At 41.6% G+C, this 72,089-nt stretch overlaps 1 protein-coding gene across 2 annotated transcripts; it reads left to right on the top strand.

The window, feature by feature from the left end:
• The first annotated feature begins 21,920 nt into the window (after positions 1 to 21,920).
• Positions 21,921 to 46,298, top strand: Minpp1 (multiple inositol-polyphosphate phosphatase 1). Of its 2 annotated transcripts, XM_052187146.1 has the most exons (5): positions 21,921 to 22,606; positions 25,495 to 25,692; positions 29,393 to 29,490; positions 33,506 to 33,639; positions 44,916 to 46,298. In XM_052187146.1, the coding sequence occupies exons 1-5, from the start codon at positions 21,988 to 21,990 to the stop codon at positions 45,310 to 45,312; spliced, it is 1,446 nt and encodes a 481-aa protein (XP_052043106.1). In that variant the 5' UTR covers positions 21,921 to 21,987; the 3' UTR covers positions 45,313 to 46,298. The 2 variants fall into 2 exon arrangements, with proteins under 2 accessions (XP_052043106.1, XP_052043117.1); XM_052187157.1 differs by lacking the exons at positions 29,393 to 29,490; positions 33,506 to 33,639 and having other exon boundaries at positions 44,916 to 45,019.
• The last annotated feature ends 25,791 nt before the right edge of the window (positions 46,299 to 72,089 follow it).

Genomic DNA, 72,089 nt, shown 5'->3' with positions numbered 1-72,089 from the left:
CTCTTCTTACTAGAGCCACCCCTTCCTCACCGGAACTCTCCTCTTTATTATATATTCCAAACCATCAGTAAAATCTAGTCAGTGAGGCTGGGTCTGTGTCTCAGAGGCAGAGTACTTGTTCAACATGTAAAAGGCACTCAACTCAAAGGAACCAAAAAAAGCAAAACATCAATGAAAGTTTAGAAGAAAACATGCATTCATATTTTTTAACTAGTCTGTGATCATCAAAAGGAGAAAATAATATCCTGTGCACAGATAAGACAGGATTGGGTATTTTAAATACGTGATGTTAAAATGGGAAAAATCTTTGCACCTAGAAGGCAAGGAGTCATGTTAACCATTATTGACTGATAACGTTTTTCTTCAAAGAGGGATTTTCTTCTAAGGGAGAAACCGGTGCCTGGACTCAATCAGGAGTGTTATGAGTGCTGGGAAAATTGTGCCACTAAGATGCATGTTCATCATGGAAGATTTGAAACCAAAATATGCAGTTGTTCTTACTGGAACCTTAGTTAAATGGGTTTCTACTGCATTTCATGTACTGGCCATTGAAAACTACGCAATGCCTGAGGTGGATTCTGCTAGGCACAGCAGATACAGAAATGAGTGGATGGAGGAAGCCTCCTTCTGTGGAGTTTATAGTCCAAGGGATGAGAGACAACAGACATCCACCTACCAACTTGTTCATTTGTTTGTTGACAGATACTCATTGAGGTTTTATCATGTGCCAGACACTGCTGTAGGCATTTTGAATATAGCGACACCTGAAACTAGAATTTCCTACCCTTGGGTTGAGTGATGTCTACTTGTGATATGGGCTACAAAGGAAAAATGGAGGTTGCCAAGGAAATCTATATAACATATACCTTATAGCTGGTCTAACAACTTCTGAAATACTTTTGAAATGGGGTGGGAAACTGACCCTTGTGTAGTGCTATGTTTAGTGAAGCCTTTATGTCTAGCTTTAGGTGAAATGTTTCAGCAAAGCCTTTGCTGTGGTTGGGAAATTGTTTGAGACAGTTTGAACCTTGAAGAAATGTCGTCTCTCTAGAGAGTCTGTACTTGGTGCTACGTGAGAGCTCACAGCTGCACCAATCTTGGTCCTCCTGGCAAGCCTGGAGTTCTTTTGATTCTGGTAGCCATGGTCAGAAGGGACTGGGATTTGTGAGGGTTGTCTGCTCTCAGGTGCAGCAAGGGCAAGAGAAAAGTTGGTAGCTGGATCCTTTCCCAATCAACCTTACGTAATGTTTGAATACAGTACCTGGAGTGAGCTAGCTGGGTATCAGTCTTCCCCATGAGGTCACACCCCTACGCTTCTTCAGAAAATGAAGGGGTGGCATCTTGGTGAGCTTCTCTCTTTACTGTGGCACCCACGACCAACATGAATCAATACTCTTGTGCTTTCAGAGTGCTTTCTGAGTACCCTTCAGACCGAGTTCAGGCTTCACTTGGTTAGAAAGCCTGAGATTGATGAGGAAGGATTTTCCTTTTGGTGTGATGACTCTGAACTTTGTACTTACCTCTAATGTGTATGTAACCTACCATCAGACAAAGTATACTTGGCCACTTAAATGTGTCTATACCTGAACTGAGCCCCATGTGAAAACATCAATACTGCGTGTTTATGTGTTTGACTTGGCTTGGAGAGACTTCTAGCAATTCCAGAATGGCTGGTAAGAGTTCACTGCATAGACCTTATCAACTGCAACAAGCATCCATAGGTTGCATTTTGGAGTAGAGTTTGGCTACACTTCTTGGGATGCTTTCAGAAAGATTGCCTGTGTAGCTTGACTTTCTTCTGTGTTTGTCAGATACGGAAGCACTTTTGTATTTGTGTAAGTGGAATATATACCTCATATTCTATACTCTTAAATATACTGTCAAGATTCAGTGTTTGTATAGCTTAAGGTTGTATAACTTTTTGTACTGAACTCACTGACTGTTGCATGTTAGGCAAGGCTTTACCATTGAGATATACATGTATCCTTACCAATTAATAGACTTAACAAATGGTACGTCGTGTAGTATGTGCATACTAACTTAAGGTGACAAGCAAAATTTAAATAACTTTTCATTTTTCCCAATTTGGGCCTGTATTCTCTGGCCATATTCTATTGGGCCTGCAGAACAGAGGAAGCTCCAACCCTGCTGGCCCATCAGAACATAGGAATGAGACCGGATAGAAGAAAGAGGTTAAGGCATGAGAAGTGAAGGAAGCCTCTTGCCCTAGCATCTCATTTGTGTTTCCTGCTGAACACAAGAAGACTCAACACAACTGATAAAACCAGGATCGCCTGCAGGTGCGATGTTCATTTTCCTGTAGATGTCTCACACATGGACATCAACAATAGAATAAACAATGTACTTAGAATAAACACACTATGCTGACTTCGAGCCAGTGCTTCTTGACCTGGACTTTAACTACATTAGCACCTAGCACCTTTTCTCTCTTTTCTTTCTTTCTTTCTTTCTCTCTCTCTCTCTTTCTTTCTTTCTTTCTTTCTTTCTTTCTTTCTTTCTTTCTTTCTCTCTCTCTCTCTCTCTTCCTTCCTTCCTTCCTTTCTTCCTTCCTTCCTTCCTTCCTTTCTTCCTTCCTTCCTTCCTTCCTTCCTTCCTTCCTTTCTTTCTTTCTTCCTTTTTCTTTCTTTCTTTTCTTTTTTTTTGGGTTTTCAATTTTGGTCTTTTTTGTTTTGGGGGTTTTTTTGTTTTGTTTTTTTTGTTTTGTTTTGTTTTGTTTTGTTTTTTGGTGTGTAGCCCTGGCTGTCCTGGAACTCACTCTGTAGACCAGGCTGGCCTTGAACTCAGAAATCTGCCTGCCTCTGCCTCCCAAGTGCTGGGATTACAGGCGTGCACCACTGCTGCCCGGCTCCATTAGCACCTATTCTGCCTCCAAATCTAAGCAATATACCTCATAAAACCACCTTATAATTTAATTTAAACTCTTAAAGGTAAGTAAACTAGATCGCACATTTTTGCTTCATTGTTGAACTTTGAATTTTCAACTTTGCTTAATGTTTACTCTCTCACACACACACACAGACACACACACACACACACACACAAAAACACACACACATATACTGAAGATACGTTAAGCATGATTCCCTTCTGAGTTGTCTATACAGATATCATTTTTTTCTTCAGCCCCACCCCACTCCCTTTCTTGGCAACCATTACTTTTGCCTTGGGAGACAAATGCCTGTTCTTAAATCTGGACCATGTACTGTTACGTATCTCTACTTCATAAAACTCCCTAACCTTGCTTTACTCTGACTCGTGCTAAATTTCTTCTCTGTCATGCAATCTTCTGACCTTATCTGAGTGGAAGATAGGAAGTGGTAAGTCCCTCAGGATGCCTGTGGCAGTGCTGGCTTTGTTTCCCCTTTACCACTGACAAGAGCAGGCTTACATCTGCAAGGAACACACAGGTGATGATCTGAGGGAAACTGGAGGCTAATTGTAACCAACACCTTACCTGTCTTGTCTATCTGGGCCACTGCAATACAAATAATATCCAGTAGGTGGCCTACAAACATTAGACACTTACTTCCCAAAGTTCCCAAGGGCTGAGAAGTCTAAGATTAGTTGGCTGGGTTCATCACTCAGGCTATAAAGTCAACACATGGTGGATACATTAGTTTGAGTTTGTCTAAAGTGAACATTCAGGAAGGAGTTGTAAGCAGACATTTTATTTTAAGGTAATCAAAAAAAAAATCACAATTGGGAGACTGGAAGGAGGAAATGGGAAAAGGGGTGTGTGGAGGACAGCTGAGTTGGTTGCCTTTGTGAATGACCAGGACTCTCAGCAGTGCCTCTTCTTTGACTGTGTAGAACTGCCCAGAATAACCCATGGGCAGGAGGCCTGGGGTGCTCACTCTGTGAGTCTATTTCCTTGTTGGTTGTCTGTTGTTTTCAAAGGTGTCAAGACCCATATAACCTAACACTAGCTTCCAGATTTCAGAAAAAGCCTTAAACAGAAAAGAGTGACACCAAGGCATGTGCTTGAAGTTGGGCAGTGCCCTGTCTGTGCACAGATCTGTCCACCATGCTGGGGACTGTGTTACAGACATGTGCTTGAGGTAGGACAGGGCTGTGTGCATGGGTTTGTTTGCCACACTGTACTAACAGTTGACAGCCTGTGGACTGTGTCACGCACTGGGATAGAATCTGTGTTTCTCTTTTCTGAAGCCTGCAATGCCCTGATTCCTTTTCATGGGACACAGAACACAATGTGCCCTTTTTAAAAAGTCCTGTTTTATGGGTGGGGCATTTGAGGATGTGCTACAGATGAAGAGACAGACTGACTTTTTTAAACAGTGATGAATATAAAATACTCTGAAAGGACCAGTTTGACTATAATATTTTGATTGTTCTGTGGATGTTCTCTCCGGCTCTTAGAGGAAGATAACTAAGTTATCTAGATATCTAGTTATCTAGTTAAGAAAACTAGAATAGTGCATTAAGCTTGATGGTGGTAATGGCTTTACTGCCCAGTTATATGCCAGGTACTGCTCTGAACTCCTGAAATGTCCTACTACAGGCATGGGACATCGGTTCTGAGAATATCTAAGTCTCAGCATAGCGTGGAGTGGCGTCATGTGATTGCCTGGAACAGGTGTGTTGGCTGAACTGAACTGACCCTGGAGATTCATACAGAGAGAATACCCACCCTGCTTGCTGCTTGCAGTCTGGGGATGGCAGATTAACCTCTCTAACACTGTCTCACCTGACTGGACTGAAAGCGCAGAGCAGAGCACACTGTCTTGACATGCTTTGTTTGGGAGTTCTCAGTATCAGAAAGGAGGATACCTCAACGCTATTTCTCATGGATAGCTCTAACAATGAAGGAACTTGTGTCCATTTAGAAGGACATAACGACTTGAAACAGAGCTCTCAGACAATGACTCTGATGGTAAAGAAGAAGATGCGGGACACAGAAGAACACATTAATTGAAAAGCAATGAGAGTGTTCAAGGATAGAGTCAGACAGCGTAAAACAGTTCCAGAAACTTAAAACTTGTATTTTTTTTTTAAGGTTCTATATTTTATTACTGGACAAACCACACCCCCAACTTAGACATGACCAAGTTTCCAGGTTAAGAATGTTGACTCCCATCTGGTAGGATTGACTGATGACCATGATTCAGTTTAAACCCTCAGTCTTGCTATCCTGTGAATCCTTTCAGACCCAGCTTCTTCCTCCCAGGGCCTTTTCTTGGAGCTGTACCTAATTTTGTTACCAGTTTTCTTTGGAATCTGCTGAGGAATAGATGATTTTGCTTTTGTTTCTTGGTCAAGGAGTCACTTGATTCTGAAAGTCTTATGAAAAGACATGGTGAGAAGCCGGATCAGGTATAGGACATAGATGGTGGAGCAGGCAAGAGGACCAGAAACTTCAAATTTAATTTCAAATTTCAAAATGGAGTAGAAAAGTTGAAGTAAAAACACCAAAGTGGAAAATCTGTAAGATCAATGAAAAAAATATTCTTAAGACACAGCCATGATATAAAGAAATAAAATTAGTGAATGAAAAGTCACCAAACAAGAATAGATTTAGCAGAATTTTTGTGTTTATTTACATACATACAAACTAAAAATTAGGATCCACGTATGATAAAACCAGGTGATTCTTGTCTGAGACAGAAAAGTCAAAGAATGAAAACCTATATATCAAGTAAACCTATAAATCAACTTGCAGGAAGCAGGCAAGAGTAGCCACTATTATACTTGACAAAGTAAACTTCAAACAGAATTAAGCAGAAGGATAAAGGCCAGTACATTCAATAAAGAGAAGAATCCATCAAAAGCATATAACAATGATAAATGTATATGAATCAAATATTGGTATACTTAACTACTGGACACAGAAAGACAGATATGTCTAGATAAAATACTGAGTGGCTTAAATAGCTGGTTCATCAAAAGATCAATTTTCCAGACAAACACTGATCAAAAATCTTGAGACTTAAAGTGCACACTAAGCAAACGGGTTTAACAGATGTCAATAGGACACTACACCCAAAGGCAGTGGGACAAACAGTCAACCAGCAGACCACAGAAATCTCCTCAGAAGAGACTGCGTTCTGGGCCATAGGGAAAGTCTATTTTTGCTGTTTGAGATAGGATCTCACATACCTCAGGCTGGCTTTGAACTCCTAATCCTTTTACTGCACCTCCTAAGTGCTGAGGTGTGCACCTCCTTGCCTAGCTAGTTTGGGAGTTTTGAACTAAAATTTTTACCATTCCCTCATAGGGACCTTTTCTCTTTTTTTAGTTTCTCATTAACAGGCTTTCCTCCCCACAGTATTGCTTATAGAGAACTGGGTGGCTACCACAGTAGCATGGAAGGCATGAGAGACAGTAAACAAATTCATTCTCTACAGAAGAATAGGAAAAAATCGTTTGTTTACTGCACTGTAAAGGGGCATCAGGATGGGTGCTAACTAGAGTACTGTCTGTTCAAGTCTGAAAACATAAATTGGAACTGAAATGATTTCCTGTATACCATTAGAAATGAAAGAAAACTAGAACAGCAAGAGAAACTCTACGAACACGTGGATATAGTGCAATATATTCTGAAATGATGGCAGAGTCATTGAAAAAATATAGGAAGAAATTACAAATTTTCTAGAATGAAATAAAAATGAAAACAACTCACCACAACTTTTGGGATGAAATCTAACAGGGAAGTGCAGAGACTTGAGGCCCAGCATCAACATATCAGACATTTCTAACTGACAGACAAACTTCCTGGTCTTAGAAACACAACAAAATGCCAAATCCCAAATTACTAAAGAAAAATCCAAACTATGCAAAGAAATAAGAAAAAAAAAAATCAAGGCAGAAATCCACGACACAGAGACTGAAAGAGCAATGCAAAGAATTCAATGAAACCCAAAATGGTTCTTTGAAAAGATAAACATGATTAACAAACCCTAGACAACCTAGCAAACAGAGAGAATCCCAACTAACAAAATTTGTGATGAAAAGGACAGGCAGAACAATGAATACTATTGATATTTAGGGATAATCAAGGAATACTTTGAGAACCATAATCCCATAAATTGGAAAGTGTAGATGAAATGGCAACATTTATGCCCATGTATCACCCACCAATATAAACAACTTAAATAAATCTACAATAGGCAACAAGACTGAATCTCCCAAGTAGAAAGTGTCCAGAACAGCACAGAGTCGCTGCTGAGTTCTACCAGGACTGTAAAGATGAGCTATTCCCAATGCTCTCCAAAATGTCTCATAAAGCCGAGGAGACGTGATACCACCAACTCATCTGGGGCCCAGTACTGTAACTCAGATACTGCTCTGGTTTGCTTTCCATTGCTGGGATAATGTACTCATCTCAGCTTACAGCTTTAAGTCCATCATTCAGTGAGGGCAGGGCAGGAACTCAAGACAGGAACCTACAGGCAGGAACTGAAGCAGAAGCCACAGAAGAACACTGCTTACTGGTTGGCTCCCTCTCGCTTGCTCAGGCAGCTTTCTCACAACACCCAGGACTACCTGCCCAGGACTATGGTTAAAAAAAAATGCCTAAAATTTATACGGAAGCACAAAAGACTCTGAATAGGTATAGTAATCCTAAGAACAAAAAACAATTCTGGAGATACTACAATATCTGATTTTAACTACACTAAAGAGCCACACTAAGAAAAGCAGCATGGCACTGGAACAGAAGCAGATGAACTGCACAGTATGATGTTCTAAAGGACCCAGAAATGAGTTCATGTAGCTAAAGCAACCTAATCTGGGACAAAGAACAAAACACGCTGGGAAAACTGGATAGATTGCCACATATAACGGAATGGAGCTAAGTCTGTATCTCTCAGTCTGAAAACAAAACAAAATAGATTAAAGACATTAAGACCTAAAACTTTAAAAGTATCAGAGGAAAACACTTCAAGACAAGGGCAAAGCAAAGAATTCCAAGAAGAATACCAATAGTACAAGAAATAATAGCAAGAAATAATGACAGATGGTATTGTATAAAATTAAAACACTTCTACACAGCAAAGCAGAAAAGAATCCAGTGTAAAGAGACAACCTATAAACATAGAGAATATCTTTGCCATACATTTGACAGAGAATTAATATCTAGAACTTAAGTAAAGAACTCAAAAAATTAAATGTAAAACATCTGGGCTGTAAAAGATGGTTCAGTAGTTATAAGCACTGACTATTCTTCCAGAGCACAAGGCTTGAGTCTCAGCTCACACATGATAGCTCAGACCCTCCTGTAACTTCAGTTCCAGGGTATCTGTACTGGCTAGTTTTGTGTGTCAACTTGACACAGGTTGGAGTTATCACAGAGAAAGGAGCTTCAGTTGGGGAAGTGCCTCCATGAGATCCAGCTGTGGGGCATTTTCTCAATTAGTGATCAAGTGGTGAGGGCCCCTTGTGGGTGGTTCCACCTTTGGGCTGGTGCTCTTGGGTTCTATAAGAGAGTAGACTGAGCAAGCCAGGGGAAGCAAGCCAGTAAGAAACATCCCTCCATGGCCTCTGCATCAGCTCCTGCTTCCTGACCTGCTTGAGTTCCAGTCCTGACTTTCTTTAGTGATGAACTGCAATGTGGAAGTATAAGCTCAATAAACCCTTTCCTCCCCAACTTGTTTCTCGGTCATGATGTTTGTGCAGGAATAGAAACCCTGACTAAGACAGTATCCAATAGCTTCTTCTGGCTCTATTGGTACCAGGCATATAGACAGTGCACACACATATATGCATGCAAAGCACCCATACACAAAAAATATAAAATTAAAAAATTAATTTAAATGTGAGAAATCAAACCATCTGTTCAGTAAGTGGACAAATGAATTGCGTAGGCAGTTCTCAAAAGGAATTAGATGACAAACACGAAGCGTGTCGATATCTTTAGCCACCAGAGAAATGCTAGTTTCTTCTTCACTGAGATTTTATCTTACCCTCTGTTGCCATCAAGCAAACAAACAACAGGTGGTGCTGAACAAAGGGTAACAGTTATACACTGCTGGTGGAAACAGAAACGATTGCAGCCACTGTGGAAATCCGCTGGAGGCTCCTCAAAACTCCTAACACAAGGACTACCACGGGATCCAGATTGCCCACTCTTGGACCCTGGAGGGAGCAAACCTCAGAGATGCCTGGGCATCCATGTTTCCTTCAGTGGATCGAAGCAGCCAAGTTCTGGAATCAGCCTCGGCTGCGTCCCACCAGGTTGCATAACTTACTATAGGTAATATGGACCAGGCTTGTAGCAACTCACAAACTAAAGTTGATTCAAGAAGAAAGCAATCTGAACAGACCAGTTTCAATTGTGGAGACTGAACCATCAATCAGAAACTCCCCCAAGCACACCTAGCACAAGGTGACTTCAATGGTGACTTCCGTCAATCATTTACAGAGAATCAGCACTTTCCCTTCTGCCAGCACTTGCTGCTCATCGTGTTCTCTTGTAGTCATTTTATCCTTGGGAAGTGCTAGATCACACCTTTCTTTTATCGTTTGTTATCTGAGTGTTTGTCAGCTCATTGATGAAACCAGAGTCACCCCAGGGACAAAGAGGGACAAGTACATCAAAACTACAGACCAACAGCCCTTGTGCATTAAGTGCAAAAATTCTCATCAAAAGACCAGAAAGTAAGGCCTAGCACCACAGGAAAAGGACTGTGTACTATTAAGTATTATTCGCTGAGTTTAAATGAAGAATTTTAAGAGTTGTTCATACATAAAAATGTTATTATAATATACTACATTGCTAAAATGATTTTTTTAAGCCATAACAAGATAAGTATTTATTTTTTGGTTGTTTTGGATCTTGCTATTAGCCTTGGTTGCCCTGAAATTAGTAATGTAGACAAGGCTAGCCTTGGGCTCATAGAAATCTTCCTGCCTCTGCCTCCTGAGTATTGGAATTAAAGGCCTTGTGTGCTACAAGGCCTGGCATGACAGCTCAATTTTAAATGAGGAAAGTGTAAATAGATATTCTCTGAGAATGATGTAACTAAACACATGAAAAGATGCTAATCAAAACCCCCACGGGGTACCACTCTGTTAGGATGAGTGTCAGATGAGAAAACCAGAAGTCACTATTGCTGATGAAGCTGTGCACAAAGTGAAGCTCTGGTGCATTGCAGTTCAGAACAGCGCCTTCAGGGAGAAGTATGCTTTGCCATTTCTTAAGAAGTAAAATATAGAATTGCCTTATCACCAATGACTCTTTTCATAGGCATACACTTCCAAAGAACTGAAAGCAGGACCTGAAACAGAGACTTGTATCCCAATGTCCATGGCCACACTATTCACAGTGTCCCAAAGGAGAAGCATCCACAAGTATCGATCAACAGGGAAATGAGTGGACACGATGTGATGTACATACACAAGGAACCTTACTCGGCTGTGAAGAGAATGAAGAATGCTATGGCACATAGATTAACTGTGCAAACAATGTGCCTGGTGCAGGAGCAGTCACAGAAGGATAAGTACTTCATGACAGGGCACAAAAGGCATAGGGTAGGCCACTTCATGGAGGTACTATTACATTAGGCCTAGGGGATGGGTGGAGGCACAGATGAGAGGGGACCAGCATTCTGTACTTGAGGCCTTCCTGATTCTTAATGCTTAGAATATCAGCTGCAGTGGAGTTTCTGCCCTTTGACCAAATCCCAGGGATAAAGTATCTCTTCATGACCTGTGCAGAAACTTGCGTTCTCAGGATTAAACAAAACGTTAGATAAAGCACTGGACAGCTTCGTGGCTGTTGTAGATAATGTCGGGGAGTAGAATGGAAGCATCTTGTCGGAACGACGGGGTTGCAGGCAGGAGATAAATACATGTTCAGGTTAGCTGTTGCTGAGAGCTGTAAACAAGATCTTAGTTCCTTATTCTGGACAAGGGAATACCATCTTTATGAAGAAACCAAACGCTAAATACACATGCATTGAAATGACACCCTCATTAGTTCCTTTATTCATAGTCTTGCCATGTGGCTATTTGGAAATTCTAGAACTCAAAATAGCCCCAGGCAAAGTTGAGAGGGCAAAATTTCAGGCATTCCGTTTCTGCCAGGCTCTTTCTGGAACCTTCAGCTGTTCTCTTCCTGCCTCTGGCTTGGGAATTTATGAATTAATGACCAAAGCCTTCAGGGACAGAGCGGCTTATTCTGTCCTGTTCAGGGGAAGAAAGGGAGTGTGGCGAGTGGAGGGCCAGTACCAATGGTTAGAATCCACAACCTGGAGCTAGCTGGGATCATAGTGATCTCCGTGCTCCTTTCAGTTCTCTATTATGGTGATCTACTTTTCTTTCATATAAAAAGCAATAGATTATACCTAAGAATGGGAACAAGAAAGAGGACGTGTTTAAACAAGGAAATTGTTTTTCTTTCTAATTTTTTTCCCAGTCTGTCAAGCCTGTCTGTTGTTTAGCAGAGTTCTTTAAACTGTTTTGAAACATTTGCAAACTGGCTAAAGGTTAACATCTCCAGTGACTACAGACTTTGAAAGCTTTCCTGGACATCACGTGCAGTATGAGGCAGTGGATATCTATGTAACATCTGCTTTAAGACTTGGGTGTCTGGAGGCCTCTCTCATTCCTTGCATCTTCCTATTTCCCTTTAAAGTCAGCAAAGTCTTTCTGAAAATGGTTTCTTTCACTGGGCCTGGTGATCTCTGTCTTAACACTGCATTTTCTTGCAAGTGCCACAGCGCTATTCTTTGTTCTGCTTAATATTTACAAACAGTGTTTGCATCAATTATAACATTCTTTTTTGTTCTTGTTTTTGTTTTGTTTTGTTTTTTGAGACAGGGTTTCTCTGTGGAACCCTGGCTGTCCTGGAACTCACTGTGTAAACCAGGCTGGTCTTCAACTCAGACATCCACCTGCCTCTGTCTCCTGAGTGCTGGGATTAAAGGCATGTGTCACAATTACAATGTTCTTATGAAGACATGTAGAAAACCACAAGCAGTTATTAAGAAAATCATTTTGATTAAATGTTAGGGACATTTTCCAAATTGAATTTCTACAAGGCTCAAAGGTGGCTCACCAGTTTAGGGCAGTCCTTGCTCTTAAAAAGGCCCTGGGACTGATTCCCAGCACCGGCATGGTTACAACCCTCTGTAACTCTAGTCCAGAGGATCTAAGAGCCTCTCCTGACCTCTGCAGGCAGCAGGCATGCATGCGGCATACATACATGCTGGAAAAAATTCATACCCATAAAATAAATACATAAATCTTTAAAAAGCTAAAATATCAGGGCAGTGGTGGTACATGCCTTTAACCCCAGCACTTGAGAGGCAGAGGCAGGCAGAATTCTGTGTTTGATGCCAGCTTGGTCTACAGAGTAAGTTCCAGAACAACCAGGGTTTCACAGAGAAAGCCTGTCTTGAAAAACCAAAAAAAAAAAAAAAAAAAAAAAAAAAAAAAAAAGCTAAAATCATTTTAAAAAGAGAACAACACTATCAGAGAGTCCTTAGATATTTTTAGAAGAAATGAAATCATCTTTCTCACCTCAGGCCATCTTGTTATGAGAAGACATATCAGACTGAAGAAAAGAGATGTTGTGGGACTCTTCCATTTTGCCATAACCACTGATCTCTCCCTTGAGAATAGCACGGGTATTACTGTAATGTAGTGTCCACAATCCTCAGGTGACACATGGCCACAAGTAGAACACTGTCCTGAGGATCTGTGCTAAAAGGCCGCCTTCTGCTTGATGTTCCCTTGTATCTCCTGCTTAGCTTTCACATTTCACCTTGTCAGAGGTGTCCTGACCCAGCTCATCTGCATCAGACATCTCACTTTATCCTCCTACCTTTTAATCTTCCCTCTACCTCCCACACACAAAGGCCATGGTTTTAAGAGACCCAAGATTATACTTAACCCCAAGGAGATGGGGGTTAGAATATAACCATCTGCAATTTCTGTTGCCCTTAATCAATGACTGCAGAAAAATCAAGCAACACTTGAGAGGGCATCCAGCAGGTAAGATGGAAGAAGAGATGTGAGGAAAAGAGATGCAGGGATGCTCCAATTCCTTTGATGACATTCTAGAACTGATGTAACTTGATATTTCTTGTGTAACTTTAGGAGAGGTATGTGAAGTCTGTCTCTTCTTCTACATTCATAGCACCTTATTAATATTGTTCTGCAACATCATGAGACAACTGAGAAGATAAAATGAGATAAACTGCATACAAAAAAAAAATCCCAATTATTTCCGTCTTTTAGCTTTCCACACTGCCTGTATTAGGGTTTCTATTGCCGTGATGAAACATCATGACCAAAAACTAAGTTGGGGAGGAAAGGGTTTATTCGGCTTACACTTAGGACAGGAACTCAAGCAGGGCTGGAACCTGGAGGCAGGAGCTGATGCAGAGGCCATGGAGGGGTGTTGCTTACTGGCTTGCTCAGCCTTCTCATAGAACCCAGAACTACCAACCCAGGGATGGCCCTGCCCCGCCATGGGCTGGGCACACCCTCATTGATCACTAATTGAAAAAATGCCTTACAGCTGGATCTCACTGAGGCGTTTCCCCAACCGAGGCTCCTTCCTGTGATGACTCTAGCCTGTGCCATGATGACACATAAACCCAGCCAGTATTCTGCCCACGTCTCTTTTCATGCACTCATTTATACCCATACCCAACACACAAGTAATCTGCCCACCTTTTCACCAAAGAATTGCTGAGAATCTACTTACTATAAGTCAGAGTGAATTTTTTTCTTTTTTTTTTTCCAGCCTCCTGTACCTAGGGTATGAGTGGATTTTTAGCAGCCCGGCTTTATCTCTTACAGTACAGAGTCAGACAAGAAAGTCTGGAAAGACAGAAAAGGTAACATGTGGGAATAAAGGACATCGTTTGTGGAACCATTATATTTGCTTTCACAGACAGGGAAAGGTTTAATAAGGTGACTGTGATCCTGGGTGTAGGTACACAGGGATCTATATTGTCTTCTGGCTTGAGTACTGTTTAACATTCAATATTTACTAATACACCAAACACGGAAAACCAACTAGAGCCAAGCAAGAATTCTTTCCTACTACAACAAACAAATAAAACAAAGCTAAAAGTGAAAAAAAAATGTTTCAAATTGACCATTGAGTTGAATTGACCATAGAAATTGACATTCTCAGACTAAGTAAAAAATTTCAAAAATCTGTCTTGCCGCTAGAGAACTAACAAAATAGGAGAACCACTATCTGGATGATAAAGGGACATTAACAGTTTGAATGTCAGCTAACCATTTGTACTAATGTCCCAATGGTTTGAAGGGACTTTGTATCTTGGAAAGCTAACTCCGAAGACAAAAGATTGTTGAATACTTGTGACCATCTATTTTGTTCTAGATTTTTTTTTTTTATAGCAGGGTCTGGAAACTACTTATTTATCTCTGTGATGAGATACCAATTTATTTTGGGTAGAGAAGACTTCGGGAGGAAATTACATTGCTAGGCAGCAATGCTACCTTACATAGAACATCAACAGAAAAGGACTAGCAAATGTGTACCAATCACCTCATCATTCACTGGTGAGTAGAAAATAATGTAAGAAATATCAGTAACTTAAATGGGTCAGAATTTCTGTCTGTGTATAATTTAGAACCAAGTGTTAGCAAAAAAGAAAACTGTTAACAACAATATCCTGGGACAAGTCAGGGCACCAGGAGTACAGTTTTGTCAATGCCTTCTTGCAGGATACAATGGAGAATAGAATGGAGAATGCTTATACCGAGTTTGGTGAAATTCTCTATATCAACTAAAGCAACCTAATTCAATGTACCTCTGGTATGCTGGAGAACAAACTGTGGCTAGCTAATTTTTTTTAGCAAAGGTATCTTAGGGTCTGTAGCACTGGTCACCAGAACAGCCTCTATGATCAAGGCTGTAGGAAATGCTATTGATACTGGGATCACTCCAGGCCCATCCTTATACCCTCCAGCTGTTGTCCTGTGGTGAAACCGTGTAGACATTAAATCAACAGCTGGAAAATGTAGAAAGAAGAATGATACAACTGGAGGGCAGCATGATAGCCGAGCAGTAGCATACCTGGCAAAGGCATAGAGTCAGTTGCTTAATGCGGCTGTGAGATAGTAGATATCTATGAAAAAAAAATGCCCATCTGTTGGTTTTCTTGACTAGGGGAAGAGTAGAAATAAGAAACCCTTAAGTTCTGCCTAATAGAAATAACTGATAGTAGTGTAGAATAAGAACACACACACACTTTTTAACTGTCTCGTCATAGGTACTATCAGGTGTGTTCATATTCACCAATTCGATGGACAAAAGGGAGAAGCACAAGAGTTTAACTTGCTTAGGATCTCATGGAGAGTAGTAAGGTTTGAGTTTGAAAATTAACCTACCATCAGAGTCTGTGTTGCTACGTATCACAGCCCCTTAATAAGCATAATACCCAACTTGAGATCCACCTCATGGGAAAGACCCCTTCTCTGACACCATTAATGCTTCTGTTATGCTTGCAGACATAAGCCTAGCATAACTGTCCTCTGAGAAGCTTCATCCAACAGCTGATGGAAACAGACACCCACAGCCAAATATTAGGGAGTCTTGTGGAAGAGTTGGGGGAAGGATTGAGGAGCCAGAGAGGTTGGAGACACCGCAAGAAGACCTACAGAGCCACCTGACCTGGAGCCATTGGCAGAGTCACCTAACCTGGGGCCATTGGCTGGTGGAAACACCACAGAGAGTGAAGCAACCAAAGAACATGAAGTGACTGAGCTAGCCCTCCACACATCTGCAGCAGATGTGCCGCTGGGTCTTCATGTGGGTCCCCTAGCTGGAGCTGGAACTCTGTTGCCTGCTTGTGGAGCCCTTTCCCTTATCTGGGCTGCCTTGTCTGGCCTCGGAGGAAGAGGCTGTTCCTTAGTCCTGATGTGAATTGACTTGCCAGGGCAGGTAAAGGTTTAGGGTAGAGGAGGAAGGAATAGGGGAAGGGGGTGGGAGGATAGGACTCGGAGGAGAAGAGGGAGGGGACTGTGATTGAATTAAAACAGAATAAATAAATTAATGAAAGAAAAACAGAGCTGATGGCCATCACTAAGATACTACACGTGTTAGTGTGTAACGTTTTAATTGTAATGGCTATTTTAGAAGTGCTATGGATATACAAAAATAATACAGCCTGCTCCTTAGCGTAGTGGGTTGAAAGAGTTCACCTTCAGGAATACTGTACAGCACATTAAGTTCAGCTTCCCCCACACTACAATGGGGCGATAATTTTCACTTATGGCTAACATTATACAACTGCTAGAAGTCCAAGTCTTCTAGTCTGAGACTCTCAAAGCTGACTTATCAACTTTTATCTGTTTCCTCCATTTCTTTTAGTTACAAATCCTTTCTCACTGTTTTGTTTCTATCAATTACACATTCAAGTCAGTTGAATTCAATATGCCAGTCACACATCCCAAGACTCCACTCCGGTCTCGCCCCTCCTCGGAGAATCTACCTCCAATGTTACTGAAGAAACTGGCTGTGAGGTGTAGGCCCCATGAACTCCCTACTACCGCCATGCCTACACCTTTGGACAGACATTCACCCATCTCTCCCAGCTTCACAGAGGAGATGAGTTCTCCTGAGACAAATGAGCTCTATTCTGGGTTCCGTTTTCCTCCACCTCTTCCGATACCTTGGCCCACTCCCCCTCTGTTCTGGCAGATATGCCAGCATATTGATGTGGCTTCCACAGCCTCTTACGAAGGAGAGTGACTCACTTATGATCTCTACAAAGGGCAGCCATGCTTTGTACCAAGTGTACTCTACCTGATTATAGATCAGATGAGGGACAGCCAACTTACACACTGGTCAGAGAATTAAGTCCTGGCTTGACGTGAAAGTGAGCAGAGTTTCTCATCCTACCAAATCTCTCTGCTCTAAGAATTAACAGCCTACCATATGAGACGTGGGTGGATTTTTATTATTTAGAATGCTTTACAATTATCCCCGTGATCTAGCTTGTAGAAAAGTCATTTAATGTTCAGTGGAAACAAATACATGCTATGTAACTGCTGGAGAGCTCAGTGCAGGAATAACAACATCAAACATTAGTACTAATAAATTACAACTTATAGTACCTACTTACATGGACTCAAGTATCTCTGTCAAAAACCCCACAGTGCAGGTTCTAAGATTCCAAAGATTCCAGATAAGAAAACAAATGCTTAGAGAGTTTAGATAACTTATCAATGTTCTACCTTAGTGAGTCACAGAGTTTGGACTCTGGATCTGAGCTTGTGGAGTCTTTGTCCTCTTTAGAAGTTATCTAGTCTCTCCCTCTTCAAAAAGGCCATGGCTCACTTTAACCCTTGACAGACTAACAAAACATCCAAAAGATAGGAATTGACTTCACCTAAGTATATAAGCAGAATAAACTTAACAGATATTCAGGAGGAAAATAATATTCAGTTAGGAACAAATTTAGTGTATATTTGTGTATATGCTAGGTTTTGTATGGAGTCATAGCAGGGTCGCTAAAGATTGCTTAATTAGGAAAGGTGAATGATAGCTTTGGAAGGCTTGATGGCTACTGAGGATGCAAAAGTTGCCCATACAAAGTAAGTGCCCAATTCTTTCTAAGGCGATCGCTATTATTAAACAGTTGTGTTAGACAAACTAGTTTTACCTGGTGCAAACACTTGAAGAGTGGGTATCAAGCGATACCTGACAGAGGATGAATATCCTGAATATACAAAGAACTCAAAAACCTTAATGAGAAAACAACTGCATCCAAAAACTTGGCTAAGATACTCTATGGCTCTTGTGAGGAGGAGCATCGTCAGCCCAAGTAGCGTAACTTCATTTAAGATATTTATGTGTGTTTAATGCCAGCACGTGGGAGGCAGAGGCAGAGGCAGGCGGATTTCTGAGTTCAAGGCCAGCCTGGTCTACAGAGTGAGTTCCAGGATAGCCAGGGCTATACAGAGAAATCCTGTCTCGAAAACCAAAAAAAAAAAAAAAAAAAGATATTTTTGTGTGTATACACATGTATTATATACAAATTATATGCAATTTTAGGTAAATGGAAAATAATATGACTCCTGGAGACTTTATGAAACATCCTTAATGGTGTTTGTTCTTTCTCCACCCTCTCCTTTTGACTTCCCTCCCCTCCCCCACATAGAAACCCCATTTCCAGATTTTTCTGTTTCTACTTTCCCGTTTCTGTTTCAATGTCCTGTATCCTGTACCCCAGAATCAGGCATGGGAAATCTCCATTTGAGTTATTGGTCAGTGTAGTCCAAGTGACCTCCAAAACAATATAGGCAAGTGCTGTAACCCATAGTTGGTTCTCAGAGATTAAGTAATGGCCCTCTTGGTGAAGACACTACACACTTTAGACAGCAGACTCAGAAGACCACTTTGCCAGGTTTCCACAGTCCAGTGAGGACTATTTAAGATGCCGACAGAAGGATGCAATAAGTAATTCTATCCAGCTGGTGCTTATGAAACAACACGTACCAGCTTGGCAAGCAACTCCTATTTGTACAATAGTGTACTGATATCCTGGTGATAACCCTAGCTGTCTAATTGGGCTTAAGGACCATTCAAAAAGGAGAAAAATATGCCTGGTAACAGAAACCTAGCCAAGTACCCTACCTGGGTCTAGTGGAGAGGTCATGGAACTTAAAGGGAAACCCACTACCATTTCTTGACTAGACCTAGGTAATTCCTAATAATTCCTAGCTGCAACTCTACAGCTTACACCCATATATAAAGTGTAGCTTTCACCCCTACATCATAGAAGCTTCAATTTGCAGCAAACAGAGACCATTACAGAAAACTACAATTGGTCATAATGCTGAGATCAATTGAACCAGGAGAGTCCCAAAGGATATATCTACGATACAACTTCTATACCTAAAGCCCAGAGAATGTTGCAGAAGAGGTGAGCAGACCTTTTTTTGTTGTTGTTGTTGTTTTGGTTTTTTGAGACAGGGTTTCTCTATGTAGCCCTGGCTGTCCTTGAACTCACTCTGTAGACCAGGCTATCCTTGAACTCAGAAATCTGCCTGCCTCTGCCTTCTAAGTGCTGGGATCACAGGCATGTGACACCATGCCCGGCTGAGCAGACTGTTAAGAGTCAGACTTCTAAGAGAGTCTGCAGTGAGACTCTCTTAGAAATGACAGACAGTTACACCTATGATATCTCAACAATATGGCTGCCTGAAGATCTGAACAGTGACACCACCAATAAACACGCTAGCACAGAAGGAGGTCTCCCACAGTCACAGCCCTAGACAAAGAACGCCAGGCAACTAATGATACTATGAGAGGAGAGTCAGTCTCTCCTTGCTTTGAGCCCATTTGCTTACCTAATATAAAATGGTCAGCCCTGAAATCATATGCGCACAAACAACACTAAGTGAACTCAGCAGGTTGTATTTATATATTTATGCACATGCGTGTGTATGTGTGTATCAAAGAAAAAGAAGCCATACATTTTAGAGGGTCTTATAGAAGACATGGGAGGAGTTGGGAGGAGAAAAGGGGAAGTGCTATAATTATATTTTAATTAAAAATGGGGGGGGGGAAGACCAGGGGTCCTCAAAAGAAGAAATACAAATGGCCAATGAATGTTTTCAAAAGTCTTCAACATCCTTCATGATAGAAAATGCAAATGAAAACTACTTTGAGATTTCATCAAAGTATGACAATCATCAAGAAAACAAATGACAGCAAATGCTGGCTAGGGTGAAGACAGAAGGGATCCACGTCAGGGTTGGCTGGAGTGTAAAATGGTGTAGCCATCATGTAAGTCAGTGGTTCTCAAAAACCCACAAAGCAGAACTACTGTATATCCGAGCTTACCACTCAGACATACACCCAAAGGCGTCTGCATCCTACCTTAGAGATGCTTGCTTAGCCATACTTGTTGCAGCTCTAGTCACAATCACAAGTTGAAATCAGCCTAGATGTCCATCAACAGATGAATAACAACAGTACACATATATACTGTAGGATTTTACTCGCCCATATAGAAAAATGCACTTTTCAGAAGAACTGATAGAACTGGAAAACATTTAGGTAACCCAGGCTTAAAAAAGCAAGCACCCCACGATCTCTCTCATGTTTGGATTTTAGTTTCTGGATTTTGGTATATATATATGTGTGTGTGTGTGTGTGTGTGTGTGTGTGTGTGTGTGTATGTGTGTGTGAGTGCAGGTTGACACTAGGAAACTAAAAAGGGGCCCAGGAGGAACAAGGGAAACTTTATAAGGATGAGGCGTGGGCAAGCTTCGAGAACACATTTAATAAGGAAGGAGGGACGCTGGAAAAGGGTTTAAGTGGGAGGTCCTAGCTGGGACATGGAGGAGAGGTCATGGCTGGAAAAGGACAGCCAAAACTAAGTATGCATGAAAATGCCACCAGGAAACCTGCTATTTTGTAAACTATCAAATTACAATTGAAAAGATAATGTGTTTTACTGAAAACAAACAAAGCAAGCATCTTAGTCTATAAAGTGTAAGGCTTAAAATTCAATGAATACTAATTTAAGTAACCTTCTGTGAAAAGTAAGACTGACCATGAATCTTTAGTCATTTAAGACTCTACAAAATGGCATATCAAAAAACAAAAAACAAAAAACAAAAAAAAACCAAAACCAACTTGTCTTAGAATCCTCCCACCACCACTCCCATGCCTTAAAATTTCAGCATTCAAGATGGAATCTACCCTTGATTTTATAACATTTTCTTCTTGATCAGTACTTAGCCGTACACTTTTCTGTCCTAGAGAGACACTTAAAAAGTTAAAAGATGGCTACAGTGTCCTTATGGGAACGATCCACTGGCAACATGTGATCCATATCTCTTTGGGTTTGGGTCATCAATGATTTAATATGACTTCCTTCAATGGCATACATACTGGGGTTTTGGTAGAAAAAAACAAGGTATTTAGACTGACAATTTTTCAGTCCAAGATTCCAAGAGCTATGTGGCTTGACAGACACTCAACTGTTGGGGCTGAAGAACTGTCTCAGTGACTGTTTAATGGTGTTGAAAAGACCTCCATTTCAGTTCCCAGTACCCACATGACAGGTCACAGACTGTAACTCCCGTTCTAGGGACTTCAACTTTTATTCTAGCTTTCGTAGGCTTCTGCTCACAAATGTTGTATACAGTCAAGCTAGTTCACATGTACACATTTAAAAAATATCTTAAAAACTCAGCTGATTTGCATACCTAATTACATAGAATATGGGTGTTTCCTCCAGTGATGAGCTCATACTTAATAATGCAGTGCATCTGTTAGGCCATGATTCAGCGTACCTAAATTACAAGGACGGCTGTTTCTACTCTCTAAATGGCCTTCGGCATAAACAAGCATAAAATTCTGAGGTGTTGTGTCAGCTCTAGTCTACATTAAAACCCTACTAAAGCCCAGGATTTGAATTTCTGAAGGAATAAAGCCCTTTCCAAATTCATGCCACTGAGGTGTGCTGCTTATTTTCGAACTCTTAACACCGGAGTCCGGGGAGGACGTGTGTTAGGAGATATCTTATAAGCAGGTGTCTTTTCTGGAGTGGTCTTGAGACTGATCGTTCGGGGGTCACATTACGAAAACACACCGTAAAGGATAAGACAAAAGCCATCTCCTAATGGTTCTCTTTCGGTAGAACACGGACTACCTACTAAAAACAAAACAAAAGGACTGATGTGGGCTCCTTTACCACACCATAAAAACTAAATGGCTCAGGAATCTTTGACGTCGGCTCCTGGGGCGCCAAGCTGCCCGACAGTCGCCCACGCGCCGGGGTCAGCTGACGCCGGCTCCACCCGCGCCCGGTGTCGCACGCTCCGCCTGTCAACACTGCGGCTCCGAGACCGGCGGCCGCACTCGCTCAGCGGCGGCGGCACCGGCAAGCAAGCTCGCTTTCAGAGGTCCCCAGCCGGAAGCGCGCTCTGCTCCCGCCCCCCGCCGGCGGATCCGGAAGTGGGGGTCGGCAGCCGCGCGCGCCGCCCTCCGCGGGGCCCCCGGGCACGATGCTTCGCGGCGCGCGCAGCCACCTCCCGGCCTCGGTAGCGCCCGCCGCGGTCCTGGCTGCGGCGCTGCTCTCGTCGTTCGCGCGCTGCTCTCTCCCGGGGCGCGGCGACCCGGTGGCTTCGTTGCTCAGCCCTTACTTCGGCACTAAGACACGCTACGAAGATGTCAACCCCTGGCTGCTGGTCGACCCGGTGGCGCCGCGGCGGGACCCGGAGCTGCTGGCGGGGACCTGCACCCCGGTGCAGCTGGTCGCCCTCATCCGTCACGGCACCCGCTACCCTACGACCAAGCAGATCCGCAAGCTGAGGCAGCTTCAGGGACTGCTGCAGACCCGCGGGTCCGGAGATGGCGGGAGCCGAGTGGCTGCCACGCTAGCCGAGTGGCCGCTGTGGTACGATGACTGGATGGACGGGCAACTGGTGGAGAAGGGGCGGCAGGACATGCGACAGCTGGCCCTGCGTCTGGCTGCCCTCTTCCCAGACCTCTTCAGCCGGGAGAACTACGGCCGCCTGCGGCTGGTCACCAGCTCCAAGCACCGCTGTGTGGACAGCAGCGCCGCCTTCCTCCAAGGGTTGTGGCAGCATTACCACCCGGGACTGCCACCTCCTGACGTCTCAGGTGACAGCGCGCCCCGCCTTCCCTAGACTCCGGACCCCCTAACTCTGCCTCCCATTTTTTGTCACCTCCCTTTTCCACTTGTGCTCTCGGGGCCCAGGATGTGGACTTGGCTGTCTCTTGTTTTAGTAACACGCTTGTTCTTTCGTTCATCAGATGTGAATTCCTAGCCTTTTCTGCGCGAGGATGCTGTAGGGGACACTGGAGATGCATTTGGAAGTGGATGGGGGGAAGTAATCGCTCCCAGTTTTACATTCCCCATTCCCAATTGTGTTATTCCTCCGCCCACCTAGCTTCGTTTCCCTTCCCGGCAAGCAGTTTAACACCTGGCACACTCTTTCAAATAATATAGAACTTTCTTCTTCACAAACTGCTAATGAGAATTGGAGTTTTGTTTTGTTGTTTTGTCTTTCAAGACAGGGTGGTTTTTCAGCCCTGGTTGTCCTGGGCTCGCTCACTTTGTAGACAATGGCTTCAAACTCACAGATCCACCTGTCTCTGCCTCCTGAGTGCTGGGATCACAGGTGGATGCCACCATCCCCAGTTTGGCTTCTTTCTTTCTTTCTTTCTTTCTTTCTTTCTTTCTTTCTTTCAACATCATCGTCTTTTCCTGTGTTTCGACATTTAAGAGGTGTTTTAGAAAGCTGCTTCTCAAAGTTTCTGTGCCTTACTTAGGGTGATGGTACCCTGGTTTGCTCTTGTGTTTGCTGTAGTTTCCTTCGTAGGTCCGTGGTCAAAAATGCATCACCTTACCTGTTTAATCCATCATTATACTGCTTCCGGATTTCGGGGCACAAGTAGTGGAATCCTCATTTCACAGGTGGAGAAAGCCAAGAGTGTGCCCCCTTTGCCACCCTTACATAGTTGTGAACTAGTCAGGCCCAGTATCCAGGTTTGTGGCTTTTCTCAAATGGTGAGTTTTCCTTCTGAAAGTGTTTTAGCTATTGCAGCCAACGTTGACAATTTCTGTATACCATGCGTACTACATATTGAACACTTACCGCTGCTGTATGAAGCTGTGTCCCCTGCCAATCTCACGGATGAAGAAATGAAGCAGAAAGTACCAAATAATTCGCAGACTTTCGTACAGCTAGACATGGGTCTTGGGAATCTTATGTAGAGCTTGCTCTCAACCACTACATCTATGTCTTCCCTGTACTTGACCTGTAACATATCCTGAAGAAAATAGCATGTAACATTTCTGTGCCAAGGGGTGGATAAGTGTTAGCAACTGCTTATCAGTTTGATCAGTCAGAGAACTGAAGCGAGGAGATTAGCTGTCAAACACTCAAACAACTGAGAGAAACTCAAGTTTCCCATTTCTTTCTCTAATACTTAAAAACCTCTTCTAGAGATTCCCCCATTGTTGTGTGTTGTGTAGCTAAGTTGAATAACTCAGCTGGTTGATGTATGTATGCTCATTTGTTGAGTGTGCTTTATAATTATGGCTACATTTTTTTCAGTAGATTGAGCAAACATCTTCGTAAATCCATTCAAATGAACTTGAGTGTCAAAACTAGGACATTTGAAATAGCACAGCAGGGCTGCTGAGGTCGCTCAGCAGGATCAGGGGCTTGCAGCTCGCACCCTGAGTCGGATTCCTGAATGTTGTAAAAGGGAGAACTGAGTCCTGCTAGCTGCACACTAAATGAATACCAGTGAATTTTTAAAAAGCACAATGTGTACTGTGTAAATATATATTGGACCTCCTAGGCTAAATGAATTTCCGTCTTAGATTGTATTGAGAAGATTGGCAGTGCCTCAAGAGTCAAAGCCAGTGATTAGAACAGCTCAGAGTAAACATATCCGTCTTTGTTTCAGTCACAGAGATGACATCTTGCCATCTGAGATGGTTGGCTTGCCTAGTGTGTACATGGGCTTTTGGGAAAATCCATAGAATTAGTTTTTAGGTTTTTAAGAAAGGAACAATGATTTGATAATGACAGGTTCTTTGGAGCCATATAAGAAGATGACAATTCTCTAATTTGGGATGTTTCTATAAGAACTAGAATCCAATTGGCAATTAGAGGAGACGGAATTACCGTTTGGGGGAATATATTTACATATATATTTGAATTTTTGCACATTTAGCTAGCATAATGTGGTCTAGCTTGTTTCTCCATGTTCAGACACAGAACACGTGTTAGTGTTCTTATCCTCCTGGAAGAATGATGGTGGTGTTTGGAGTATAACTGGGAAAAGACCGCAGCAGTTGAAGCATGATAAGGAATGCTTTTCCAATAAGTATTTGTTGCCAACTTGCGGAAATAATGTAACTTAGGAAATGATAAGTGGGAAGCCATCTGAGAGCTTCAGGCCAAGGTGAGCCCACGCGAGGCACGCCTGGCTCCAGAACGGAGACGGCAGACCCGAAGCATAGATGTTGCTTTGCTGGTTTTTGTAATTTATGTTAAAACAGAATATTTTGTAAAGTAAGGCAGCTTGGAAAAGTTAGTGGAGAAGATGAAACTCCTCTTAGAGTTTTGCTTAGCACGGAGAATCAGAGTTGCGGACATCTGAAAAGTGCTGGTTTTAGTTTGCTTCCTCAGGCGGCCAGTGCTGGAGGGAAACGGTGCTGAGTAACAGGCTTGCGCTTTCATGCTTCCCTGCTTACACTTGTTTTGTTTGTTTGTTTGTTTGTTGTACCCCTATCAGGCAGCTCATATCCGTCTAACTCCAGCTCCCCAGAATCTGACTTCCTCTTCTGGCCTCCTCTGGCCACTGTGCCATACGTACTCTTGATCAGTGCTTGTTTTGGTTTTGTTTTGTTTTTTTTCTTCCAGACACAGCTTAATCATTTTTGAATGTTCCCTTTTCACACTTTAAATTTTCAGTAATTGAAATTGACATTTATGCCAGTTATTTACGTATATATGCTCTTTTCATTTCAGATATGGAGTGTGATCCTCCGAGAATTAATGATAAACTAATGAGGTTCTTTGATCATTGTGAGAAGTTTTTAACTGACGTAGAAAGAAATGCTACAGCTCTTTATCATGTAGAAGCCTTCAAAACTGGACCAGAAATGCAGAAGGTCTTAAAGAAAGTTGCAGCTGCTTTACAAGTGCCAGTGAACAGTTTAAATGCAGGTAATACGCATGTTGTATTCCACATAAATTCCGTTTCAAACAGTTCAGAGGTGTTACATGTAAAACAAACAAGCAAAAAGCAAGTTATTCTTCTTAAAAGCACCATAGTTAAATTTATGTTAGCTAAATAGTATGTCTTGGGTCAGGAAAATAATATACCAGGCACTTATTTTTACTTTCATTTTCTTTAAGTCTTCAATAAATTATTATGCGAGGTTCTTAAATGTAGATTTTTTTTTTTTAGTGAGAGCCTCATTTCTAAGTATTACTTATAATGTAAAAGTTGCGTTTTCTGAATTATCTCTTGGTAAACTAATACAAGGAAAAAAAAAAACCTGTATACCTCCTTTAGTTTTGGGAAACTTTAGGACGGCACGTTAATGCAGGAGAATGGTAGGTTTGGGTAAGTGGAAAGTGGGGTTTGCCGCTTTTATCTGTGGAGGTTCTGAGGACATGAGGGGTCTCTCTCTTGAACTGCTGCAGTGGGGTGCTTGCCTGGGGTTTGTCATCTGTAGGGGACACTTTGGAGAGTGGAAGCAGATGGCCCTAAGAGGAAACAGGGCACATGGTTACCTAGCAATGGAAAATTAAGAAAATGGAATTTTTTCTTATTTTTTAGAACTTTATAATTTATTATGGATATTGGTAAATACTGGTAGGTGATAATAAATAATATGTCTCATATTGTTTACAAGATTAGTTTACAAGAGATTAGAAGAATGTGTTGGTGGCAGGGAAAGGTTGGAATCTCCTGTGCCTGGCTTGGTGACGTGTCTTTTGTTTGTTTTGTCATTCGTTTTCTGGTTTTAGGTTATGCCACTTCCTAGTCTGAGAGCTAGGACTCAGACTCCACAGGAGCCCTGGCATGTCTTCAGACATGTAGAGTATCAATAAACCACACCGATTTATTAGATGCTGGGAAATGTTTCCAATAGCTTTTATGCCTATTCCTAGAGAAATACATTTTTCTTTTTCTTTTCTTTCTTTTTTTTTTTTTACAGAAAACTCATTTCAGGTGAGAAAAAGAACATTTAGGCAATCCAAATTAATTTCCTGAACATATTCACTTATAAAAAAGATTAAAAGTTAAATCATTGAATCATGAAGATTATAGCTAAAGTTTTAGTGAGGATTAATTTTGGTGACTTTACAATGCCTTTTAGACTAATGATATTTAGTAATTCATTCTGTCATTAGAAATCAGATTTTCCAAGAGATGCTGAGACAGCTTTCCATTACAGGCGAGCTTCCCTAGTGTCTTCTAAGCTATAATCCTTCCCCCTCCTTACCACCTAACCTCCATCTTCCCCTTGTCCTTCTTACCCACCCCACCCCCCACCCCCATGTCTAGTTAAGACACACATAGATTTACATCAAGGACATCAATACAAACTAAATGCATGGGTCTGAAGCATCCTAGTATCTATGATTTTTCTCTATCTATTGTGACCCAAAAGAAAAAAGAAAAATAAGTTTCAAGGGCTGAAGAGTTTTTATTTTGGAGGAATGTTACTTGCATCTGGTAGAAGCTTCACCAATTGAGGTCCTTGAGAGAGAGAGGAGGACATGCAAGATTTGCCCAATGGAAGAGGATGTTTGCATCTGCAGATGTGCTGACAGCTACAGATGCCTAAGTCCCGGCAACATCGAGATGCTTCTTAATGCCCAATCCAAAATTCAAACAAGACTAAATCATAAAGCAGGCATAATGGTCTGATCCCTCTTCCCGTTGGCTACCACTCGGTGGTCACGTTTGAACAACATGGTGCAGAGCTCTCCACCACACGAGGGTGCCTGTTTTGCGAGTGCCTTGGGCATCCTTCAGCTGCCCACAACCTGGTCCAGCACTTGGAAGAAGTGAGTCACACTGGTTGGTGATTTTTGCCCATGGGCATTCCATAACTACGTATAAATGTGTTTCTGCAGAAACACATTTTTCTTACCTCATTCCTCAGTGCATTTTTCCTGACTATAAATAACCTCAATTCATCTTCACTTTTATACCTCAGTTGCTGCTTCTAAATTCAGTGCACTAAACAGCAGCATGCTAAGTTGGTGACCGTCACGCCCTTGGACAGGAAAAATTCCAGAATGAGACCTGGAATTACCCTTTGAGGGAAGGCGTCACCTTCACATTTTCATGCAATGCCCTCTTTAGACCTCCATGCAGAAAGCCCCCTCCCCCTACACATACCTGGACTCAGTGGCTTTTCTTAGCTGCCGGGAGGGAGAGGGAGAGAAATACATTTTTTTAAAAGATTGATTGATTGATTATATCTAAGTACACTGTCACTGTCTTTAGACACACCAGAAGAGGGCATCGGATCCCATTACAGATGGTTGTGAGCCATCATGTGGTTGTTGGGATTCAACTCATGACCTCTGGAAGAGCAGTCAAAGCATCTCTCCAGCCCCCTTTTAAAAGATTTTTATGTGTGTTTGTGTGCATGCAGGTGTGCCTGTATGTGTGTGTGTGTGTGTGTGTGTGTGTGTGTGTATGCATGTCTATAACTACATGTGCTGCCCGGTGCCTATGGAGGCCGGAGGAGGAGGTCAGATCCTCTGGAACTGGTTACAAAGCATTGTGAGCGGCTCTGTGGGTGCTGGGGAATAGAACTTGGGTCCTCTAAGAGCAGCCAGGATTTTTAATTGCTGATCCATCTTCCTAACCCCAAAGTGTATTTTTTGTTGTTGGTGGTGGTGTTAAATATTTACCTCAGAATTTTTTTTAAACTGAACTGATATGGGATGCATATAGTATCAATTAATGTTGGTTCCTTTTTCCTTTGGGAAAGAAAAAACAAACAGTAAAATGAGCTAGAAGGCAGAGTAATGGTAGCAGCCCCTACAGTTTGCACCTCATCTCTTCTCTCATGTTTAAGTGTTACCCACTTGTTTATCAGAGAAGACAGTGCTTGACTTGTGTTGACCAAGGCCTCCTTTTGAAGCCCAACTATCAATCACCTCTCCCTTTTTTTAGTACCCATTAGTGCCTAAAGTAAAGCAATTGGCAGTGTAAAGATCCCTGGTTCCTTATTCTGAAATCTGCTGCGATTTCTTGGGCAGCTAAGTTTGAAAAGCTGATGTCATTCATTACTAAGCTACCAAGCGTCCGTCCCTCCTTGCAGGTTGAGGTTGTCCTTTCCTGTGCTCTGCTTGGAGTCATCATCTTTCTCCACCCCTTCATTCTGTTCTTCCTTCTCAATCTTCCATGGTGTCTCTGGTTATGTACTTAGTAGTTATAATATGAACCATTGTGTAGCTTTGAAAACTGATAGCAAATATACTTTGTCATTATTCATGTTTAAGTTGAGGACAAAACAAGCCCTTGTCTCTCCTTTTCACCCTCTAAGGTTACCACTATCAAGTACTATTTAATCAGTCACTCGGCTAACCTTTTGTTGGGTTTGCTAGGCAGCATGCACTTAGCAACCAACTACTTCTAAAAACTAAAAGTTTTCTTTTCCAGAGTGCTTCGTAGTCTCACTGGGCTGAGATGTCCCCCGCACAGTCCCCCTAGTGGTGCCACTGTGGGTTAGCATTGTGCAGGCCAGGCTTTGATGCTCCGTAGTCTCTTCTCCAGAAACTCAGGTTTTTCAGCTGTGCGTGTAACTGTGCATGTAGCAGTCTATGGGTATATAGCCTTAAAAAAAAACCAAAGAAACTAATACCCACACATTTTGCCTGTTTTCTTCCCCAGACCTAATTCAGGTAGCTTTTTTCACCTGCTCATTTGACCTGGCAATTAAAGGTGTCCATTCTCCCTGGTGCGATGTGTTTGACGTAGATGATGCTAGGGTAAGTATTTTGTTTGTACTTTTTCCTCATGTTTTTTTGGTCATTATTTGAATTTTTTCTTGTTATTACTTAAAGCAGCTTTCTAGAAAATCAGTAGGTTTTGGAGATGTAAACTTCCTGGGACTAACTCCTAATATTTCTAAGTATGGAGAGATAAATGCTTAAGTGGGTAAATAATTGGGTTCCTAGAACTCAGAAAAATGGTAATTTGATTTCTAAGTGGTGCCCCCCATCCCAATTAAAAACAGACTGTTGGGAGAGGTGGCAAGCAAATATAAAACCGAGTGAGCTGCAGAGAGAACCATTTTCCACAGATCCGATTGATCTTTTTTTTCTGAGAAAGCAGTTCTGATACTCGACTAAGATGCTGCCTGGCTCCACCTGCTGGTGGCCTAGGCTCTCTTCAGTTTTCACACCTGCTTTTGGACTTTTAAGGAATATAGAAAGACCTCTGATGATCGTAAGGGACTAAATTTTATGTGATTCTCGTGAGTGCTGGGATCTAGAAAGGGTGGGGTAGGAAGGTGTTTTGGATTGCCCAGGATTATAGCCTTCTGGACCTTAGTTACCCCGACACATATGTCAAATGTCAGTGTTTCATATGGGAATCAAGAATTGCTTCTAAATTCTAAAGAAAGATATTCCCTGCCAAATAGAGCAAGATTTCAAGATTTATTTTGTTTGGTAGAGGCTTAGGTAACCAGCAACATGTCAGAGGTCATGCCATGGTTCTTGTACCAGTGTAGGAGGGGCTCACAGAGAGTTGAGAGGAGTGAAGAAGGTTCTCAGAGCATGGCTGCTCTAGGCTGCTGAGGGCCAGCGTTCTCGGTGTGTTTCTCTCCTCCGTGCTGAGTCAGTGCTGGGTGATGTCCTTCTCAGCCCCCAGTCACCTCTGTATTGGGCTCCAAACTCATTACTTCGAAACTTCTCAGCTTTCCTGCCTTTAATGTGCCTTGTTTTGGATGAACATTGGAGTTGTCTTTGGAACCTTTTATTTCATTTGCAGTAGTGTTTTTGTGGAGATAGAACCTAGGGCCATGATTTCCCCTCATCACAATTAAAAACCTGCTCCTGGGAGGATTGTCCAGGCCAGTCTAAAGCTGGGTTACCTCAGAACGGTCCCCACAGACCTGAGTCTATGCCACCTTCCCAGTCCGGTTCATGTTCTAGTTTTTTAGTTTCCTACAAGAAAGTGGGTTTGACTCTGACCTCTACATAGATGTCTCTAACCTTGCTCACGCTTCCTTCCTTTTTTTTTTTGTTTTTGTTTTTGTTTTGTTTTTTGATTTTTTTGTTTTTTGAGGCAGGGTTTCTCTGTGCAGCCCTGGCTGTGCTGGAACTCACTCTGTAGACCAGGCTGGCCTCGAACTCAGAAATCCGCCTGCCTCTGCCTCCCAAGTGCTGGGATTAAAGGCATGCCACCATGCCCAGCTTAGCTGCTGTTTTTAAATTCAATCTCTTCAAGGATCTCGGATCCGTTTGGTGGTATGTCCAGACGCCTTCCATTTGGACAGCTCCCCACTTTCCTCTGCTGTGCACTGACATCCCATAGGAAGCTAGGTGGGTTTTTTTTTGTTTTTTTTTTGTTGTTGTTGTTTTTTTCCCTGCAGAATGTATTGGATATACCTGAATTTTTAGCTAACATAAATTTGGATTAAACATTTTTGACAAGAATTCTTCTTGAAATCCCTTGAATTCTCCTAAATGTATCCCATCACAAAGAATTATGTCAGTTCGTCACACCCTCACTATGTCTGATCACTTGACGAGAGTGCTGCCTGCCAGGTCTCTGTATTGTGGGTGATCAGAGAGCTCACGTAAGCAAAAGTGAGTAACAATTTCAAATGTATGTTTAAATAAATTATCTCCTTTTATACATAAAAGGAAATGAGTTAAATATATATTGTGGCTTGATAAATGGCCCAGTGATTTAGAGCACTTACAGTGCTTCCAGAGGACTCAGATTAGCCCACACTGTGGCTCACAGCCTTCTTAACTGGAGGGGATCTAATGCTTCATCCGGTCTTCAAAGGCTCCTGCTTGTATGTGCTGCACAGAAAAGGCCATTCAAGCACACACACAGTTTAAGAAATATATAAAAGTTTAAATACACATTTAAAAATATATAGCAGCATAACGGTCTCTTTTTAAGTTTTTTTTTAGTGATTTGAGTAAAATTAATTTTATCTGTTACCACTTAGAACTTAAACTATGCAGTAGGTTTACATAGTGAAGTATTTACAGATGAAATAAAATTGTATCGGGGATTTACTTTGAGACTAATCCTTTGGTAACTAGAGTGCAGTTAAAACACTATTGACTAAATGACTTGTTGAAGTTGGATGATGTGTACATGTGTACATATGAGATTATTATACTACTATAGCGTATTTTTATGTTTGAAATGTTTGAAACTTAAAACTGATGGCTTGGTGAAATGGCTCAGCTAGTAAAGGTGCTTGATGCCCAGCCTGACAACCTGAGCGTGATCAAGTTGACCTCTGACCTGTCCATACAAAGACGTGCTTCTGTGTGTGCGCACAAATACACAAACACACACTAAATGTATAGTGCATTTCAAATGAGACATTCACACAGTTCTGAGAACTGTGGGGAGTTGTGGCTTGCTGGACTCCTTCTGCTGTTATTTAGCAAACCATTGTTTTAGTAGATGTTTATGTCCGGTGTTTGCTTAGAACTGAAGATACTGATGCAAGATAAGCACGGGGAATAAAAATTTCTAATAATTCGCTTCCGTATGGTGAAGTCACCAGAAGGTGGTTCGTTGGCAGTCAGGCAGGTCTTTATAGAGAAGGAGCAGAGCCAGCTGCTCTCCGTCTCATTGCCTGTTTTACAGCTCTGCATCATCATCTGTTGTAACTGTTCCCCGAGCACCTTATTCTATGGTCAACTTTTGTGTTTAGAATGTTCACATAAAGTCATTTCCATTATCCAGATCTGCCATCTGGTAAACCTGACCTCAACTTCTCTTTAGATCGTTGACTCTAGTTATTTGTTTACTCAGATTTTCCCAAGTCAGTTAGGTAACTTATACTTGGCCGTAAAACTGTTGAATCTGTACCTTTTAGCATTTTACATGACATAAGTGTGCACCAGGTGATCTGTAATGGTCACTTGCCACCGTTTTTATTCCTAATGCTATTTGTGTTATCTCTGAGTAGATTAATATACTTTTACCTAGTTCCTTTTATGTTGAAATCTGTACATTATGGGTGTTTTTTTTTGTTTGGTTTTTTTTTTTTTTTTTTTTTGGTTTTTTTTTTTTTTTTTTTTTTTGAGACAGGGTTTCTCTGTGCAGCCCTGGCTGTCCTGGAACTCACTCTGTAGACCAGACTGGCCTCGAACTCAGAAATCCGCCTGCTCTGCCCACCCAAGTGCTGGGGTTAAAGGTGTGCACCACCACCTCCCGGCCCCATTATGTCTTTTTTTAATTGGATATTTTCTTTCCCCTTTCCTGGGTCCTCCCCTATCCCCCGAAGCCCCCAACCCATTCCTCCCTCCGGCTGTTTCTATAAAGATGCTCCTTCACCCACCTACTCCCTCCTCCCCGCCCACACACTCCCCTGCTCTGGGGCATCGAGCCTTCATAGGGCCAAGGGCCTCTCTCGCTTTTGTTTGGGATCTAGCACACTGGTCTAACTATGCTCCTAAACTTTGACTAGCACCAAAATTCTCTAGGAGCTCTTGTCTTAAAATTCATAAAAATTCACATTAACAGTGAATATAAGTCAGAAGAACTGGGACAGAGCCAATGACCTTCATCCCCCATTAGCCCTGACCAGAAGCTTTGGTCCCACCGGTGTTGCCGAGTGCCGGACAGACACGGCCCGGTTTCCTTAGATGCCGGCTGCCGCAGTTGTGGACAGGGGATGTTAAGTTTGTGCTGCCTGCTCTCTAATGGAATTAGTGCAACTTTTCTGAGAATTACTATTAGTCAGGACTCTGTTACATTTCTGGTTTGTATTGGAATCACTTCTGAAATGTTTCTGTTTAGGTTCTGGAATACTTAAATGATCTGAAGCAGTACTGGAAACGAAGTTATGGGTACACCATTAACAGCCGCTCCAGCTGCAGCCTGTTTCAGGACATTTTTCTACACCTGGATAAGGCAGTTGAGCAGAAGCAAAGGTAAAAATGGCTTTAAAAATGTGGAGTACATTTGGAGCTTGCTGTTCAAAATTCCAAATAACCCCAGCCCCAAAACTGAAATGCCCAGCTATTGGATGAGTAGAATTCTTTTTTTTTTTTTTTTTGAGACAAGTTCTCTTTATTATGTAGCCCTGGCTGTACTGGAACTATGTAGAGAAGGCTGGCCTTGAACTCATAGTTTCTGCCTCCCAAGTGGCTGGGATTAAAGGCTACACCATCACACTTGGCTATGTCTGAGTGGAAGTCTTACCAAATCTCACAGGTTTTCCTGAAGGAATTGAGAAGTTAGTTCTAAACTTACACAGGAATATAAAGAATCTATAGAAATGAAAATAATTTTGAAAGAGAACAAAAGGATTTGTCATATTTCTGTGAGAACTTACAGGAAGCCTGGTGTGGTGGTGCCAGGAATCCTAGCACTTCAGAGGCTGGGACAGAATTAGGAGTTTGAAGGACATTCTGGGTTACATAACAAAACCCTGCCTCAAAACCAAGCAGATAGCCTCAGACATAATATAGTTCTCGTCAGATAGATAGAGGGGTACGGTAACATTGTGAAGTAAACTCATATATAGTAGGCCATCCTGATCCATGGGTTTCCCTCTTTGGTTTATATTTAACTATGAATCTAGATTCACATGGGTCCTGACTGTATAGACTCTTTCACTTGTCAATATTCTCTAAATAATGCTAAATAGTAACCTTTCTATAGCTATTAGAAATAATCTGGGGATCATGGAAAATGCATGGCAGGATAAATGTAAGTCATATGTAAGTACCATGACATTTCATATGTGAGTTTCCATGGGGAGTCGCAAAACTAATTCCCCATGAATACTGAGAACAGCTATGCATGTTAAATTGGTTTTCAACGAAAGATGCCAAGGCAGTATGCTGACCTTTCAAACTACAGATGAGAAGGAAGCACAGATCCTATTGTACAATCTAAAAACCGTAAGTCTTCTGAAAGAGAAAATAATAGCAATGACCTAATTATAAGAAATTAAACTCATTCATAACTTTGGGTTGAGTGGGGCTTTCTTAAATGTAATACCCAAAACATGATCCATTAATTAAAAAAAAAATCATTAAATAGATTTATCAAATTTCAAACAATTCTTCTCCAAGAGTACTATTTGGGAAATAGAAAATATTTGCAAAACTTATATACATATACTAATTTGAATCCAGAATATACAGAGAATTACATCTTACTTATTAAGAAAATACGTCCCCCCTTTAAGGTATAAAAGAGGGGTTACAGGTATAGTGGTGGATATGTATTTAAAAAGTATATAAACCCATTGGTTGAATACCTGTATACTTCTTCCTGCCCCTTCCCCAAAGAGAAGTACAAAAGAGTTATAAGATTCCATTAAAGAAGATACATGGATGGCACATGAGAAAATGTTCACCATAATTCTATCATCCACCATCATGGATATCAATGTCTCAGTGAAATACCGCTTACCACCCTTAAGCTGGGGAAAGTAAAAGGATCAGCCTCACTCACGACTGACTGAAATGTAAAGTGGTAGCGCCCGCCTCCTTGGAGGCCGTTGGCAGTTACTGACATCAAACATCCACGTGACTAAGCAAACCCACCCAGTCTATCTACTTGCTAGTGGTGCCTGTCTTAGATGATTTCTTATACCTTGGGTATTTTTAGATTTTTTTAACAGTTTTTTTTTTTTAGGTTGTGTAATTCTTCCTTTTAGCATTAGATGGCAGTATTGACACCATTGTGCCAGGACACCCTTGTACAGGGCACAATGAATTGTACTGTTTTGTCATTCGCTCATTAAAGCAGGGAAACTTGGTCTCTTAAAGTTCTGAGGAAATGGGGCTGGAGAGATGGCTCAGTGGTTAAGAGCACTGACTGCTCTTCCAGAGGTCCTGAGTTCAATTCCCAGCAACCACATGGTGGCTCATAACCATCTGTAATGGGATCTGATGCCCTCTTCTGGTGTGTCTGAAGACAGCTACAGTGTACTCACATACATAAAATAAATAAATCTTAAAAAAAAAAAAAAAGTTCTGAGGAATTTACTCAGATTTTATGGTATTTTTTAAAGTCAGGACAGTGAGGTGTCACTGTGATCTTTTTAGTGCTGAATATTTAAAGATGATAGACTAAATCACAGGAGAGTTTATATAAACAAGTTGGCTGTTCCCTAAGTTCAGATTCATATGTCTAACTGCCCTTTGGATGGACAAGTTTTCATTGTTATCCTGTGTGGATTTAAGACACTTTCAATATACTGCTGTCTTCAGTAAGTAAGTTGAATATAGTTGGTGCCATACGTGTGTATGGCGGAGTATGTGGTATAGCTCTGGGTTATCTGCAGTGCTGCTGCTTCTCCCATACTGTTAACCTTAGTGCCTCCCAGACAGCTAAGTTCAGGCCACTGTCATTCTAGACTCCGTCCTCCTCACTTGCTGTATCTAGTCATTGCCTTGTGGGTTGTTTTAAAAATTACATTTAGTGATTCATTCACTCGTGGTGGGGTTGGGGGGTGGAGGGGTGGAGGGTGTACATGTGTGTGTCTCACAGCATGTGTGCAGAATTCAGGGGATATAGCTTGAGAGAGCCAGTTCTCTCCAACCATGTAGATTCCAGGGGTCAAACTCAGGTTATGAGAGTCAGACATTTGAGCCATCTCTTCAGTTATATTAAATTTCCAGTTTACATTTTCTTTATCCTTATTGCTATCGCCTCAACTTAGGGTAACACCTATTTTCTAAAATTATAATTAGTTTGTATGTATGAGTGTAATAGCTATATGAGTGTGTGTGTGTGTGTGTGTGTCTGTATGTATGTGTCTGTGCATGCACAGATGTGTGCAGGTCGGACACCAGTGTTGGCCATCTTCCTCTACTATTCTCCATCCTGCTTTCTGAGACAGGATTTGTATGAACCCAATTCACAGGTTGTCTACCTGGGATGGCCAGTGAGCTCTGGGGCCCTCTGGTGTCCCTGCCCCATGCACAGCTTCTTATGTGGATGCTGGGGATCTAAGAAGCATCTACTGACTGGTGCATCTCCTCAGCTCACAGCCAGATCTTTGAAACTGCCTTCATGAGTTTGAGCCTATTAACGCCACATCAATATAGTCTTCCTCCTAAGGGACAGTTCTGATCATTAGACTGCATAGCTGGCATTTGCTGAATCTCCTTACTGTATTAACCGTTTATTATGTTTGCACAATCATTTCCTTGTTGCATGTGTTTTTAAACTGTGTGCATTTTTATAATCCCAGTTACATCATAGTGATTCTTGCCAGATCTTTAAAGAGTGTATTTACTTTGCTCTGGTTCTGTAGTTGTTATTTTAGAAGTTCCATAACTGCGGGGCTGGAGAGGTGGCTCAGCGGTTAAGAGCATTAACTGCTCTTTCAGAGGTCCTGAGTTCAATTCCTAGCAACCACATGGTGGCTCCCAACCATCTGTAATGGGACCTGATGGGATCCGATGCCCTCTTCTGGTGTGTCTGAGGACAGCTACCATATACTTAAATAAACAAACAAGAAAGAAAGAAGTCCCATAACCTTTAAATTTGTTGCTCAATAGAGTTGGCTGGCTTATTAAGAAGCATGTTCTCTGTCATATGATGATTCTAGTAAATCTGAATAAATGTCTGAGAACCTCTGAGGAATGCTGCTACCAGTTAAGGCTGTGGTTCCCACCCTTCCTGATACTGTGACCCTTTATTTTTTATAGTGTATTAAAGACATTTTTTATTGTTTCATTTATTTACATTCTGAATGCTGTCCCCCTTCCCAGTCCTCCCACCAAGAGTTCTCCACTCCATCACCCTCTCCCCTTTGCCTCTGAGGGGGGACCCCATCCCCCTAACCACCCCCCTCACCCACCTACGCACTGAACCCTTTAATACTATTCCCCGTGTTATGGTGACCCCCAACCATAAAATTATTTTCTTGTTACTTTATTACTGTAATTTTGCTACTGTTTTAAAGTGTAATGTAAATAGCTGTATTTTCTGATGCTCTTAGGCGACCCCTGTGAAAGGGTCACTTGACCCTCAGGTTAAGAACCACTGAATGACAAGGAAAGACTCAGTTCAGCAAGTCCTCGTGGCACAGCAATGGACTGGGTGTAATGGTAGATGCTGGTAATGCTGGCAAAAGTGGCCAAGAAGAAAGTTCAGATTGTCCACACACTAGTAAAGATAATACTTAAAGTGATTGAGACAAAAGTCTATGGATGATTAGAATATGGATGGTTAGTCCCAAGGTCAGGCTAAGGAGAAAAGGCTAACTGGCCTTTACTAAAGTGAGCGGAGTGTGGTAGGGCTCTTGATTTTAGAACCATATTCAGTGTTTCTCAACAGAATTAAAGCGTAGGGCTACTCATCTTAAATGCGGGGAGGTTGAGTACCATAAGGCACTGTGCAGATACACCTGAGTGTACACACTTGCCTTTTACCAGGGTCTCACAACTAGTGCATTCCCTATCAGTCACTTCTTGGTTTGATGGTTTGACTTGGATACTATAGAGAAATAAATCATACTAGGTCGTGGCACCTTTCCTAGGCCAGAAAAAAACAAGTGCACTTAATGTGTGTTCTAGATGTTAACTTAAAATGCTCACTTTTTTTATTATTATTATTTGTGTTGATGTAACATTCAGGTACCCCTCCCCTCAGAACACTGGCAAGTAGAGCACACCCACAGAACCACTCATACGAACTGGACAGATCTCATAAGTACAGAGCAGTCCTCATGTTATTTTTGAGTTCTAAGGGTGTTCATTTGCAGGCAATAGATTATGCAAAGATACATACGTTCAAATTGTCTGCAAGAACCCGTGATCCAGATGGGATTTCATATAAGAGCATCTGTATGTAAAAGCAAACTGCTCAGGGAAGGTGATTGGGATGATGAGGTCACATGCAAGCCTTTATGGAAAGAGATGACTTTGTGGGTAATCAAAGACCAACGAGGTGCTCTTCCTAAGCTTAAACCTGTCAGCGCCTCGTGTTGTTTTACAGCTGTGTTGACTTATAGTTAACTTGTACAACTAGCTGAATTTCACCTGTGTGCCTAAGTCATTAGCACTCAGTCTTGTTTTTAGATTTGTGTGTGTGTGTGTGTGTGTGTGTGTTCTTGCACATGGCAGAAGAGGGTGTCGGATCCCTTGAAACTGGAATTATATGCATTTGTGAGCTTTTCAGCATGGGTGTGGGGAACAGAACCTAGATCCTCTGTAAGAGCAAGGACCTGCCTGCTGAGCCCTCTTCTTTGTCTTTTGCTGACCCCCTAAGCTGATTTGTCTGACCAGGAGACCTCTCCTCCCTGTGCATCTGAGCTTTTACCAGTTTGGCTTGTTAGCCTTGGAAGTACATTTTGCTGATGCCTTCTTCCTGGACTTCCTGGATTTGCATGCGTGGTTCCACGTGTGACATAGTGGCTGGCTAACATTTAGAGCAGCCCCTCTGGACTCTGGAGCTCCCTGCCCTGCAGTTTCTCTTCTGTGATCTGCTCCATGAGTTCCAGCCAGTGTTCCCTCTCTGGACCTCACTCACCTCAGGACTGCCATGGTCTCTGTTCCTCCAAACGCTAACCAGCCTGCAAATGCTAACGAGCGTGGGCAGGTGCTGGGTACAACCGGCAACCTTCTCTCTTACTCTGTTGTCTGACTGAAAACTGCTGTTTCATATAATTTTTCTAGCTTCCTATTGCTAGTAGAGAGGAAAATAGAGCTTTATTCCTGTCCGGCTATCTTGTGAGCTTAATTTCTACATATTTTTACTTATAAAGCACATTTGTGTCATTTTCGTTCCAGGCTTACATTGCCAAATGCGTACTTCTCCAGAGACTTGCTGCTGTCAAGCGTAGAAGAAGACTTGTAAACAGAATTTATTTTTCTTCCCAAAGCTTCTCATAGCCCTGGCAGTTGCAGTCGCGTGTGTTCTTACATAAGTGTGCACGTTGTGAAATTTGTCTAAAGCTCCATCTGATATTCCTATATCATGTTTGAAAACATAGTTTGTGTAACACCAGTTGTGTGTGAAACATAAATTAAGAGCTTAGAAAGATCTAGCTCAATGTACTTGAGGGAAAACATGCAATTATTAGTTTTTCTTACTGAGCATTTTGAATTACTTAAGGCATTTACTTACTTTGAACATATACATAGTGTCTCATTTCTTAGTGTAATTTTAGACTTCAGATTAAATTTGGTTTGGGTTGAAGACAATAAAATCTTCTGGCTTATATAATTAAAACAAGGATGTTATTTTTAAAAAACCACATTCTTCCTGGGTAACATTAGGTAATTCACTTGATACACTGGACTTCTTATTTCTCAGATCTGATTTAAGAGCTAAGGAGATGACTCAGTGCATAAAGTGTTCACCGTGTGAGCTAGGACAATCTGGATCTGAATCCCCAGCACCCATGCAAAACCAGGATGTGACAGCACACTTCTATAGGCCCTACACTGGAAGACAGAGGAAGGCGGAGTCCTGGGCTCACTGGCCAGCTGGTTATGGTTAGCCCAGCTGCTCAGCTGCAGATTCAGGAGAGATCCCATGTTAAAAAAAGGTAGAACATGAGACTCCAGCTGCGGCGAGGGAGGAGCTGTACTCACTGGGAGGTGCTAGGGTTGGGGGAGCTCATTCTGCAGTGCTGTGGCCATTGAATGGTGCCTGTGCCCCGTAACTAATCCCTAATCACATGCCCATGCTCACTTGAGCAGCCTTAGTACAGTTCACACATGCACATGATCTCTCTTCAGCATATTTATCCTATTGCCCTCTCTGGTCCTGTCCTCTTCCCACTGAACCTCTTCTTTCCAACAAGCCCCTCTTGTGTTGTTTATGTGTATGTGTGTGAGAGGGTGTATGGTGTGTGTGTGTGTGTGAGAGAGAGAGAGAGAGAGAGAGAGATTGAGAGATTGAGATTGACGACAGAGGCACATTTACTTCCATTTCATCATAACTTGGCTCTGGCGTGCTGACTCAGCAAAGGTCGACCGTGAAATCCAGGCACATTCTCATGCAGTCCTTGGGACACAGTCAAGGCAGAAACTGGGCATTTGGTTCTTTCATGAAGTGCTTGGGCCTGTGTAAATGAGAACTGGAGCAAACCGATTCCCAGGAGTTGGCTTGATGGAACTTACTAGATGGAACTTACTCAGTTTTAGTGCTTGGAGCAATGGCGACATGTTCCTAGAAATGAACTCTAATTGCTTCCTTACAGGAGTTACTGATTCCTCCTTTCTCTCTCTTCCTGATTGGCCGTGAAGTGAACAGCTCTCCTCAGCCAGGTTCCTCCAGCTGCACAGTGTTCTGTCCAATTGCCTCGTCAGGAGAGTGAACACGACTACACCCTCTGAACATGAGCCAGAATAAATAACCCCCTTTAAAAAGTCTGAGCCTTTATCAGAACTGTGAGCATATCAGAAGTATAATCTTTATACTTCTGATAAAGATTAGATCATATACTCTTGTATATTTGGTTTGAAGTATTTGGAATGGTGATTATAATATATGCTGATCAAAAACTTTTAAAACAGTAAAATTCAGAGGGTCACGAAAACAAAGCAAACAAAAAGACAAAAGCAAGAAGAGAAATTGTTGGGAAGAAGCAAGGTTTAGAGGGAGTGGGAGAAGACTAGGAGGTGGCAATGGCCAACACTCAGTGTGTGCATGAGAAACCCCACAACTCACTGAGCTGCCCATGATTGAAGGCCCTTACCCCACCCCCAACACCCCCCCCACTCCCCCCCCACTCCCCCCCACACTTGTTGTTTTGTTGTTGTAATTTAGAAGAGAAACATGATATTTTTTTTCCCTCAAATGCTTATGTTACTTAAATCCATTCCCCACAAACAGAAATTTGAGTAAGTCTTATGAAAGGGCAGGCAAGTGTAAGCATGAACAGATGTTTAAGGATTATATTAACCATTCAGAGGAGATGGTCCCCTTCTGACTTATGTGTTTCCATAGATGTCACTGAACAAAGGTATATCTGATCTTTTACCAATAGTTTGAACAACAAGTAGAAATCAGTTTCCATATTTCTGCGTCATCTTGTTTATAGGGAAGAAGAACGTTCTGGCATTCTTAGTTATAAATGGACCCTTGACTTTTAACTTAAGGATTTTAAAATAACTGAATTATTGTCTAAGGTGATTTGAGTCATATCTCAGAACCAATTCAGATGCTTTTCTTAAGCTTTCAGAGCCTTTAGAAGAAAGCTGTTCTTTAGGAAAGTCTTGAGTCGAGGTTGCTTTGTCATCTGGTTATTTCTCTATTTGCTGATTTTACTTAAATGTCCAATGATAACTAAGTTGAATTCAGGCTATGGGAAAACAAAATAATGAAGAAAAGGATATGTTTGAGACTTAAGCAGTTTATGTTCTGAACTGTTAGTAACAGAAGTACCATGTGACACAGTCTGTCATGATTTTAGACTCCTAGCAACTCAAGTACCCAAGTAGTTAACTTGGAAGGAGTTGGATCCAAACCGACTGCATGGAGAACTCTCTGAGACCTTAATTTAATGTTCTTTCAGTTATAGCTTAATTGAAAGTAGGCTCAGTTTGCCTTCTTACCCTTACAACCTCAACATAGTTATCTATTGAACTCTTTCTATGTTGTATTTAAAATGAATAAAATCAAGAATGAGGTTAATGTGCATGCTTGTGTGTGTGTGTGTGTGTGTGTGTGTGTGTGTGTGTGTGTGTGTTTTGGATATGCAAGGCACTGCCGGCCTTTCTTCCCAGAACCAGGGAAGTGGAGGCAGAGCCATCAAATATTAGACAGCAGCCTAGGTAAATGGTGAATCCCAGGATATATTGGCTGTGTGGTGAGACTCGATCTCCAAAGTCAAAGCGTGGAAAGATCTGGAAATACAGGGAATGGCAGGACGCTTGCCCACGCATACAAAGCCCTGGGTTCAGCCACAAGCACAAGAAGAAACAAGAAATTTTAACAGTTTTCTTTCTTTTCTTTTTTCTTTTCTTTTTTTTTTTTTAACTGTATACCATTTCTGACCAAAAATCTTAGGTAGATGGTCCTTGCCTTTTATGCTTCCCTTTTGGAAGAGTTTATGCCACGTAAGAACCAGTGTCTTACTCCTATGATTTGATATGCACATGCTTTTGAAATTGGTGAATTCAGAGTCCTAGACTAGAAGCCTGTGACACACCACAGTCTTGTTGTACTCTCAGGTGGAATACTGTTCTGTTCCCAGATGAGAGCTGGCGTGAGATTGTCTTAAATCAGCAGTGGTTTGGGAGTAAATGAGTGTCTGACGTCCTAAATGGCTTGTTCTACCCTATACAAGAAGTTTCTTACACACGAGGAAGTTACTGCTTTTTTCCAGATCACTTATTTTAGATGATCCTTTGTTTTGGCTCTGATTGTATCTATTAAAACTTAGCCATGGGCTGCCTGGACCTTCACTTTATGTTTGGTGCTTTGGTAGATCTGATGATTTTTAAAATATGCTGCTTAGTCAAGTGAGCATGGCTATGTTGTTTGGTGTTTATCTTCAGTATGCTATTCTATACTTATATTTTAGAAAGAGAACCTTCCCGAATGGCCCCTTGGACTCTCATACCACTAATGCGTATGACCTCTAACCCCTGCTTCTAGAGCTATGCCAGCTCTTATGGCATGTGACTGTTTGCTGTCCCACGTTGGTGTGCTGCTCTGTGCCTCATTTTGGTTTATTGCTGTGGTTCAGTCCAGCCACTGCAGAGGAAGTGGCTTATCTTCCTTTGGCATAACTTGCTGAGTGTGTTCTTATGCCCTCAGTGTTCAGCTGTGGGGGACCCACCTTCCACTGTGCTCACTTCAGCAGATGCTCACATCTGTGAGGGCTCACATCTACAGCCAGAATAGCAAGCCACACATTTATTTTGAATAATTTTCAGGTATAGTCTACCTGAAGGAAACTAATATTTTAAAACATTTGACTTTATGGCCTGTGTGGTAGTACATGCATTTCTCTAATCCTGGCACTTGGAAGGCAGGGTTTGGGGTGGGCAGATGAGTTTGAGGCTGGACTGGTCTATACAGTGAGTTTCGGGCCAGCCAGAGCTACACAGTAAGACCCTGTCTCAAAAAATGAAAAGAACTAAATCAGATTTAGAGTAATCATTTTCTAGAGGTAGGCTGTTTTCTTTGAACTCCTCTTGTAAGTGAGTGGATGGTAGTTTTTTGTGAGTTTAGCTGGTTGTGAGGACAACAGCCACCAAGGTGGCCATGTCCTCTTCATCTCTACAAGTGTGCTCCTGCATTCACGGTGTGAGCCAGCTGCTGCACTTTGTCAGGGCAGGGAGCAGTGTGTGCTTGGGGCTCTCCAGACACTGCCTCTTAGCAACTTCCTCCTGAGATGGGAGAATTTCTCCACAGTCACATGCTACTATCTGTACGAGCCAGAAATACATTTCCTTGTTGTTATCTTACCTGCTTTTCTCCACGCTGCACTCCACATGAGAAGAGAAGTGACCTGGTGCCTAGCCCTTGGCATGGAGTGATCCTTCTGCCACACCTAGCACATTAGCCAATGGGTCTTTGAAAAGGCTGTTCTTATTGCTTCTTGCAGATTTTAATATGGCCAATTTTTTTCAGGACCCTTTATTTTAATATAAGCAACACTACCATGTTCTCTTTTTCTTAGTTTTGAGACCATCTGCTTCCAGCTGGATGCTTTGAGCTGCAGTAAGAGCAAGACACACACACACACACACACACACACACACACACACAGGAAAAAGTAAATATTGGGTAAAAGAAAGCCAGTCTTGCCTAGCTCAGCACATCAGTGCCGTTTGTCAACAGAATGGTCATTTGTGTGTTCTATTTTGGGTAGATTTGCAGCACTCTGTATCCTAATTCCTAGAACTTAGCACTCAGTGTGAGGTAGTTCAGCTCCCCTCCACCCCCAGAATGTCAGCCATCTGTTTGAGTTCCATGTAGAAGAACTCTTAAAGTAGGAGCACTGCTGGCGCAGTGGGTAGAGGAGCCTGCTGGGCACGCCTGACCTCGGGCTCCGTCCACTGGAACATTCGGAGAGGAGAGATCTGCCGCCTAACACTTGTCCCTCACCTCCACACGCGCTGTGGCGCTAGTAAGCCTCCCCCAACTTACACATGAGATGTAATTTTAAATAAACAAAGATGAGATTACATTTAAAATGAGAAAATTAGTTACTATTAAGTATAGGTATTATATTTTATGGCCTGAATCTATAAGTTTCCCCTTCAATTTCTCCTTGAAGGTCTCAGCCGGTGTCTTCTCCAGTCATCCTCCAGTTTGGTCATGCGGAGACCCTCTTACCGCTGCTCTCCCTCATGGGCTACTTCAAGGACAAGGAGCCCCTGACAGCATACAATTTTGAGGAGCAAGTCCATCGCAAGTTCCAAAGTGGTCGCATCGTACCTTATGCCTCAAACCTAATATTTGTGCTTTACCATTGTGAAAATGCACAGACCCCCGAAGAAAAATTCCAAATACAGATGCTGCTGAATGAAAAGGTGTTACCTTTGGCTCACTCCCAAAAAACCGTTGCTTTGTATGAGGATCTGAAGAACCATTACCAGGACATGCTTCAGAGCTGTCAAACTAGTAAAGAGTGTAACCTCCCCAAGGTGAACATCACGTCAGATGAGCTCTGAGGAAGCCCAGCAGTGCTCTGCTGAGGGGTGGGTGTGTTTGCAATAGGAAGCCACTCTAGAGGCAGCGGCAGGAGGACCTCTGTGAGTTCAAGACCAGCCTGTTCTACATAGTAACTTCCAGGCTAGCCAAGGCTACGCAGAGAAATAAAGCTTGGTCCTTCTGTCTTTTTATAGAAAATAATAGTTTCCTTTAGGATCTGGACATACGGGTAAGACGTGACTCTCTCTGGAGCAGCTCTCTTCAGAACAAAAACTAATTCATCGAGACAGCTGTCCCTCCCAGTGTTTGCAGAGCTGAAATTTTCCTAATGACCTAAGAAGATACTGACGTAGAACAGTATTAGAAAATGACACTTCAAAAATGTTGGATACCAAAGCACAGTGGCAGCTGGGTGAGCTGCAGTGATTGACAGAGATGGGCTTGAATGGTCATGTTGGTTCCCTCCTCCTTCATGCAGGGCACAGATGACATCACTTAGTCACAAGTGTGGTAGAGTGGAGCCCGACACAGAAGGAGCTCTAAAATAATATCCATCCAGACAGAAAATTGACACGCTCTCAAGAACCAGGCTGAAGCAAAACTGGAAGTGGAAGTGTGGGATATTTTTGTTGATGTTATTTATAAAAATATTTAAACACTGTCAATAATTGTCTTTAACCTCCAAGTAGGTCGTGCAGGATCATCTTCATGCCATGAGACCTATTGGGGTGAACAGTACAAAGAGGAGCCCCGGCCTGGCAGGTAGATGCTGACGAGCCTTGACTGTTGCCTGCTCTTTTTTATTCCATCATGGCTTCCCTTTTATATCTTGATATTACATAAAGTGTATCTTTTGGTGATTTGGATTTTTTTTTTTTAAATAAAGACCTTATCTGCCTAATTTAATTGTAGAGATTTGAACCCAGTTCAAAGAAATTTTGAGTTTCCTCAAACACCATAAAAATGTTTGCTACAATAAATAAAATTCTTGAGACTTTACTGCCAACTCATCTCTGCTCTCATTAAATTATTGATGGCTAAGGAGTGGAATTCTAAGTGTTTGGGTTAACTAAGCAACCTAAGGCAATCTCCCCTTGTTTCTTCAAGTGGATGGGCTATTTTAATGCATCTTATTCTGATTTGAATTCACTTGACAGATGATGCCTTTTAAAGAGAGGATTTGAAAAACAAAAACAAAACAAAACAAAAAAAAACCCCAGAGGATTTGGTTTGGGTTGAAAATGTATGGTTAATCTTATCAAACATGTCAGTTAAATCTCTATGTAATCTGCATTAATTTTACAGTTTTTTTTTGAGGAAAGGAATCTTATGAAAATAAATCTATAGTCAAGGTATGCATGCGTTTGAACAAACCTTGTGTGATGTGCATGAGGACATTCTCAGCCAAATTTTCATTGGTTAAAAAATGAAAAAGTTGGCCAGTGGTGGCACATGCCTTTAATCCCAGCACTCAGGAGGCATTGCTATACAGAGAAACCCTGTCTTGAAAAACCAAAAAGAAAAAGAAAAAATTAATTTTAGGCCTTAAAGTTTAAATGCCTATCATTTTGATACCAGTCAAAATGCTTCCTAATTATTTTAGTGTTTAATCAGATAAATTTTTTGGTCAATAAAGCTGTACTAGTTTAGGCATACAGTTAAGAGTTTTAATGGTTCTCTTGACAGTAAACCCTCCACTTCCTATTTTGTACAATATAAGTAGAGGGGCCAGAAGGATGGCTCAGTGGATGAAGATGCCAGCTTGAGCCCTTTAGTTTGATCTCCTGGATTCACATGGGTGGAGAGAACAGACTCTCTCAAGTTGCTCCCTGACCTTCCCAGGTGTGCATGTATGCATAGACATGTTCAAGAAGTAAGACTTAAATACATAGCTAGAGGCATGTTCAAAATTAACCACTGGATTGTATGTCACTGGCAATCATTTTAAATAGACTTTTCTAAGGTTAAAAAAGTAGTACTGATGAAAATTAAAACAATAAGCCAACACTGGGAGCTTTAAATACAGTATTCATGTTGTGAAAAGTTGGTGCGCAGCACTTTCAGAAACTAATTCTAGAATAGCAAGTATTCAGAGCCGGTCACTGTGGTGATTACTGTTAACAAGAGACATGCCTCTGACAGGTATAGGGGGTACTTCCAAGAAGATTAGCGTGAGAGACAGACCCTCCAGAGTGGGTGGCCCTTTCTAGCATCCAGATATAAGGATATTTGGAGGAAGTCTTTTGGGGATGAATCTGGCAATTTCTGCCATTGTTACTGCTGTCACCATCCTCAGTGACATCAGACACTAATGTCTTTGGGTTTCCAACGTGAATTGAAGCCTAGCAGTTTCCCAGGACTCATCCATGCCTACAGCACCATACTGGGACTGCTGGAGCAACAGACTTCTTAGCCTGAACAGATACGGGTTTTCATTCGCTAGCCACTGTTGGAACTACCTAGTTCATATTGGTTATAAGCTATTCTAGTATATTACCACATACATACACACTCGGTTCTGTTCACTAGAAGACCCTGTCTAATACAGACATGATAGAGATTCATTTATCCTTCCAGGATACAATTCCTACAGAGAAGATATGCTTTGAATGAAATTGGTCCCCATAGACTCACATAATTGAGTATTTGGTTCCCAGTTACAGGAAGAGCGTCACTAGGGGTGGGCTTTAAGGGTTCCAAAGCCTACCTGTCTGCAACTTTATAAGATGTGAGCTCTCAGCTATTGTTCCAGCACCATGCTTGCCTGCCGCCATGATGGTCATCGACCAACCTTCCAAAACTAAACAAACACCCAATTAAATGCTTTCTTTTAAAAGCTCCCTTGGTCAAAGTGTCTCTTCACACCTCTAAATAATGTAGATACAAAAATAAAATAATGAACATCCTTCCAATTCTGTTTTATCTAAGTGAACATTGTAACCTAAACTGTCGATTCCAACAAAAGAGCAGTCTAGAGAACCAGTGTGAATCTCTGATCCAGTCTTCCACATTCACTGCCTGGAATATTCACCATGCCATGCCTAACTGAAAATTATTGGAAGTTAGTTGAAAATGATTTCATAAGAAGGAATCATAGATTGTGTATTGTTCTTGAGTGAATGACTTAACCGATGTGAATTTTTTCACAAGGCTTCTTGGTCCCCCATCTTTGGTACAAATTAGAATTTTTTATTTTTAACGTTTGTTTTGTAGGTGTACCTTTTTGGTGATTTAAATGAAAATGACTCCCTGTGGGTTCATAGGGAATGGTACTATTAAGAGGAGTCTTCTGGAAGTGAGGTGCCCAGTTTTCGGAGGAACCGCCAGACTGCTTTCCAGAGTGGTTGTACCAATTTGCAACCCCACCAGCAGTGGAGGAGTGTTCCTCTTTCTCCGCACCCTCTCCAACACCTGCTGTCTCCTGAATTTTTAATCTTAGCCATTCTGACTGGTGTAAGATGAAATCTTAGGGTTGTTTTGATTTGCATTTCCCTAATGACTAATGAAGTGGAGCATTTTTTAAGATGCTTCTCCGCCATCCGAAGTTCTTCAGGTGAGAATTCTTTGTTTAACTCTGTACCCCATTTTTTAATAGGGTTGTTCGGTTTTCTGGAGTCTAACTTCTTGAGTTCTTTATATATATTGGATATTAGCCCTCTATCTGATGTAGGATTGGTGAAGATCTTTTCCCAATTTGTTGGTTGCCGATCTGTCCTCTTGATGGTGTCCTTTGCCTTACAGAAACTCTGTAACCTTATGAGGTCCCATTTGTCAATTCTTGCTCTTAGAGCATACGCTATTGGTGTTCTGTTCAGAAACTTTCTCCCTGTACCGATGTCCTCAAGGGTCTTCCCCAGTTTCTTTTCTATTAGCTTCAGAGTGTCTGGCTTTATGTGGAGGTCCTTGATCCATTTGGATTTGAGCTTAGTACAAGGAGACAAGGATGGATCAATTCGCATTCTTCTGCATGCTGACCTCCAGTTGAACCAGCACCATTTGTTGAAAAGGCTATCTTTTTTCCATTGGATGTTTTCAGCCTCTTTGTCGAGGATCAAGTGGCCATAGGTGTGTGGGTTCATTTCTGGATCTTCAATCCTGTTCCATTGATCCTCCTGCCTGTCACTGTACCAATACCATGCAGTTTTTAACACTATTGCTCTGTAGTATTGCTTGAGGTCAGGGATACTGATTCCCCCAGATTTTCTTTTGTTGCTGAGAATAGTTTTAGCTATCCTGGGTTTTTTGTTGTTCCAGATGAATTTGATAATTGCTCTTTCTAACTCTGTGAAGAATTGAGTTGGGATTTTGATGGGTATTGCATTGAATCTGTATAGTGCTTTAGGCAAAATGGCCATTTTAACTATATTGATTCTACCGATCCATGAGCATGGGAGGTTTTCCCATTTTTTGAGGTCTTCTTCCATTTCCTTCTTCAGAGTCTTGAAGTTCTTGCCATACAGATCTTTCGCATGTTTGGTAAGAGTCACCCCAAGATACTTTATACTGTTTGTGGCTATTGTGAAGGGGGCACCTCACTTCCAGAAGATCCTGCTATACCACTCCTGGGCATATACCCAGAGGATTCCCCACCATGTAATAAGGATACATGCTCTACTATGTTCATAGCAGCCCTATTTATAATTGCCAGATGCTGGAAAGAACCCAGGTATCCCTCAACAGAAGAGTGGATACAAAAAATGTGGTATATCTACACAATGGAGTACTATTCAGCCATTAGAAACAATGAATTCATGAAATTCTTAGGCAAATGGATGGAGCTAGAGAACATCATACTAAGTGAGGTAACCCAGACTCAAAAGGTGAATCATGGTATGCACTCACTAATAAGTGGTTATTAACCTAGAAAACTGGAATACCCAAAACATAATCCACACATCAAATGAGATACAAGAAGAAAGCAGGAGTGGTCCCTGGTTCTGGAAAGACTCAGTGAAACAGTATTTGGCAAAACCAGAACGGGGAACTGGGAAGGGGTGGGAGGGAGGACAGGGGAAGAGAAGGGGGCTTACGGGACTTTCGGGGAGGGGGGGGGGCTAGAAAAGGGGAAATCATTTGAAATGTAAATAAATTATATCAAATAAAAAAAAAAGACAAAAAAAAAAAAGAGGAGTCTTACTATTAGGAGGTGTGGCCCTGTTGGAGTAGGTGGTCTTGTTTGGAAAAGTAAATCACTGCGGGTAGACTTTAGATGCTCGAGCACTGAGACACCTTGTATGCCCATTATACATGTGAAAATCAACGGGAAAGGTGCTGCAATCACTTGGCTACACTCAAGTCGGGATAGAGCACGGGTGGTCAGGTTTGGAGGTAACCATCTTCACCTCTTGGTCCATCCTGTTGCCCTGAATTGGTATTTTTAATTCACTAATACCTACTGAGTACACTCTGTTTGAACACTACTTTTAAACTATGGCCATGTTAATAGGCCATAAATCAACCTTATTTTTTTTTTTTATCCAAAGGTGTTACCTGAAAAGCAAGTATGCTTGGTGTCTTCTGCTGCCTAAATAACTTTGGATTCTTTGAACACTTTGTATAATACCGGAGATTGTGAATGTGTGATAGTTAATCGTTAGATTTTGTCGTTATAGCGGGATCCTCCAGAAGTGACGTGCCCAGTTTGCTGAGGAACCGCCAGACTGATTTCCAGAGTGGTTGTACCAATTTGCAACTCCACCAGCAGTGGAGGAGTGTTCCTTTTTCTCCACATCCTTGCCAACACCTGCTGTCTCCTGAGTTTTTAATCTTAGCCATTCTGATTGGTGTGAGGTGAAATTTCAGGGTTGTTTTGATTTGCATTTCCCTAATGACTAATGAAGTTGAGCATTTTTTAAGATGCTTCTCAGCCATCCGAAGTCCTGCTATACCACTCCTGGGCATATACCCAAAGGATTCCCCAGCAGGTAATAAGGATACATGCTCCACTATGTCCATAGCAGCCCTATTTATAATAGCCAGAACCTGGAAAGAACCCAGGGATCCCTCAACGGAAGAATGGATGTAAAAAATGTGGTATATATACACAATGGAGTACTATTCAGCCATTAGAAACAATGAATTCATGAAATTTTTAGACAAATGGATGGAGCTGGAGAACATCATACTAACTGAGGTAACCCAGTCTCAAAAGATCAATCATGGTATGCACTTACTAATAAGTGGATATTAGCCTAGAAAATTGGAATACCCAAGACATAATCCACACATCAAATGAGGTACAAGAAGAACGGAGGAGTGGCCCGTGGTTCTGGAAAGACGCAGTGAAGCAGTATAGGACAAAACCAGAACAGGGAAGTGGGAAGGGGTAGATGGGAGAACAGGGGGAGGGAAGAGGGCTTATGGGACTTTCAGGGAGTGGGGGACCAGAAAAGGGGAAATCATTTGAAATGTAAATAAAAAAATATATCAAATAAAAAATATTAAAAAAAAGATTTCGTCGTTAACTAGGACTATAGTTAATGTCAGCCATATAAAGACACATGACACAAATATTTGAGGCTTGAAGGTAAGCAGCCATTCTTCTAATTGACAGCTGCACGTGTGCCTTGTGTTGGGCTTTGTTTTCTTGATTCCGTGGTCATTTTGAAGTTGACCACACTCATTTGAAGCTACCTGTATATAATCCTGATCTTAACTACGACACTAAAAGCAGAAGCAAGCTTGTGAATGAAGGAATGCTGCATCCTCTCCAGGAATAACCAACTCACAATTCCCATGTATCCAGCATAACTCCATGACGGCTTCATCCGCATCCTTAAAGTTTTGGAGTTAAATAGCTGAGTCAGAATATTAAGTAGGAAAATTGGTGGTATTTCAGGTGGCTCACTAATGACACTTGGAACTTGGTGCCTTCTGCCAAAACTAAGCTGAAAATAAGCAGTCATTCATTTTGCTATTTGTGGCTATGACCCTGAATTTGTGTCACAGGTCACTTCATTGTCTCTTAGCCATTATCCTGATTTTTTTCTTCTGAATCTCTGGTAGCCTTTTTCATTTGCAAGCATCCTCACTTACACCCACTCGACGATGACATTTATGTTTGAGAGCAGTTGTTTTGTGTGGCAAACACAAGAGATTTGTCTCCCTTTTCATTCCTGCCATTTTGTAACTTTACAACCTTTTCTACTCCCTCATCTTCCCATGTGGCCACCATGCTGCCTTTGAGGCAAATGCCAAGTCCTTATCAGGCCACGCTCCGAGATCATTTCCTGCTTCCTAACTGTGATGAGGAAACGTGAGTTTGAAAGTCACGGATGATCACAGAGCTGGGAAGATTGTCATGTCCCTCAGGCAGGTTTGAGAGCACAGAGGGATCAGCCTTAGATTTGATGTGAGGATGAGAAATGGTGGAACACCCTGCTCCCATCCTGGCCACTTGGCTTCATTGTCCTGGCAACCTCAGCTGGCATCATGGGCCATAAAGAAGCAGGAAGAAAACACCCAGGAGGGGGAATTCTGGGAGAATGATGACACTGATGATTACTATTACTGAGCCAAAGATTTCAGACACAAAGATTATTGTTTATAAAACAGTATCTTTTATGCAATTAAAGATTTTAATCTAGTCTGTAGATCCAGGTATTTTATGTCCACATTTGGGGGGGGAGGGGGAGGATTACTAGAATGAGAAAGTGTTTGTTAATTAAAATAATAGTCTTCTGTGTTGGGTAGAAGGAAGCAGCCATGTTTGAAAGTGCCATCTAATTGAGAGATGACAAAGTGATGAATTAGAGAAAGAATGAGATAGGATATGCCCAACTCACACAAGAACACACAGGAGAGGCTACTTAAGAGCAGAGTAGAGCAGGCAGAGGAGCAGGAAGAGAGAGTTGGTGTGTGTGTGTGTGTGTGTGTGTGTGTGTGTGTGTGTGGCAATTTTACAAAGACAGGTTAAGGAGAGAACAAGCTAGACACAAGTGAAAAAACAGAATGAATGAGAGAATGAGAAGGAGCCAGAAGAGTAGAACATATTGCTGATGTTAGTATGAGGCCAAGCAGAGCAATTCAGGGAGAAGCAGAGAGATGCCAAATTGAGTCAGTCAGCTTGGAAGATCTGATTGTGTGGAGGCTAGATGCTACCAGGCCTAGACCTAGGGATAGTTAGAACAGAGAGAGAAATGCTCTAGGTTCAGCCCAAGCTGTGTGTTTGCACAGCTTGGGTATAGCTCTCATCCCATCCCTTCATCTGAGGAAATAAAGCAGACATTTACAATTATGTAGTTAGGTTGGCTGCAGATTCTTAGCCATCCTCCTGTCTCAAGCTTTCACTGTTAGGATGATAGGGATGCCACTATATCCAGCTCAACAATCCAGTTTTCAGGCAGGCTAAATCAAGACATCTTGGACTTTTCCACTTAGTCTCTTTCTGCCCAAGAAATGTTTATGCTATCCCAGAATATAAGTATATAATATATGTATACAAATCAAATATTTCCTGATAAGAGATAGTTCTTTGGTAAACATATAATTCTACATTTTATTTTATATAAAATAAGTTTTCATATTAGTAAGATAAGTGTGCTTATTTTTTTAAGAGAGGCAGTACTTTTTAAAAAAGATAGATTTATTTATTATGTATATAGCATTCTGCCTGCATATATGCCTGCACACCAGAAGAGGGCAGAAAAATCTCATTATAGATGGTGGTGAGCCACCACGCAGTTGCTGGGAATGGAACTCAGGACCTCTGGAAGAGCAGCCAGGTGCTCTTAACCACTGAGCCATCTCTCAGTTCAAGTCTGCTTGTTTTTACATAATAAAATCATGGCTGAATACTTGATACTGCAGAATGTAGAACATCTTCAACATTTCTCAGAGTTAATCAGTGTTTTTAACTCTACTTTGCATAAATACATAGCACAAATGGTAATTTTTGGAATTGTTGGAAATTCTGCCCTAATCCCATGCCAAACTTAACAGCCATCTCTTAACCAATGTAAGTCAGCAACTCAGAAACAGCAATTTTTTAATGGAATTTTTTATTAGATATATATTTTTATTTACATTTCAAATGTTATCCCCTTTTCTGGCCCCCCACCACACACACTCCCAAAAATCCCATAACCTATCTCCCCTCCCCATGCTCCCCAATCAACCCTCTCCTGATTCTCTGTCCTGGTATTCCCCTGTACTGCAGCATCAAGCCTTCCCAGGACCAAGGGCTTATCCTTCCTTTGATGTACAACAAGGCCATCCTCCGCTGCCTATGCATCTGGAGCCATGGGTAACTCCATGTATACTCTTTGGTTGATGGTTTTATCTCTGGGAGCTCTGGGTTTACTGGGTGGCTCATATCATTGTTCCTCCTATGGTGCTGCAAACCCATTCAGCTCCTTGGGTCCTTTCTCTAGCTCCTCCCAGATGACAGCTATATCTGGCTATGGTCAGCAAGCATTTGTGGGAATCCACAATAGTGTCTGGGCTTTGTAACTGTCTATAGGATGGATCACTAGGTAGGGCAGTCTCTAGATGGTCTTTCCCTCAGACTCTGCTCCACACTTTGTATCTCCTTCTGCGGGTATTTTGTTCCCCCTTCTAAGAAGGACCAGAGTATCCATACTTTATTCTTCCTTCTTCTTGAGCATCATTTGATATGTGAATTGTGTCTTGGGTTTTCCAAGCTTCTGGGCTGACCCGTCCAGCAGGTCCAGTTATTCAGGGTTCGGAAGGGGTGCTACCTGAGGATCAAAGAGGGGAGAGAGAAAGGAGACCAGGCAAGGAGGGTTCAATTGTCAAGGTCTCGTTTAATTTTCCGGGGTTCACAGGTTTTAAGCTTTCAGAGGAAGAGCTCGCCTCAAGGCAAGAACAAAGGAGGGAGGGGCATTCTTGGCAATTTCAGCAGGAAGAGATAAGGGTCCTCCGGGGAAGACTTCTGGAGCATCCCGCGGTTATCTCAGAACTTCCCTTCAACTGGCAGTTCATGGGGAGAGGCTCTTCTTTGTTTTACTCAGGACCTTTGCCCTGCCAGCCCTCCGGGCTGTTAGTGAGGGTCCATTATGGCTTCCCACACTGGGCTAATATCCACTTATCAGTGTGTGCATACCAGGTGTGTTCTTTTGTGATTGGATTACCTCTCTTAGGATGATATTTTCCAGTTCCACCCATTTGCCTAAGAATTTCATGAATTCATTGTTTTTAATAGCCGAGTAGTATTCCATTGTGTAAATATACCACATTTTTTGTATCCATTCCTCCATTGAGGGACATCTGGGTTCTTACCAACCTTTGGCTATTGTAAATAGGGCTGCTATTTACATAGTGGAGCATGTGTCCTTATTACATGCTGGGGAATCCTCTGGGTATGTGCTCAGGAGTGGTATAACAGGGTCCTCCGGTAGTATTATGCCCAGTTTTCTGAGGAACCGTCAGATTGATTTCCAGAGTGGTTGTACCAGCTTGCACTCCCACCAGCAGGGGAGGAGTGTTCCTCTTTCTCCACATCCTTGCCAACACCTGCTGTCTCCTGAGTTTTTGATCTTAGCCATTCTGATACGTGTGAGGTGAAATCTCAGGGTTGTTTTGATTTGCATTTCCCTGATGACTAAGGATGTTGAACATTTCTTTAAGTGCTTCTCAGCCATTCGAAATTCTTCAGGTGAAAATTCTTCGTTTAGCTCTGTACCCCATTTTTAATAGGGTTATTTGGTTCTCTGGAGTCTAACTTCTTGAGTTCTCTATATATATTGTATATTAGCCCTCTGTCAGATGTAGGGTTGGTAAAGATCTGTTCCCAATCTAATGGTTACCATTTTGTCCTATTGACAGTGTCCTTTGCCTTACAGAAACTTTGTAATTTTATGAAGTCCCATTTGTTGATTCTTGATCTTAAAGCAAAAGCTATTGGTGTTCGGTTCAGGAAATTTTTCCTTATGCCCACGTGCTCAAGGCTTGTCCCCAGTTTCTTTTCTTTTAGTTTCAGTGTGTCTGGTCTTAAGTGGGGGTCCTTGATCCACTTGGACTTGTGCTTTGTACAAGGAGATAAGAATGGATTGATTTGCACTCTTCTGCATGCTAACTGCCAGTTGAACCACCACCATTTGTTGAAATGGCTATCTTTTTTCTACCGGATGGTTTTAGTTCCTTTGTCAAAAATCAAGTGCCCATAGGTGTGTGGGTTCATTTCTGGGTTTTCAATTTTATTCCATTGATCTACCTGCCTGTCACTGTACCAGTACCACACAATTTTTAACACTATTGCTCTGTAGTACTGCTTGAGGGCCGGGATACTGATTTCCCCAGAAGTTCTTTTATTGTTGAGAATAGTTTTAGCTATCCTGGATTTTTTTGTTATTCCAGATGAATTTGAGAATTGCTCTTTCTAACTCTATGAAGAATTGAGTTGGAATTTTGATGGGGATTTTGCATTGATTCTTTGCAAGATTGGCCATGTGTACTATATTAATCCTGCTAATCCACGAGCATGGGAGATCTTTCTATCTTCTGAGGTCTTCTTCTATTTCTTTCTTCAGAGACTTGAAGTTCTTGTCATACAGATCTTTTACTTGTTTGGTTAGAGTCACACCAAGATACTTTATATTGTTTGAGACTATTGTGAACGATGTCATTTCCCTAATTTCTTTATCAGCCTGTTTATCCTTTGAGTATATGAAGGCTACTGATTTGCTTGAGTTAATTTTATATCCAGCCACTTTGCTGAAGTTGTTTATCAGCTGTAGGAGTTCTCTGGTGAAGTTTTTTGGATTGCTTAAGTATACTATCATATCATCTGCAAATACTGATAGTTTGGCTTCTTCCTTTCCAATTTGTATCCTTTTGACCTCCTTGTGTTGTCTAATTGCTCTAGCTAGAACTTCAAGTACTATATTAAATAGATATGGAAAGAGAGGGCAGCCTTGTCTAGTCCCTGATTTTAGTGGGATTGCTTCAAGTTTCTCTCCATTTAGTTTGATGTTGGCTACTGGTTGCTATATATTGCTTTTACTATGTTTAGGTATGGGCCTTGAATTCCTGTTCTTTCCAAGACTTTTAACATGAAAGGATGCTGAATTTTGTCAAATGTTTTTTCAGGATCTAATGAACATGTGGCTTTTTTCTTTGAGTTTGTTTATGGAGTGGATTACATTGATGGAATTCCATATATTGAACCATCCCTGCATGCCTGGTAATAAGCCTACCTGATTGTGGTGAATTATCATTTTGCTGTGTTCTTGGATTTGGTTGGCAATAATTTTATTTAGTATTTTTGCATTGATATTCATAAGGAAAATTAATCTGAAGTTCTCTTTCTTTGTTGGATCTTTGTGTGGTTTTGGTATCAGTGTAATTGTGGCTTCATAGAATGAGATGGGTAATATTCCTTTGGTTTCTATTTTGTGGAATAGTTTGGAGAGTATTGGTGTTAGGTCTTCGTTGAAGGTCTGATAGAATTCTGCACTAAGACCATCTGGTCTTTTTTTGGTTTTGGTTTTTTGTTTGTTTGTTTTTGGTTGGGAGACTTTCAATGACCACTTCTATTTCTTTAGGGGTTATGGGACTGTTTAGATGGTCTATCTGATCCTGATTTAACTTTGGTATTTAGTATCTGTCTAGAAAATTGTTCATTTCCTCCAGATTTTCCAGTTGTGTTGAGTATAGGCTTTTGTAGTAGGATCTGATGATTTTTTGAATTTCCTCAGTTTCCATTGTTATATTTCCCTTTTCATTTCTGATTTTGTTAATTTGAATACTGTCTCTTCGCTCTCTTGTTAGTCTGGCTAAGGGTTTATCTATCTTGTTGATTTTCTCAAAGAACCAGCTCCTGATTTTGTTGATTCTTTGTATAGTTCTTTTTGTTACTACTTGGTTGATTTCAGCCCTGAGTTTGATGATTTCCTGACATCTACTTCTGTGGGGTGTATTAGCTTCTTTCTGTTCTAGAGCTTTCAGATGTGCTGAGAAACAGCAATTCTTAAAATCAAACTAACACAATACAATCTGAAGATATATGAATTATATGGTACGGGCAATAGAAAAATATTCCAATATTCTGTTTTCCATTAATCCATTATATTAGTATGCAGTAAAAACTTTATATGTGCAGTAAAGACAGAGCAGTTCATATTGCATGACCACCTCTTGTCTGAACTGAGTACTATGGGCTGTGTCCACTGGTGTTGGATGGTGTCACACCATACACAGTGCTTGTGTGTGTTCAGAACCAGGGCTGCAGAAAAGCAAGTTTACTAGAATCATCCAAGATTTGTTGCACATTTGATTTTTTTAAATTAATTTTGTTTGTTCTTTCAGAAACCTTTTACTATTGCTGATTTTTTGGCAACTCTCTCCCCACATTTAATTAAGTGACTTCCATATGGTGTAGCAGCCCGCAGTATAAGAAGCTGTGGACTATCTGAGCATACATTGGTGAAATCCATCACCAGACACGTGCAGCTAGGAAAGGCCTATTTGATTTTGAATGTTCTTCTAATCCTTGAGGTTTGTCCACTGGCTTTCCTTCCTTAAGAGGATTTTTCTTTTTCTCGCCTTCCTCAGAAGGCAGAATCTGTTCCAGAAGCTGTTGATAATTGGAGATCATGCTGAGGTAGGTTGATTGGTCTATTTTAGGTATAGAATAGTGGTGTCCTTAGTCTCAGTACCATACAAGGGAGTTAAACGACTCCATTAGGACAGAGCATTGAAAAGGCAAGATAGAAACAGTTGTTTTCCCAGTTCCTGTTGAGTCCCTCACAGGACACTTCCAGATGTGCATATAGGCCGCAGAACATATGAGTTCTACACTATCTAACCATGGTGCAAGGCTGCGGGCTTTCTAGTAAAGAGAATGGAGTCGTCAGGACCACACTCAGGAGCTTTTCAAACCTGCTTCTAATTTTGCTTCAGATATCTGCTGGAATAAATCAGTAAAGCCTTTCCAAGTTCAAACTGCTGTTGGTCTCTGTGGCAGGTATGTTTCCTGGAGGGTACTCACCCCAGATAGGGCCCCACTTGGATAGGACTGAAGGGGTGGTTCCACTGTGCCTAGCTTTGTGAACCAGTGAGTTCATCAGGCTTACCTCACGGAACACAGATGACCCTAAAACACCTACATCACCGGAAGTCCCAACCAAGCATGGGTGTAAACGTCTCAAAAACGTCAAGGATAGAGGCCCCTATGGCTGGCTGTTTACCTCCTGGCCCACCTGAAACTATGTGCAGCTGGGTACACTTACGTGGGGGAGCAGGTGCTGCTTAGGAGGTAGGGCGTGGCTGGACTCCCAGGTGAATCTCTGACGCTCCTCCCCCTTCCTCCTATGCACAGGCCCAGTCTTGTTGCTGTCTCCTGACAGTCCTCAGTGCTGCTGATTCAGATGCTAACCACCACGTTCTGCTCAGAGGACAGCATTCCTCAGCAACCTCACTCATAAAAAAAAAAAAAGTGCTAAAAGCATGTCTAGCAGACCTTCATGTTGCTTCAGTAACCTCTTCCCACCAACTAAAACCTCTGATTACTGTGTATGTATGTCATAAGCACTTTCCTAGATAGATACCTGTGTTCACTGGCATTTGCTCAAACACATGTACAAAAGCCAGTCCTAAGGGAATCATCTCACATAATGTAATAACATACTCTATAATCATCCTACCCAACGATAGACATGGTGTTAAATTATAAATAGGCTCTGTATATGATAGAATAGCACTGGGTAAGGGCCATACCTACACCTGATTAGCACTGGAGCACAGAAAGATATATTTTCTACTCTATCCTGGTACTGAGGTTAGTACTCTGAGGCTCATCTGGCCAGTGAGAAAATGGTGGAGATTAGGGGTGCTATTTTATATTTCTTATAACACTTTAGGCTCCATCTAAATTTGCTAAAGTTCCCTCGGGGCTAGCAGTGGAATCAGGACACGTTTATTTGGGGCTTTGTAGTCTGTTTCCATCATGCAGGCTAATTGTAAACTACTGTACTCTCTCACTGCATTCCTGCAATAGAAATGTGTTGCAGATGCTGCTGCCCTTTGCCCCCTGGGGCCACTGACTGTAACTGCTGAGACCAGGAAGTTGTAAGAAATGAAAGGTAGGAACAATTTATGATGGGAGCCTCATGCACAACCTCTTCAATTTGTCCTGTTTCCCAGGCCAGCTGACTGCACCATATATCTAGTCTAGAGGGCCTTTTTAGTTCATCCAGGGGTCAAGCAGGCCCCTTGATTCTTCTCTCTTAATTACACTTATTTATTTGTTGGGGTAGGGGGTGGATACCACTGTGTACATGTAAAGGTCAGAGGACAACTGGTAGGAATTGGTTCTCTCCATCCACCCTGTGGGTCTCCAGGATGGAACTCACTGCTGACCTTGGCCGCAAGTGCCTTTACCCTCTGAACTATCTTGCTGGTCCAAGTTCATTGATTCTTGTTATTATACCATAACCTAGAATTATATCTGAAGTTTGTCAGAGCAAGGCACAGCTCACACTTTCTTGGAATTTCTTTAAAGCAAGGTACAATTTCTGTAATTCCAGGCAGAGCTAAGTTACAGCATAGGTTTATTGGTTTTTAATAACAAAACCTGTTAGAACAATAACTGTGACTCTAGCATGAGATTACATACCAGAGATGAAAAATGCTGGGTGCTCAGATATTTCATGTACATGCTGTGCATGTGTTAATTAGGCTTTAACCCTGTTTTTATATGTCCTCAATCTTAGGAGAATTCTCAGAGAAAGAGGATATCTGTGTTTGATCTACATCTCAGTCCTCATTCAGTGACACAGCTGTCATCTAGGTAAGCCAGACCTCACTGCCCCACTATTGAAATCTGTTGATTCTATAAAGCAGGTGGCTTGAACACATCAGTGGCAGCTGGCAGATGCTTTAACTAGAGACCCAGGGCACAGAGTTTTAAGAAGGATGAAAACATCAGGGCTCTGCCACCCACTTGCCATATGCTGCCTATACTACCTCGTGGCAATGATCTCTATCCTATTCCATCCCCATATAATGGAGTATGCCCCTCTGCCCATTACAGTAGCTGTGTGTGTTACAGTAATCACAGTACCACCACCCCACTGTTTGACATGAGCAGAGTCTTGTTATAGACTGTGCAAAAATGATTTCCCAGTTGAAGGATTCGAATATAAAACTCCTTTCCTCAGTGATAACTCTACCTCTTAATATGTGGCCCCACACAGGGCTATGTGTTGGTTAAGGAAACATCTAAGGCAGATGAACAGGGCAGGAGTGAGGGTTCAGAAGTCAAAGCAAAAAGCCAGAAAAGTTCCCCAGCTAGTGCTGACTAAATCAGGCTGCAGACACAGGCACAAGCAGAGAGCTACTCCAGACTGTCTGAAGGTGATCTATTATAGAATAATAATGCATTAAAAAAACTAAATGTACACCCCAAGTAGAGATTTAGGATGCTAATGTGACAAGCAATATATGACATTGTATGAAGAACTATCTGTCTTATGCAACAGATATGCCCAGGCAGGCCTAAGATTTAGATCTTCTTGCCTCTGTCTCTCTACCGCTGGGACTGCAGGCATACACCATCACCCCTAACCTTATCCCACTCCTCCCCCCCCCATTTAAAGTGGATTATTTGATACTATTAAGACACAAGTATTTTTATATATTCAGGCTATAAATCCTTTATTGGATATATATTTTTAAAATATTTTCTCTTCGTTTGTTGTTGTTTTTTTTAACCAACATTTTATCTTCATGGGATTCATTCATGTTGTTCCATGAGTTTTTCATTAATTCTCATATTCCATTATATGAATACAACTTATCTTGATGGTAGTTTAAAGCATTTGGCTACCAGAATAGTGCTATTCTTTTGGTGAACTTTTGTGTGCATTTTCTATGTATACAGTTCTATTCAGAGTAGGCCATAGGAAAAAATATGTTCATCTTTGCTATACAAAAACCCCAAATCTGACATGCACCAAAATCTCTCATTTTGAATGCTGATAGAACATTACAAGTGGAAATGTCACATCAGACTATATGTAATGGGAAACAGAAAAAACACACACACACCCCAAAACTAGATTAAAAAAAAAATTGCCATTGGCTTTTGTGTATGTGAAACAAATTTTGTATTTAGATTTGGATCACTGTGCCCTTCCCCCAGCCTTGAATAGGTTAAACAAACCTTGAGTGCTTGCTGCAATGGGTTTTATGACCTAGCTGGCCTTGCTGCATCTGCAATTTCCTACAGGAGCTTTGAGGAACAGATTACCCACTGAGCTTGCTTTGTTACATAATCCATCTGAAACAAAGGATGGGTCTGTGGGCTTTCCCTATATAAACTCAGTGCTGGATATTAAGCTTTGAGCTTTGATCAGAACCTTGCCTCGACTTCATCCTTCTCCCATCCTTTTCCATTTCCAGCCCCCCATTCAGGTAACCCAGTTCATCCATGGCCGCTGCACAGCTACAGGTGGCGCCTGAATGAGGGGACTGAAAACAGGAGATGGGGGAACCCACTGAGAAATGCCGTCTTAGGTGGAGCTCCACAGAAAGCAGAAGAAGCACCAGGATCCTGAATGGTTAGCAACAAACAACATTAATGCTAGCACTAGGTATAAATTTTATTTTTTGGAGGCTGTTGCAGGAGGTGCATTTAAGGGGGTACAGCTAGGCTGAAGAGGTGTTGACCAGATGCTGACTTCACCTAGGAGTGGGTGACAGCGCAATGGGACAGGAATTCTATATAGGCATTTGTCCACAGCCAAGCGCTGCATCAGGTGAGAGAAACTTTAAAATTATAGTTCTACTGGTGTTCCATTGGTTGCAGTTTGCAGTTTGATAACAGGCTCAGGATTTTTTTTTTTTTACTTTTTTTTAAAATTTATTTTCTATATTCTTTGTTTACATTCTAAAAGCTTTCCCCTTTCCCATATCCCCTCCCCCCCCCATATGTCCCATAAGTCCTCTTCTCTCTATCCATTCTCCTGTCTTTCCCCCTCCCTTTTCTCTGCCCTGGTACTCCTCTTCAATGCTGGATCAAGCCTTTCCAGGATTAGGGCCCTCTTCTTCCTTCTTCATGGGAATCATTTGATATGCTAATTGTATCTTCAGTATTCAGAGCTTCAGGGCTAATTAATATCCACTTATCAATGATTGCATTCCATGTGTATTCTTTTGTGATTGCGTTACCTCGCTTAGCATGATATTTTCCAGTTCAATCCATTTGCCTAAAAAATTCATGAATTCATTGTTTTTAATTGCTGAATATTACTCCATTGTGTATATATACCACATTTTCTGTATCCATTCCTCCATTGAGGGATATCTGGGTTCTTTCCAGCTTCTGGCTATTATAAATAAGGCTGCTATGAACATAGTGGAGCATGTGTCCTTATTGCATGCGGGGGAATCCTTTGGGTATGTGCCCAGGAGAGGTATAGCAGGGTCCTCCGGAAGTGTCATGTCCAGTTTTCTTAGGAACCGCCAGACTGATTTCCATAGTGGTTGTACCATCTTTTTTTTAAAGACTTATTTACTATATGTAAGTACACTGTAGCTGTCTTCAGACACCAGAAGAGGGCATCAGATCTCTTTATGGATGGTTGTGAGCCACCATGTGGATACTGGGATTTGAATTCATGACCTTTGGAAGAACAGTCGATGCTCTTACCTTCTGAGCCATCTCTCCAGCCCACCAGGCTCAGGATTTTTAACTCGCCCATATTTATAATTAAGGAAAAATTAAGCAAGTAGAGCACAATACAGACCTGCTGCCCCTTTTGCACAAGCTTTTATTGGATACAGTGGTGGAAGCAAATTTAACCACCCCCAGATTGGAAAGGAGACCTCAGTGGAAGTTTACCTAAGAAGGTCCCGATGAACTGCTAAAAGCAGCTGGTAGAATTTTTGGAGACAGAGATTGGACCCTCATATAATCAAGGTCTGGCTATGGCTTCTCCCATGCAGGGGACTACAGTGCAAGCAATGCTTTCACAGCGCTGAGGTGATAAGGATTGTTTTAAGCACCAGGTAGGGGGGAGGGGGGTGGGGGGCCCAAGTCATTTAAGGAAAGACTGTCCAAAATATAGAGGCATAGATAAGCAGCAGAATCACTCTCCTGGAATCTGTCTTCACTGCAGGAAGAGTAATCATTGGGCCAGGCCTCAGGAAATCGGCCCAGATTAAGGATACTTAGAACTGAGTTAATGCAAAGTTCAGAGCAAGCTCAGCAGAGGTTTGTGTGGCACTCCTTTTGTGTTGACTAGCTCCTAGAGAGATGTTTATTGCCTTGCTTGTTTCTTGGGGATGGGGGGGGGGAGGTCAGCCTCAGACCCCAAGGCACTCACAACAGGCAGATTTTGGAGCCATAAAGCTATTGCCAAGCCAGTGAAATCCATTTCTGTAACTGCCCACAGTTACTTTGAACAGGTTACCAGGTTACCTGGAAGGAAAGCTGGGGATAGAACAGAGTGGCGGGAGAAACATGAAGCCAAGACAAATTTCCTGATCAAGGCTCAAAGTTTAATGGGGGGGAGGTCATCTTCAAATATATATATATATGGGGAATACTCTTCCCCCAAAGGCTGGAAACTCTCGCAGAACTGGTTTGCTTGCTCCGCAGGTGGCTAGTATCAGGTGGGTAGTGCCTCTCAGGAAACTGCAGGTCCTTGGAGAACAATGGGCTTCGCCTTGGCCTGAGTGCTCCACCCTAGGTGGAGCAGGATTATGGCTAGCACAGGAATTCCCACTCAAAGGCTGGGAGAGGAACTTCACCTCAGGTCAATGTCAAGTTCTTGCCAGGTGGCATAGCACCCCAATACTGCTGTTGCCAAGCCAGAGAAATCCATTTCTGAACCCAAACACCCCAAGAAGTTCAGGATTGGACCTCAATTAAACCACCCACTCAGTACCAACCCCAGAAATGGGGATTCAGATGCTGCCTACAGGACTTTCGGGCCCTTGCCTCCAGGACCTGGGGATTACTTTCAGGATGAAGCAGCATTATTATAAAAGGATTACAGATCTATGCAGGTGTTACAGTTAATGATTATGCTGGAGAAATTAAAATTATGACTGCTTCCCTCCATGGCATTATAACTGTACCTGCTAACAAAAGAATTGCTCAACTTGTTTTAGTTCCCTTGCATCTGCTACCTTCAGAATTTGTTAAGAGTAAGAAAGGACAAGGTGGCTTTGGTTCCTCTGATGTGTACTGGATTCAATCTATTGCTAGTAAGAGACCTAACCTTAAATTACTAACTGAAGAAAAAAGCTTTAAGGATTAATAGACACTGGAGCTGATGTACTCACTCACCTCCAATGGGTTGGTTGTTCCATTAATCCAAAACAAATTTCAAACTTAAGATTCATGAAAGGTTAATGAAACTGGGGACGTGTGAAGGCATTAAAACCTGGCTTACCTTCTCCAGATGCAGTTTCAAAATATAGGTATAAAATTATTATAGATTCAAAAGATTGGTTTTATACTGTTCCTTTTCATACTGATGACTGGGAGGTATGTATTTAGTGAACTTGCTTGTAATTTTAAAGAACCCATGAAGCAATATCATTGGAAAGTTTTGCATCAAGGAATGGCTAAAAACCCTACATTATGTCAAAAGAAAATTTTTTCTCTGCTTCAATACAAGAAGTTAGGACTTTGAATATTTCGGTGTATATTATTCATTATATGGAGGGTACTTTATTAGTTGATCCCTCTGATGGAGTTTTACTACAAGCCTTTGCTCTTTTTTTTTCTTTTCTTTCTTTTTTTTTTTTTTTTGTTTTTGTTTTGTTTTGTTTTTTGAGACAGGGTTTCTCTGTGTAGCCCTGGCTGTCCTGGAACTCACTCTGTAGACTAAGCTGGCCTGGAACTCAGAAATCCGCCTGCCTCTGCCTCCCAAGTGCTAGGATTAAAAGCAAACACCACCACCATCCGCAGGCCTTTGCTCTTCTTATACAACAAGCTTTAAAATTTGGAGTGGTTGTTGCTCCAGAAAAGATTCAAAGGCAATATCTTTTTCAATATTTGGGGCATCAGTTATATCCTAAACAAATTGTGGCACAGAAAATTCAAGAAAGAAAAGATAATTTACTTACTTCAAATTATTTTCAAAGGTTATTAGGAGATATTAATTGGCTAAGACTTCATCTTAAGCTTGCCACCAGAGCACTTAATTCTCAAGGGGAATGCAAATTCTAATTCCCCTGGACAATTGACTGATGAGTGACAGAGTTTTGCAGAACATAGAGGAAGCTATTAGCCAACAACAGGTACATTATATAGACTGTGATAAATTGTTGGCTGTTTCACAGCAGACCTTTGGCAAAAAGGACCATTAATGCGGATTCATCTTTCTTCACCTCCAAGTAAAATTTGAACACCCTATTATGAAGCTGTTGCTGTGTTAATACAGAATTGTAGAATAGAATCATGAAACTATTTTGGAAATTATGTCTTAAGAACCTGATGAAATGTTTATTCCTTATTCCAAACAGCAATAAAATTGGTTACTGTAGAATACTGATATTTGGTCTGTTTGATGTATAAATTTTTCAAGCAAAACTGATAATCATTATCCAAAAGACAAGTTGTTGTCTTGGCTTTATGCATGCTTTTGTATTTCCTGTAAATTTCCATATATAGCCAATAGAGAAAGAGCTTACTGTATTTATAAACATCTCATCTAATGGGAGAGAAACACATGTGATTGGATCACATGTTTATTCTCTTGCATTTCTCCCTGCTTCACAAATAATTGAATTATGTGCTGTAGCCACTGTTTTTGAAATGTTAAAAAAAAAAAATCAAACTTTTAATTTGTATACTGATAGCCAATATACAGCTCATGGTTTACGATTGCTTTGAATTTTTTCCTTTTTTAGATATTGCTAATTCTCAAATTTTACAGTTACTTATACAAATACAGCTTAATTTAAGAAACATGTACTGTTTCTTACTCTATAGGATATTTAAGAGCTCATACCACAGCAGATTTGTATACCAGGCAGATTATAGGCCTTACACAGGAACAATTGGCCATATAATCTCAGTCTTTACAGCATCAAAATAGTAATAGTTTGAGACAACAATTTGGTATTTTTAGAGAATGTTCACAACAAATTATAAAGACTTGTCCTCAGTGTCCTCAGTTTCTACCTGTGCCACATAATGGTGTTAATTCTTGAGAACTTATACCTAATCGATTATTGCAAATGGATAGTACTCATATTTCTGATTTTGGAAAATTAAAATATGTACATGTGACTTCACACCTTTTCAGGCTTTCTAATTGCAACTGCTTTAACAGGAGAAGTGACTAAAAATGTAATTAATCATCATCTGCATTGTTTTTCTATGCTTGGTGTTCCAAATCAGATTAAAACAGATAATGGAACTGGCTATTACAGTCAAGCATTTGAGATATAGACAATTTAATATTACCCGTATTACTAGGATTCCTTATTATCCTAAAGGACAAGGTATTGTAGAAAAGGACCATTGAACTTTAAAACAATATTTTCATAAAAAACAAGAAAAGGGAATTATATCCTTGTATATCACATTATTTAAATCATGCTTTTTATTTTTAAAAATTTTTAAATTTGGATGCCAAGGAACTCTGCTGAGTGTCTATGGAACCCTACAATTAGGCATACTTATGCCTGGGTGAAATGGAAGGATCCACTTTCTGGCATATGGCATGATCCTGATCAGGTATTTAATATGGGAAGAATACATGTTTGTGGTTTTTCTGCAGGATGCTGCAGAAGCATGCTAGCTGCCAGAGACATGCTCATGCTGGGACAAAGAATGATGCTAACCTGTGAGCTTGCTGAATGTCCTGACAATGGTGACAGGAAAGCTGTATTGGGTGTGTGTTCTTGACCAATCTTTGCTTGCCTATATCCCAGATTGGACAAGCTGCCTTGCTTCAAGCTTTTAGACCTTATGGGACAAGAGCATGGAAACTGTAAAAACTGATTTAGAAAAATTAATCAAAAGGAGAAGTTATATTGACTCTTCTCTTCTCTTACCTTTAATGTGACCAGCTATTCTGTCTCAATCATGGACTGGTCTAGAAATCAATCCTATATTGGAAGAAACAAAATGACAATCTTCATTTGGAAGGCTGATTCTGGACATTCTCAGAGACATATTTGGAACTTAGTTGAAGTTTTTTATAAAGTTACATTTGCAGTGGCTAAAATTGGACAGGATCTGGATTTTGAACAAGTGTTAGTGCATGTGTTTAAGTTCCTAATCTTTTATTCCTTCAATAGGGAGTGCTATATACAGACCTCCATGAAGTATGTCACTTCTACATCGATCATTCAGGAATAGGAAAGGAGTCTATGGCTAAAGTTTGAGAAGGACTAGCCAAAAGGAAAAGAGAAAAAGAACAAAATCAGGGATGGTTCGAATCCTGGTTCTCTACTTCACCATGGCTTACAACTTTAATTTCTATACTGCTTGGACCATTAATTATGGTTTTGTTGCTTTTAACTTTTGGATCTTGTATCTTAAGCAGATTGGTTGCCTTCACACAGGATCACCCTCAGCAAGCTCAGTTATTCACCGTGGCAGTTACTCTTCATATAAAGAAATGCATTGAGTGCATATTCATATGTCCATGACTTTGGTCTAAATGGGAGAAAGCATGCTATAGAAGGCCAGTAGTCAGGTATGGGTAAGAGTGTTCTTGAGCTCCTATTAACCTAAGACAGAGACATACATCAAAAACTATGTTTGTCCTTCATGATGGTAAGAATGAGCAATATAGACACTGACCCAAGGTGGACATAGTTGCCTGGTCACTCTATCCTAGACTGGATTATGGAAAGCAAGTAATTCTTGTGCCTGCTTATCTTTAAAAAAACAAGAAGGGGGAATTTTGCCCTTCCTCTAGCCTTGAGTAGGCTAAACACATCTTGAGTGCTTGCCACAATGAATTTTACGACCTAGGTGGAGTCATTTGGCCTCGCTGCATCTGCAATTTCCTACAGGAGATTTGAGGAGTAGACTGCTCACTGAGCTTGCTTTGCAACAACATCCAGCTGAAACAAAGATGGTGTGTGGGCTCTCCCTATATAAACACAGTGCTGAATATTAGACCTTGAGCCTTGATTGGAAGAACCTTGTCTTGACTTCATCCTTCTCCCACACTCCATCTTTTTTCCAGTCCTCCTTTCAGGTACGCAGTTCATTCATGGCTGATGGACTGCTACAGATCACCACAAAACTTCATTATGTGTATGCAAATTATTCCAAAATCTAAAAGAAAAAGTACAGAATCAACAATTCTCTGGTTTAAGCATTTTGGTTAAGAAAAACGAGGAAGAGAATCTCTGTATTGCTAAACAGTTTTCCAAGAGCAATATGCCAGGGTGTATTGCCCTAGCGGTAAATAGTTAATCTGCCCTGAATTCACAGCTGGTGGTGCATGCTCTGCACCTTCTCAAGAGCACAGGCACACACACACACACACACACACACACAACCTTTATATTTTTATATGCCTTGACTTTCTCAGTGGTTGGGCACTCCTGAACCTCTCCACAGCTAGCACACACTCCCCTCTGATATTCCTAGGTTAACACTTTCTAAATCTGTATTTTACCTTTGTTGCCCTGTTTCCTTCTGGGCAGCTCTCCCATGGGAACGCTTTTCCTTTGCACCTACATTTCATCCATTTCACCCTCCTTTCCTGCTCCTTCATGGCATGGTCTGTCCTATGCCTCTCTCATGGAGGAATCCTTCTTCCCTGTGTTTCTTGCCCAGGAATCCTAAAAGTCCCACCTCAGTCCCCCTGCCCAGCCATTGACTATTGGCAACTTTATTTCCCAGTCAGAGCCAACTGGGGGCAGGCTTCCTTTAGCCTATGTGTGGGACACTGCAAACAGGGTTCTTGGGTAACACAATTAGCATGAGAACACAAACTGCTAAGTATTGCCACCAACAATATGTCAAAGTGCCATCTAGCGCCCTTTCTACCACCATTTGGTTGCCATGTCCAGCCTGGACCTGACTGGGTGTGGTGATGGAGTGAAGGAAAGACAGACATACAGTCACACAAACAGAAAGCTGGGTTCAGGATTTGAACAGAGATGTAGGGTTATCACATACAGCTGAGCAAGGGGGGGCGGGGTGAGAGCAGACAGATGAAGAGCCAAGGTTTGTGCACACAGCTGAACCAAGGGGACAGGATTAGCTAAACCTTGGTAAAGAGTAGGCTCTGTAGGGGAGCAGGGCTCAGGCTGTAATAATCCAGGAAGGTAAAGCCAGTAGGGACATTACACACCTGTCTAAACACACACACACACACACACACACACAGAGGCACATACCCCAGAAGGAAAGGATTTGCCATTTTCCCATGGGTCTGAGCCTCTAGGGTCCTTCACTCACATTCACACACACTCTTGCTCACGCAGACACACACCAGAAAGGAAGGCTTTGCCATTTCCCTATAGGTCTGGAGCTCTAATGTCCTTGACATGGCTATGCCTGAGTCAACAATACACATCCCCTCAGAACTCCACACTCAGAGCTTGCTCCACTCCCTGCATTTGGTACTCTTCCTCTCAGTCATTCTTGCTGAGGTCTCTCAAGACTGAATTTGCAAGATTGATGACTTATGAAACGGATGCTCTTTCACAACAGGCATTATCTAAAGTCTTTTGTGATGTGCTGGCTGCTTGGTTTCAGTTTAATTATTTGCCTTTGTATATTGACTTGTCCCTATTATAACTTTCAGACTTTATCCTTGAGATTCTGGATTATGGAATTGCCTTTAGCTTAGAATGGGGGAGCAGGCTTCAAAGTTCCAGTTCTGGAAATTTCTCAGTTTCTCTTTCTTGAAATATTTTTCAACCATCTCCTACGTTTTCCTTTTGGGTGACTCTTGGACCTATGTTAGATCCTTTCAAATTGCCAACCTTCACTCCCTGGTATGCATATGTGTTTGTCTATGTGTGCTCATGCATGTGGAGGCACAAGCTTGACTCAGAGAATCTTCCTGCAGCTCTCTTTTCCTTATTCACTGAGGCAGGATCTCTCAAATGAGCCCAGAGATCATCACTCTTGCTAATGTGGTTAGCCAGCTCACTCTGAGGATCCCTGTCTCTGCCTTCAACCACAGGAGTTGCTGGTGGACTGACACAGCCATGCAGCATTTATGGGTTCTGGGACTCTAGACACTGGTCCTCACTAAGTAATTGTTTTACTACTATTTCATCTAGCATTTATCCAACTGAGTATCACCCATGGCCTTATTTATGTTTAACATTCCTTTCTGAGGTGGGATATTGATATGTTGTCTAGGTTGGTCTTAAACTCCTAGATGCAAGCAACCCTGCCCTCTCATGTTCCCCAGAGCTGGGTTGCAGGTATGCCTGCATGTCTGTCTTACTGTGTCATATTAAGCAAAAAAAAAAAAAATCCCATTATGCATTTTCAATTTTATGTCCTTCCAAGTGAGAGGAAACATTCAATTTTTATGAACCCAAGTTGGCCCATCTGGAAAAAAAAAGTTGCTTGATGCCTTTTAATCCTAAGTGTATTTACTCTGTAACCTATGACTGTGCCACATTTGCTTGGCTAATTTGGAGGGTAGAAGACTTTGAACCTTTGCTTTCTGCTTTCTGTCAGAGAATCAAGATATCGACTCCTTGGCATGTCATGTACACGCATTCTGGAAAGTGTTGGAGATTTCTCTAATCTTCATTCACAGCAGAGCTGGCTCATATGCTATATCCTGAAACCCCACACATAAAGGCAGATAAGAGTCTGAGGGTACAACCTCTCTGATATGGAAGTCGAGTCTTACACAAAGAGCAAAGGGTAGAAATTGGGAAA

Source organism: Apodemus sylvaticus, chromosome 1 (assembly GCF_947179515.1).
Source record: "Apodemus sylvaticus chromosome 1, mApoSyl1.1, whole genome shotgun sequence".
NCBI lineage: Eukaryota > Metazoa > Chordata > Mammalia > Rodentia > Muridae > Apodemus > Apodemus sylvaticus.
The sequence above is the reverse complement of the archived record's forward strand: the minus strand, read 5'-3'. Positions and strand labels throughout refer to the sequence as shown.

Bases quoted from the DNA above. Each gene is read 5' to 3' on its own strand.
- Minpp1 (XM_052187146.1), top strand. From the start codon at position 21,988: ATGCTTCGCGGCGCGCGCAGCCACCTCCCGGCCTCGGTAGCGCCCGCC. The intron at 22,607-25,494 runs GTGACAGCGCGC...TTTTCATTTCAG, and splicing joins GCCACCTCCTGACGTCTCAG to ATATGGAGTGTGATCCTCCG. The intron at 29,491-33,505 runs GTAAGTATTTTG...GTTTCTGTTTAG, and splicing joins TTGACGTAGATGATGCTAGG to GTTCTGGAATACTTAAATGA.